At 34.4% G+C, this 71,463-nt stretch overlaps 6 protein-coding genes and 1 long non-coding RNA gene across 17 annotated transcripts; 5 read left to right on the top strand and 2 right to left on the bottom strand.

The window, feature by feature from the left end:
• Window positions 1-8,593: 8,593 nt before the first annotated feature.
• Window positions 8,594-12,324, top strand: LOC130969131 (protein STRICTOSIDINE SYNTHASE-LIKE 3-like). The gene is made up of 4 exons (XM_057894727.1): window positions 8,594-9,048; window positions 9,947-10,228; window positions 10,910-11,077; window positions 11,666-12,324. Exons 1-4 carry the CDS (start codon window positions 8,720-8,722, stop codon window positions 12,066-12,068), a joined length of 1,182 nt encoding a protein of 393 aa, XP_057750710.1. The 5' UTR covers window positions 8,594-8,719; the 3' UTR covers window positions 12,069-12,324.
• Window positions 12,325-14,230: 1,906 nt separating this feature from the next.
• Window positions 14,231-18,601, top strand: LOC130968142 (pentatricopeptide repeat-containing protein At2g41080-like). Of its 10 annotated transcripts, none has more exons than XM_057893245.1 (7): window positions 14,231-16,259; window positions 16,426-16,519; window positions 16,671-16,787; window positions 16,869-16,979; window positions 17,055-17,148; window positions 17,319-17,897; window positions 18,341-18,601. In XM_057893245.1, exons 1-2 carry the CDS (start codon window positions 14,254-14,256, stop codon window positions 16,436-16,438), a joined length of 2,019 nt encoding a protein of 672 aa, XP_057749228.1. In that variant the 5' UTR covers window positions 14,231-14,253; the 3' UTR covers window positions 16,439-16,519; window positions 16,671-16,787; window positions 16,869-16,979; window positions 17,055-17,148; window positions 17,319-17,897; window positions 18,341-18,601. The 10 variants fall into 10 exon arrangements, with proteins under 10 accessions (XP_057749228.1, XP_057749224.1, XP_057749227.1 ...); XM_057893241.1 differs by having other exon boundaries at window positions 16,671-16,807; window positions 16,902-16,979; XM_057893244.1 differs by having other exon boundaries at window positions 16,426-16,803; window positions 16,902-16,979.
• A 1,430-nt stretch (window positions 18,602-20,031) lies between these two features.
• On the top strand, window positions 20,032-24,654 carry LOC130967211 (pentatricopeptide repeat-containing protein At5g39980, chloroplastic). 2 transcript variants are annotated; one of them, XM_057892027.1, is made up of 4 exons: window positions 20,032-20,493; window positions 21,832-24,291; window positions 24,421-24,480; window positions 24,590-24,654. In XM_057892027.1, exon 2 carries the CDS (start codon window positions 21,869-21,871, stop codon window positions 23,852-23,854), a length of 1,986 nt encoding a protein of 661 aa, XP_057748010.1. In that variant the 5' UTR covers window positions 20,032-20,493; window positions 21,832-21,868; the 3' UTR covers window positions 23,855-24,291; window positions 24,421-24,480; window positions 24,590-24,654. The 2 variants fall into 2 exon arrangements, with proteins under 2 accessions (XP_057748010.1, XP_057748009.1); XM_057892026.1 differs by having other exon boundaries at window positions 21,829-24,291.
• A 2,767-nt stretch (window positions 24,655-27,421) lies between these two features.
• On the top strand, window positions 27,422-35,413 carry LOC130969822 (replication factor C subunit 1). Its single transcript, XM_057895718.1, has 22 exons — window positions 27,422-27,525; window positions 27,682-27,777; window positions 28,257-28,733; window positions 28,815-28,882; window positions 29,112-29,187; window positions 29,268-29,329; window positions 29,428-29,579; window positions 29,741-29,871; window positions 29,978-30,166; window positions 30,243-30,364; window positions 30,447-30,654; window positions 31,358-31,411; window positions 31,536-31,705; window positions 32,372-32,462; window positions 33,145-33,326; window positions 33,425-33,464; window positions 33,813-33,937; window positions 34,200-34,272; window positions 34,381-34,473; window positions 34,555-34,801; window positions 34,885-34,941; window positions 35,032-35,413. Exons 1-22 carry the CDS (start codon window positions 27,523-27,525, stop codon window positions 35,154-35,156), a joined length of 2,841 nt encoding a protein of 946 aa, XP_057751701.1. The 5' UTR covers window positions 27,422-27,522; the 3' UTR covers window positions 35,157-35,413.
• A 10,445-nt stretch (window positions 35,414-45,858) lies between these two features.
• Window positions 45,859-50,010, bottom strand: LOC130969226 (fasciclin-like arabinogalactan protein 15). The gene is made up of 3 exons (XM_057894869.1): window positions 48,476-50,010; window positions 46,700-46,826; window positions 45,859-46,261 (listed from the first exon to the last, which is right to left on the bottom strand). Exons 1-2 carry the CDS (start codon window positions 49,809-49,811, stop codon window positions 46,753-46,755), a joined length of 1,410 nt encoding a protein of 469 aa, XP_057750852.1. The 5' UTR covers window positions 49,812-50,010; the 3' UTR covers window positions 45,859-46,261; window positions 46,700-46,752.
• LOC130969227 (uncharacterized) lies at window positions 49,614-50,471 on the top strand. The gene is made up of 2 exons (XR_009081822.1): window positions 49,614-49,844; window positions 50,144-50,471. It is a non-coding gene; the product is annotated as an uncharacterized LOC130969227 (long non-coding RNA).
• A 16,331-nt stretch (window positions 50,472-66,802) lies between these two features.
• LOC130970112 (uncharacterized) lies at window positions 66,803-67,616 on the bottom strand. The gene has a single exon (XM_057896098.1). The coding sequence runs from the start codon at window positions 67,321-67,323 to the stop codon at window positions 66,922-66,924; it is 402 nt and encodes a 133-aa protein (XP_057752081.1). The 5' UTR covers window positions 67,324-67,616; the 3' UTR covers window positions 66,803-66,921.
• Window positions 67,617-71,463: the final 3,847 nt, after the last annotated feature.

The raw sequence follows: 71,463 nt of genomic DNA, 5'->3' as shown, positions 1-71,463 counted from the left end.
AGAGTGCATTATACCTCTCTTTTTATTTTTCTTACTTCAGTATACATCATGCTCATACCTACACTTACTAGATTTACTAGTCATAAACTCTATCTATCCTTACTTATACCGATCCACATTTGTTATCAATAAATTCATTCATTGATTGTATTCATGTCATTATATCGATAAATTTTTGTAATTTTTAACAAAAATTTTTGTGTCAAAAAAATATGAAAAATAAACAGTTATGCATACACAATTTTTTATATTTGACTTATGCCGATTTGATTAGACTTAATTACAAAAATATTTATATGTGTAGACGATATAGTATCATTATTTTTTATATATTATTGTATAATAAATTTAATTATATACATATTGAATATATAAAAATAAATTTTTATATATCTTTTATTTAATTATTGATGAGTTTGAAAAATTTTAAATTAATATGATGATCAAACATGGTTAAAAATTATTATTAGGATTTATTAATTTGATTTTGATTCAAAATTATATGCTTAATAATTTCTGTTGTGTGTGTGTGAAGATTTTGATCATTGTGTTTAATGCAACTTAAGGCCCAAATGTGCTAAGAAAATAGATTCAGCCTTGTACAAAATTTTATTTGATGAATGGCTGAATTATTTTGTTAGTTGGGCCTGAAAACTATTGAAAGAAGCTCAATTAATCTTTGCTACAAGACCAACAAGGTTTGGTTTGAAAAATTGAAAAGAAAGAAGGAAAGAGTAGTGCATACTTGGTTCGGTTACCCACTCTCCTCTTTAAGTGGAATTCAAATTTTATGAACTTGCTTTAATTGTATTGGTAACATGAAAGAGAAAATGCAATTGATTTGATGACATTAATTGATTTCACACATTACAAGACATGGGAGAAGGGAAGTGGATAATTAACTCATTTTAATTTCTTTCTTTACTTTCATTGAAAGCTTTTCACTCTTCTCTCTCTTCTCTCTCTAGTTTTCGGTCACTTCACTGATAGGGAAGAAGCTTGAAGATGCAAGCTATCAGAGGTAGAAACAGAGAAGCTATGAGCAAGCAAGAGACCAAGGTGATGATGGCCCTTGCAAAAAGAAGATCTACAGTATGGTGTGGCTAAGATCTTTACCACTAATGGCAAGATGTGAGGAAGAAGTCTCAATATCACCATGCCTAAAAATGGTAGCAATCCAATTCGGTCAGAGAAGAAGATCCCTAGGGTATGACTCGTTTCTACTTTTTGTTCATCCATCACAGAAGGTAGCTACTGTAGCTACGTGGAGAAAGAAGCAGAAGTAGAGCAGATGGAGCTGTCAAGGATCAAGTGTTCATCAAGGGTCAAAAATCCTTCTTGGGGACCAAGTCAAAATAGAAGGCTCGGATTGATAAAGATTGATGAGAAGGGATGAGAGAGAGGTAATTACATGTTGATTTACTTTCGGTTTCCCTCTCTCTTCTCTCTGTCCGAACCGGTTTATGTTGAAGAAGAAGAAGAAGTTGGCTCGGCTGGACCGGTTTCAACTTTGAAAGCTTCTCCTTCTATGATAAGGGTGAACGGCCAAGGCTTGAGATAAGGAGAGTAAGCACAAAGTTCTCATAGCTACTCAAAGCTAACAGAGTTCTTCTCCTTCAATGGATTTTATTTTGTGTTCTCTTCTTTAGTCTTGTCTGTCTGTGTCTCATGGTGAAAAAAGTAAACAGAGTGAGATTTGTAAGAAAAAGTCAATAAGAGGAAAAAGACAGAGAGTGCAAAATTAAAGAAAAAGCCATAAATGTCTAAGAGTTCCTTTGTACATTTGTGTTGTGTTTCATGATCCTGTGGGGATTCCCTTGCAAGTTGGGTTAGCACTTTGTAGTTGAAAGCTTGGTAGGTGACCAAGTCAAGTTCAGGATTGGGGATAGATTCTGGACTTGTCCCGGATAGGAAGGGTAGTTCCTAAGGAGAATTGGTGTATGTAATCAAGATGATTATAGTGAAATTCCATCACAGTTATGATGGAGACTGGATGTAGGCTGCATTGCACTTAGCAGCTGAACCAGGATACTTCTTGGTGTGATTCTCTCTCTCTCTCTCTCTCTCTCTCTCTCTCTCTCTCTCTCTCTCTCCATTTCTGGTTCTGTTGTGTAGGAGATAAAATTGAAAAATATCTCCTATCTGGTTACGAGACAAAATAAAAATGTCTCTTGATTAGATACAAGAAAAAAATAAAAAAAATCTCCTAAAGCTATTTCAAATGGCAGAAAGTAATACTCAACAATTCAACCCCATTTTCTTGTCCACTGATTACCATTAATTATAAAATATTATATTTTAATTAATTAAATATTAAATAATTAATTTATGACATTAATTTTATAAGATTATAGAATTTAAAAAATATATGTATAATGTCAAAATATATTTAATATATATTTTTAAAAATTACTTTTATTCAAATTTTAATTATGTGTTAATTTAATTAAATATGTAATTATTTTATGAATTAAAAATATGCAAAGATAGAACAATTTATACAAAATTTATTTAATTTATAGTAAATAGACAAAAGTATACATAAAATAATTAAGATGGACAAAAACATACTAATATTCGTAAATATTAAAGTACACTTAAAGATTATTTTAAATGAATAAGAATACACACAAAAAAAAATCAAATTCTTACTAAAAGTATAATACTTTTGTCCATAAAAAAAATTATTTTTTTGAGATGTACTTTGATATTTAGAGCATCTCTAATAAATTGTACAGAGTATAACTTTTGATACTCATGAGAAGTGAAATAATTTAAAATTTAAATTTATATTGATATTAATAGATAAAATAAAATTAGTCTTATTTTAGAGAGATATTATTATATATCTTAATAAAAAATTAATAAAATATTATTAATTATATAATTATCTTGATAAAATAATTAAAATAATATAAAATTTAAAACAAATTGAATTTAAATATTAAAATAATAAATTTTATATTTAATTTTAAATTAAAATTTAAAATATATTTCGACAAATATATGAGATTCAAAATATAATGTACAGATTCAATCTGACTTCTCTCTATTTTCACAAAAGATAACAACATAACGTGATAGATACCGTGAATTCTTAAAAAATACTTTTACTAATTTTATTATTTTGAAACAATGAGAATTTTGTTAGAAAGTACGTTAATAATAATGAAATTTGATTTTTGAAAATTTTATTTGTAATGTGTATGGAATTTTAACAGATGTTAAAATAATAAAGATAAAAGTCGAAGTGCCTTTTTCTTTAGTTATTTACTCTAATATTTAATATTTTTCAAGTAAACTACTTTTGTGTGGATACTCGTTAATTTAGGATTTTTTAAATAAATATTTTATTTATTAAAATATATAATTTATAGTAATTTTATAAATATACACTGTATTTTTTATCTCGTTTATAGTGTGAAAGAAATAAGAGTATACATATCTCGTTTATAGTGAGATAAGGCACAAAACACTAGACGTGTTTATTTCATTTACATTGTAAATAAAATACGTGAAGAATTATGATGTTTACCGTATAACGAAATATATTACGACAAATTTTTAGTAGTTATAAAAGGATGTGCAACCCTTTGTATTCTTCACAAACATTTCATTTTGGAAGGGTCAGGTATAGGTAGCTAACACCGATGAAAAATAGAGTTTTCCGGTTTCGTCTGTTTTGGCTCCACGGCGACGAGCATGTGTGCCTCATGTTTGACATCTATAGGAGAATCATGACGGAACAAGTTATAGAACTTTATATAGAGGTCAATGATGTTGGTAGCGGTGGATTTGGCCACTCGAATTTTGTGCAGGAGCGATCCACCTCTCGCACCACCACTGATACATGTTGCGAGTCTAGTGTAAGACATGGACGTGGATGGTGAGAAATCCGATGAGGAGTATGTTGCGGATAGCAACGATAGTGGTTGTTCTGAAGATGATGACGAGGAGGAGATTGTATCCAAGACACTAGTGGAGACATCAGTTCGGTATCTTCTTCCTGTCCCACACCCAATTTCGGCCTTATCAGTTGTACCCAGTCACTATTAGACATTGGATGTGGACGCGATGCACGAAAAAATTCTGTTTTCCAACACGGGTGAAGAATTATAGCATTCGCAGAAGTATTGAGTACCGAGTAGTGGAGTCGGATCGATTAAAGTACCATGTTAACTGCCGGCAATATGCAGCTGGATGTTCGTGGAGCCTTCATGTTGTCCTCCGACAGAATTTTGGATATTGGTGAGGCCTGGTTTAACTGTGGTTTAATTAATATCATTTATCACTGTTATATTTTGTGTAAATGTCAACCATGTATGTGTTATTTCGTTAAGGAGGTGGCATAGGGTTGGAGGAGCGCACACGTGTTTAGCACCAACCATGTTTCAGGACCATCGACAGTTGGACGGCAGCCTTATTTGCCGTGTCAACCTGCTATTGATACAGTCCAACCTATCTTTCAGCACCCTGTACTATAAGGTACAGTTAGGCAAAGCTATCATTTCAAACTCTCGTATAGAAAGGTTTGGATGGTGAACAAAAGAGAATTGCACAGATATACAGAGATTAAGATGAGTCATAAAATAAGGTGCCTAGGTTGCTGCAAGCACTGCAGAGTTATTTGTTCCAAAACAATATGTGAGTTCAAGGCCATACCGTACTATGATGGACACCTTATGGTGCGCGACTTTTGCATGTTTGATAAAATATTTTGTGCCTTCCCTGCTTGTGTGGAGGCATTCAAGCATTGTAAGCCTTTTGTCTCAGTCGATGGCACGTACTTGTATGACAAATATGGTAGTGTTTTGCTTATTGCAGTGGTACAAGACGATAACAACAATATTTTTCCTATTGCTTTTACAATTGTTGAGTTTGAGTTCACTGGGTCCTAGTCTTTCTTCCTTACCAATTTGACATGACATGTGATCCCACAAGACAATCTGTTGATTATTTCTGACAGATCCTAGGCGGTCAAGGCTGCACCCTGTTGAGGGAGAAAGACTCTTTCCTCTGCGCATCCTGCTATTGGACTGCAGGAAGCCTGGCACTTAGGGGGGAGCACGGGTAGTGGGTACCCGATTACCGTCCGAACCCGAACCAAATCATAACGGGTAATCGAGTCCGACCCAAACCAAATCAAAGGCTCTCTTTAGTAATGTAACCAAACCAAAGGCTCTCTTTAGTAATGTGTTTAGTTTTTAATGTATTTGATATTTAACATGTTTGGATTATTTCTATTGATTTTATATGTTTATTGTACTTACAGAATTTTTAAGATAAAAATTTCATTTTTTTTATAAATTTCTGTTTCATCGGGTATCCAATTATCCGAACCGAACCAATCTGTTCTTAATCGGTTTGGTTTGGTTCGGATACATACACAAAAAACGTAAATCCAAACCAAATCGAACAAATTACAATTCAATTGGTTCGGTTCTAATTTCACCATAAATCTGAATCAACTCGACCCGTGCTCACCCCACTAAGTAGCCGCTCTACCAACGCCCAAGTCTCGGTCCCGTACTATGTGTGAAAATCAGGGAAGCACCCATCCACTGGCTTTCCATGCGTGCATAACCCGAGGTGGTACGTGACATCCTGTAGGGTGATCGCGCACTCACCCCCATGACAAGTAAAAAGTGTGGGTCTCAGGATGCCAACGCTCTACGAATATCGTAATTAGAGAGTTGTTAAACACGAAATTCCTCAGTAGCACTGTATCGCCAAAACCAGCATCCCTTAAATAAGGGACAACAGCGTTCAGTGATAGGAGTATGTGACTGACTCACTTAAAAAGAAGTAGGCGAGTCCTCTGGTAAACAATAAAAAACTCGAATGAAAAATCTATAAACCTATAAAGCTATAAAAATTTTAATGTAAAAAATTATTCCACTAAACATTTACATCACAAATTAATTTAAATTACAAATAAACTAGTTTAACAAATAACTACAAATATTTACCATATAAATTAATTTAAATAAAAATATTTACTTAAATAATTAATAACTAAATTAATAAACGTTGATATAATTTAATTTAAATAAAAATATTTATTTAAATAATTAATAATAACATTAATAAACTATCTCCTTTATAATTAATAACAACACTAATAAACCATCTTTTTCGTAACTTACATTAACTAAAAATATTTACTTAAATAATTAACAACTAAACCATCAACTTAATAACTTAATTTAAATAACAACAAATCTAAATAAAATTATTTACTTAAATAATTAATAACTAAAAACATAAACATCTTGTTACTTAACTAAGTTAACTAAAAACATTTAGTTAATTAATTAATAACTAAATTAATAAACATATGGTTAATAACTTTGTTTAAAAAAAATAAACCTAAATAAATATTTAGATAACAAATTCATTTTACTAATACCGAAATCATATCCTATCATTTAAATTATTGCTAATAATATATTCATTCGTCTAACATATATTGTATACTAATTCTATAAAAGTATCATAAATATGGCTACACATGTATGTTTTAATATAAACATAAGAAAAACAACACCAACTTTAAAGTTGGATACCCCGACAATGTGCCATGTTACCTTCAGTCGGTTGATGTTCGCATCATGTGCATCGACACGCGCCATAATCTCCTTATAATTCGATAATGTGATTAGAAAAGGATAGAATTGAGAGAAAAGTTAAAGAAATGGATGTAATAAGGACTCAAATGACGCTGTAAACGAAATACATTTTTTTTTTCGAAACAAAAAGCTTAACACAATAAGGTGGAATATCAAAAGAAAAGTACTAGACAGATAAAATAAACTAATTCCTAATCATCTTCGACAATGCCATCAACAACCTAAAAGATCAAATATCACTCCACCCTTTGTAACTCCTAATCGACCTGTTAACTACTTTCGCAACACCTGTTTCTTGATTCCTGAAGATTCTATCATTCCTTTTCAACCAAGTGCCACAAATAATAACAATAAAACCAAACTACCAACATTCTATCAATTTGACTGCACGATTGACCCCTGAATCATGTAAACTTATGGTCATTTAGTTCTATATCCACCAATTCCATTTCATGTATCCATGTTTTAAAGTCTTTCGTTGTTGCTGCTAACACACTAGCGCCTTATTGTTTGTCAATTTTCCTTCTATATACAACCATCTCTCTCCTTTGTAACAATTACTCAACCTAAACATTATATCATCCCACACCGCACAATGAAAATCATTGTTTGTCAATTTTTCTTCTATATACAACCATCTCTCTCCTTTGTAACAATTACTCAACCTAAACATTATATCATCCCACATTATAATAAACCTCCGAAAACACCTTCCAATCCCACAAATTTCCAACCCACTGCATCATTACCCCAAAATTGCACTATACCAAACTTAGTAATCACCACCTTTTTTGTCTCTATCAATCCTAACATATTCACATTATTTTTACGCTTAAAGTTTTTACCATTTTCTATTTTCCACCACCCCCTAAACCCCTCACACTTCATAAACTAAAATCATTTAAAAACTTTATTACACATTTTATTCCGATTTTTGGGGCGGCTCCTTCTTGCTTTCTCTTTCTATTTTGCTTGCTTTCTTTTTTGTGCCAATACTTCATTCTGAACTTGGAGAATAGTTATAATGTCCTCATCCTTGTCATATAAAACAGCTCTTGATTCGACCGCCAGATCCCAAGCAGCCCTGTTTTCAACCATATCTTTATCCTAACTTCCTCCGTGTTTATCTTGATTAGTTTCACCGTCTGCATCCTGCTATGAGTCTCCCAAATCTTTCAAGTTTCTTATAGCCCCTTCATCCTCCAACCCAGTTTATTCTCATCTTCTAAATCTAAATCATGCATTGCATCATCTCTCATCAGACATATGCCAACATGCTGCTTATCACTCCCCTCCAAGCTAGCGTAGATCTCATTAACTGCACTTGGTGAAATGTTTTCTTCCGTTGTGCTGTTCGAACAATTCTCCGTACCTTTACCAATCTCCTTCTCAGCTTGATTCTGCTCGTCGGGTGCATCAGGGACTTAACGCTCCTCCCTGCCCTCCACGCCATCAAGCTCAACACGGACATTATCACCTCCGCCATCAGTAGTTGACTTCCGCGCTGTTTCCAGATCCGCTTTGTCAGCGTTGTTCACCATGACATCAATCCCTTCGTGAACTTTCCACACCTCTCTCTTCACCATCGTCTGCAGCCGCCAACAAGAAAACCCTTTTAAAATGCACAATGACGTATTCTCTATCGCATCGCTGAACGAAAAAAAAAAAAAAAAAAAAAATATATATATATATATATATATATATATATATATATATATATATATATATATATTTCGTCCACTCTTACCTCGTTTATCATGCAAACGAAATAAAAGATAGAGATAGTACATTTTCGTAAAAATATTACAAATTGTATATTTTGATAAATAAAATATTTATTTATTTATTAAAAAAAATCCCATTAATTTATGTACTCTTTAATTTATGAAGGATATCAGCAATTGCATAACATTAACAATGAATGTTGACTTTGAACTTTGAAGTTTGAATGATACAGCTACCAATTCCCCACATGTGTGACTCAACTACCCACCATAAACGCATAATAAAGAAACTCTCCTCATGACTCAACATCTACACACATAACTTCACATAAGAATACATTATCTTTCAGTAATCAAACTCAAACAATGACTCTGCTTCGATGGCTTGCGATTCTGTTCCTTCTGCTCGCCGTGTACTGCGGTCTCGATCCGTTTCGACACAGCCCTATAGCCAGCTTCCCGGAATTCGAGGCCAAATTGATTCAAATGCCGCCGTGGTCCGAGGTGCCGCCGGAGAAAGACTCGGAGAATTTGTTGCAGAAATCGGAGGTGAAGTTCTTGAACGAGGTTCAGGGACCAGAGAGCGTTGCTTTCGACCCTCAAGGTCGCGGTCCTTACACTGGTGTCGCTGATGGAAGGATTCTCTTCTGGAATGGACACTCTTGGCTTCCCTTTGCTTATACCTCTCCCAACAGGTATAACAATTTTTGAAAAACCCTAAATTTCCACTTTGAGAGTGTTTTCTACTTTTCAAGTGGTGAGTCCTGCAAATCTACAATTAGTTCGCATAAATTATCATTCCTTAATTTAATTAGTCTTATCTTGATTTTAGTTTAGTTTACTTATTTCATGATTCTCACTATATGACAGAATTTAGTTTGATTTCAAACGTTAAATGGGACCCACTTTCCATGTTGTATCATATGGGCACTAATTGGATACTTGTACTTGTTAGTTTTAGTTGTAGGTAGGTAGTGTCCGAAGTTTTAACCACCTCAGCAAAAATAACTATCTTTTATACCGTCAGCGCGAATGTTCTTTTGCGAATGTTCATTTAAAAGAACGGATGAGATTACAGGACTATGCAAAACATTTTATACTGTCAGTTAAAATTAAACTCTTATTTAATCTGTTTTCAATGTTTATTTTTGAATTTCAATATATATTTTATACGAGTGGCTGATTTGGTGGTGGATTTTTTTATGTTTACCTAACATGGTTGAAAAATATATGTTTTTGAGCTGTTCTAGTTCTAGAGCAGAGCAATCTTTACACATACATCAACCCACTATGCCTTATTCATTTTTCACCCAGCAAGTTCTAGTTGTAGAACCATTTTCTCCCAATTTCGGAGTTTTCACTTCAGATCAAGTTCTGCTACTTCTGCAACATGCTGTTTACTTGCAGCATTGCTGACGAACCTTGAATTATTGTACACAAGGTCATCCTTTTCAAAGTTTGCGCTTGAATCTTTAAAGCTTGTTCTTGTTTGGATACTGAATTTAAGTTTTTGGATCAGTAGAGTGTATATGTTTGCAATATCATGTGATTAAATGTTAATGATCTTTCTATGTCCATTTCAATCAAACACAGGTCAGAATTGTGTGATCCTAAAGTACCTGCATCACCACTTAGCTATGTGACGACCGAGCACATCTGCGGAAGGCCTTTGGGACTCAGGTTCAACAAGAAAACTGGCGATTTATACATTGCGGACGCATATTTTGGGCTTCTGAAGGTGGGGCCTGAGGGTGGTTTAGCAACACCTCTTACAACTGAGGCTGAAGGGGTGCCATTCAGGTTTACCAATGATGTTGATGTTGACGAAGAAGGGAATGTTTATTTTACGGATAGCAGTGCGAAATATCAGCGCAGGTAGGATCCCCTTTTAAAACTTTTAGCAATCGCTATTTTCTTTTGAAAAACTTTGTACTGAATAGGGATATAATCACAAGATATTATTTTAAATCAGAGGAATCTGTTAGAAAATTATTTGTATAGCGACTTAAATGGAAGTGTTTAAACTTTGGAATCTGATTGATTTTTTTTTGTACAATATATGGACATGATAACAAATTTTGAACTGTAGAAATTTGATTGAAAATTGAATGATTTATAGGACCTTCAGAGTAAGTAAATCCTATAATTTTGTATCCAATATTCGGATACAAGAGAAGCATCCAAACTAAGTTAGAAATCCTTGGTTATAAATATGATGGATGCACCACTACTGAAATCTGGTGGTTTTCCATGCTTTAGAATTTTATGAACTTAGTTTTTCATGCATCATATAGGAAGAGTGAAGTGCGTTGTCTTATAATAACCTATCCCAAACGCAAATAAATGAGGAAGGTTATGCTAAGGCGTCAACAACCAATGTAAACACATTGTCAAATGTTTAGGCCTATTAGGCATCCCTCCCTATATGAAGCAGTTACTAAGGTGTTAGGCCTATTTAGAGTAATTTTCTTAAATATTTAATTCATAGAATTCTGAAATATTGTCATTATTGTTACATCTGTCTTGCTTTGTTGGTTCTAAAATAATTGTGTGCAGGAACTTTATTCAACTGGTATTTGCTGGAGACGATAGCGGCAGAGTTTTGAAATACAACCCTGACACTAAGGAAACCACAGTTCTTGTGAGAAACATTCAATTTCCAAATGGCATTTCCTTAAGCAAAGATCGTTCCTTCTTTTACGTCTGTGAAGGTGTTGTTGGCAGGTGAGCTTTTAACACTTTAAATAAGCACGACCCCTTGTGTTAGAAACTTTTACTTGCTTGCAAAGAAACTTATATATCTTGTTATCTACTGTTAAATGTTTACCACCCCAACAACGTGGTACTCAATCAGTGGTTCATAGCAAGAGATTCTAAGAGAATATATCTATATGTGAACCTTCTGATATGCTAGAGACTGCAAACATAAGTAGGATTAGTTTCTCTTTGGGTTCATCCTCAGTGTTTTTCTATTTTCTAGATTCTATAAAGGAAGACAGAGAAAACAGTACAATCAAATTTTTTATTCTCATTTCATGTTTTCGTTTTTATCTTCATAAAATCCTAAAACAAACAACATTGAAAATAACAACAGGAAATCAAAACAAAAACCAAATAAGAGGATATTTCTAAGTTGGTGATAATGCAAATTCCATTCACTAGTTGTTACCTGTGCTGAAAGAAAAACTAAGCAATGTTAGCTAGAAAATCTTTTGCTATTTTTCTGAAAGAACCTAATGATGGAAGTCCTATATCTGAATTCATGTTGATTATTAGAGTTCTTTTCTTTATACCATTTCTTCTTCTATATAGGCTACGCAAATACTGGCTGAAAGGCGAAAAGGCCGGGACTTCAGAGATCATAGCCATCCTGCCTGGAATCCCTGACAATGTGAGAGTCAATGAAGATGGCGATTTTTGGATTGCACTTCATTGCCGAAGGTATATGTATGCGTACCTTAATGCCCTCTATCCAAATATTCGGAAACTCATACTCAAGCTCCCTATACCAACAAAGATTCAATACCTGCTTCAAATTGGTGGCCGGCAACATGCGTTGGCTGTTAAGTACAGCTCCGAAGGCAAACTTCTGCAGATATTGGAGGATAGCGAGGGAAAAGTTGTTAGAGCAGTGAGTGAAGTGGAGGAGAAAGATGGTAAACTATGGATGGGAAGTGTTCTTATGCCTTTTATTGGAGTTTACAACTTGAAATGAAATAGATAACAATACTCTGTCTGAGCTATACACTACGTTGAAAAAGATCCTGAGTTTGATGTTTTGCTTAATTACAAGTTTTCATTGATGGACAATGAATTCACAGTTGAGGAAGTCCTTAAATGAATTCAAAATTGCTTCCATGTTGCCATGGATAGTTATAGTTGTGCACATCTCAGTAGATAAAACTGCCATTTGAATCAGAAACGAATTTGATCATTCCATAACAACCAGATAATATTATGTTTGGCAAAAAGCTTAAATTTTCAAGGTCTAATTTCACCTGCATAAATTTGTAACATATAAGATAATATTTATATAATTATTTTATGATAATTGATATATAATATTAATTTGTCATGTTATTGTGTTTGTTTGGGCGATACTAAGTTTATTAAAAAAAATATTTTTTCAATGAAAAAATATCGTTTTTCATTTTTTAGGGTGTTTGGTAAATTTTTAGTAATAAAAGTAAAAGTGTTAGAAAAATTAAAATTTTTTTTTGAAAAGTTATAATTTATATATTTTTTTGTAAGATCTTTTTTCTTAAAAAAAAAGATGTTCTTTAAATAATAAATAAACAAAATTTTTTTTATATGGTTATATCCAAACGGTGAAAACTCAAGTGCAGTCGATTTCAGTTTAGATGAAAATTTAGTCAAATAAAAAAATTTAGGCAAAACAGTCAAATTATCTAAAAGCTCTCATTTATCAACTTCATGTGAAGTCGATGAAAATTTAGTCAAATCAGTCAAATCATCTAAAAGCTCTCAGTTATCAACTTTATGTGAAGTCGACTGTTTCCACCTATCCAAACATAATTGATAAATAAAAGGATAAAGTATATTTTTTGTATCTGAAGTTTGGCAAAAGTTTCTAAAATATCCCTAAATTTTATTTTGTTTCAATTTTGTCCTAAAAGTTTTTTATTTGTATCAAATATACCCTCGACGGCTAAATTTTTAAAAAATTTAAGACCAATCTAACAATAATGTATGAAAATTATACTTGATTTGCTTGTGTTGAGTGTTGTTCTTATGAAATTGTTGTTGAATCAGCCTTAAATTTTTTAAAAAATTAGTCGTCAAGAAAATAAAACTTAGTAGTATTTTTGAAACTTTTGTTAAATTTCAAGGACAAAAATTATAGTTTATCTTAAATAAAAAGATCTTTTTGCATGAGATATTTAAGTATAAAATTATTTTTACTTTTTGATAAAATATTTAAAAAAAAAGATAATTTACAAAAGATATTTTTTTTAAAAAAATTCACATAAACAAATTCATCATCTAACTAATAAAATGACTAATTTGATTTGCAGTTGTACTTTTTAGAGGACCAATTTAATGAATATAATCGTTTAAAAATTAAATTGATACTCATCTAATTTTTCAAAGATCATTTTAACATAAACCTTAAAATATCTTCTAAATTAAAATTATTACATCAGTTGAAGAGTTATAATCTTATATTCTTATATAAGTGTAAACTCTCCAAAACATAATTATAATTTATGTCAAATAAGTTCATTATGGCATGAAGAAAAGCTATGATACTCTCTCCAAATTCCAAAACTTGGATTGATTTGATCAATGACGAAAGGGTTGTAATTATTTGCTATCAACTTACAAAATTCATCTAGCTTAAGTAAATAATTATTTTCTTTCCTAAAAAGAAAAGCTCTAACAAATAAAGGCCCAAATTAAAAAGGTGGCGAAGATTTAATTATTGTCATTATGTAAAAATATATCATTTTAATTATTGAATGATAAATTATAAAACTTAATTTTATTTAAAAATATATTATTTTTATTTAAAGTATTACAAAATAAATAAATTATACTTTTTAAACAATGATCGAGGTCGGAAAATATTTTTATCATCTTCGCAGAAGTAGTTGCCAATTAGAAAATGAAGGAAAGTAAACTGCTGCAGGCTGAAACAGAAACAAGAAAGGAGAATGAAGCGACAAGCCACCCTTATGGGCCGGTGCTGCATTCGCCAGCAACTCTCTACACTCGTAGTTGCCGCTGCTGATTTGGTGCTCGCCTCCGACACGCCGGCGGTGGATAATTCAGCAGTGTTGTGTGGCTGAAAGTCTGAAACCCAGTTTGCGCCCCCCCCCCCCCCCCCCCCAAAAAAAAAAACCCCCGTAGCATGCATGGGCAGGTTTCGTGTTCCTCGTATGTGCTTCTCCTTTGTTTCTGTGTCTACCATTTTTCAAAATCCCGTCTTTCACTTGTCGACCGTTACCTTCAAAACCCACTTGGAAGATGGAAACTTTTCATATGCCAAAGAACAATTTGCAACCTTGTGTTCCAATGGGCGTATCAGAGAAGCGTTTCACAACTTTCTTTCTTATATATGGTCTGAACCCCGTTTGTTCTCAAATCTCATACAAGCATGCATTCGCACAAAGTCTGTTTCTTTGGGGAAGCAGCTTCATTCTTTGATTATTACTTCTGGCTGTTCCTCGGACAAGTTCGTCTCCAACCATCTCCTCAACGTGTATTCTAAATTTGGGGAGTTTCGAGCTGCAGTCTTACTGTTTGATAGAATGCCTACTAGGAACACCATGTCGTGTAACATCATGATCAAGGCCCATCTTGAAATGGGTAGTTTTGAGAGTGCCAAGAAAATGTTTGATGAAATGCCTGAGAGGAACGTTGCTACTTGGAATGCAATGGTCACTGGGTTGGCCAAGTTTGAAATGAATGAGGAGTCTTTGTTCTTGTTTTCACAGATGAATGAGTTGGGTTTCATGCCGGATGAGTACTCACTGGGCAGTGTGCTTAGGGGATGTGCACACTTGACAGCTTTGTTTGCAGGCCAACAGGTTCATGCTTATGTTATGAAAAGTGGGTTTGAGTTTAATTTGGTTGTCACATGCTCTTTAGCCCACATGTACATTAAAGCTGGAAGCTTAAGTGATGGAGAGAGATTGATCAGATTGATGCCAAATTGTAATGTGGTTGCTTGGAATACACTTATGTCTGGAAAAGCTCAAAATGGGTGTTTTGAGGGAGTTTTGGATCAATACTGTTTGATGAAAAAGGCAGGTTTTAGACCAGATAAGATTACTTTTGTGACTGTGATCAGTTCATGTTCGGAGTTAGCCACACTTGGTCAAGGGAAGCAAATACATGCCGAATCAATCAAAGCAGGAGCTAGTTCTATAGTTGACGTAGTTAGCTCATTAGTTAGCATGTACTCTAGATGTGGATCCTTGCAAGACTCTATGAAAGCTTTTTCGGAAGGCAAACAGCGAGATATTGTATTGTGGAGCTCAATGATTTCTGCTTATGGGTTTCATGGTCAAGGGGAAGAAGCTATAAAGCTCTTTAATGGGATGGAACAAGAAAATTTTCCAGGAAATGAAGTTACATTTTTGAGCTTGTTATATGCATGTAGTCATTGTGGATTGAAGGACAAAGGACTTGATTTCTTCGAGTTGATGGTACAAAAGTATGGACTCAAGGCTAGACTAGAACACTATAATTGTGTCGTTGACCTACTAGGTAGGTCTGGCTGTTTGGAAGACGCAGAAGCTATGATACGTTCCATGCCTATGGAACCAGATGCCATTATATGGAAAACACTGTTATCTGCATGTAAGATCCACAAGAATGCAGAAATGGCAAAACGGGTTGCCAAAGAAGTTCTTAGGATCGATCCTCAAGACTCAGCATCATATATTCTTCTTGCCAATATTCATGCTTCTGCTAATAAGTGGCAGGATGTTTCTGAGGTGAGGAAGGCCATGAGAGGCAAGATGTTGAAGAAAGAACCAGGCATAAGTTGGGTAGAAATAAAGAATCAGGTTCACCAGTTCTGTTTGGATGACAAATCCCACCCACAATCTGCAGAGATCAATCGGTATCTGGATGAACTAACTTCAGACATGAAGATGCGCGGTTATGTCCCGGATACTAGCTCTGTAACGCATGACATGGACAATGAGGAGAAAGAATACAACTTGGCACACCACAGTGAGAAGATGGCAATTGCTTTTGCATTGATGAATTGCCCAGAGGGAATGCCAATAAGGGTGATGAAGAACTTGCGCGTTTGTAGTGATTGCCATGTTGCCATCAAGTACATATCAGAGATAAAAAATTTAGAAATTGTTGTGCGAGATGCTAGCAGGTTTCACCATTTCAAAGATGGTACATGTTCTTGTGGAGATTATTGGTAATGTACAGTTTTTCATTGATCACCATTTCAAGTGTACTTCAGTACTTGTATATACTATGCCCTCCTGTTTATTATTATTTGTAGTTTCCCACTTTCCATGATCTATTTGTGTGTCATTGCTAATTGGGCCAATGACCCATGATTCATATTTCAATTCTGGTAGTATGATACTATAATCTCATGCCACGTGCCACAAGATCATTGGCTGAAACTCTCACTTGGATTGGTCTGTCAGGAGGCCTTATATATCTCTATGGGTAAGGTTTTTAATTTTTTGAATTTTGACAGAAAAATGGTCCATGACTGGTTTGAATCTGCCTCTTTCTTTTTAGCATTAGCTAGCAGGCATGTCTTCTAATGTTCCATGTTGTTTTCTAATTGTTCTCTCTCTCTCTCTCTCTCTCAAAGGTAGTTTGCAAGGAAAAAGGCATTGGTACATAAAGTGGTTTTTTTCTATAAAAAGCTATAATTGCATTCCACCACCAATGGAAGAGTTGCATGTTACACATGGCTAAAGGCTTATATGTATGTGAAGCAGAGTGTAGGTTGGTCTGAATATTATTTATGGTTTATTTGAATTTCATGGCTGGTAGGTTCTTGTTTCAGGTTCTAACACAATGCTATATCAAACTCTCACAGATGTTTCCACTGTCATCAAAAACCAAAACAAGAAAAGCATCACTTATCATTAGTGAATGATATTGCATTCAGTCCAATGTATGTGACTTCTTGTTTATAAGTTGCTATTTTGGATTAGGAAACTAACTTTGGTTAATTTAACTTCTGTTTTAGGATGACAGGTGCTTTTGTCACCGGTGATAATGAAGGTGATAATGAAGGTTACGTTACCATATGGGATGCTAAAAATAGAAAATTTTTAGTTGAGGTATTTACCTAATTATGTTTTGCATTTGTATCTAATTAATATTAATATTAGAGCATTGTAATCAATTCATAGCTTTTTCTTGAGGGTGTTTGGATGCACATGTTTCTCTTGCCTTAATCCTTATTCTTCAACCAAATTTGACTATAAATCTCATCTTTCTGTCTTTCTAGGTTATGCATCAAATCACAAGGGGTGCTTAACTCAGCAAGGCAAAATCCTTATTATGCGACACGTTTTATTTGATGTAACCAGGTTCCCTTACTCCACTCTTTTTCCTAATTCCACCCCATCTAAGCCTCAGCAACAATTCCCTCATACACACCTTGTTTTACCACTTCATCCTACCCCATCTATTCCTCCATCACCTTCTGTTGACATATCCCCTCACACTTCATCACAATTTTCTTCCCATAGTCCTACTCAAACTGATTCTAATTCTTCTTCTGATGTGCCCATCTCTGATCCTACCCCTCCTTCTCCTTTTACACCATGTACACCATCTACTTCTACACAAAGTAACCTCACTCAACCTCATCAAATTATTCATCCTTAGTATTCCAATTCAAGGGATTGAATCCAATTTGGAAAAACTACTCTTTCACTCAACATTCATCCAATGCAAACCCGTTCAAAATCAGGAATTGCCTAGTGTTGAGGTGCCAAAGTAGTGTTGTGTCCTTATCATACAATCACGAGGGACAACTTATCGCTGTAGCATCTAGCCATACATACAAAGCAGCAAAGAGAACGTGAGTAGTTCTTATTTTTATATCTTTTATGAATTTTGTCAAAGTGAATTTTCAACTTGTGTTATCAATGAATAACAATGAAGATCCCACTTCCTATCTTTTACTCATGAGATATAGCTTTTGCTGGCCCGCATGATTAAGGGAACATATTAATTAAAATTTGGTTATGGTGACTCTGCTGTCTTACATTTTTATCCATTTTTAAATTCAAACCTCATGCATTTTCAGTCTAAATTACTGTGGCATTTAAATAATGTAATCTGGCTACAATTGGGCGAGTAGAAGTCTCTGCTAGCTGCGGTTGTGCCACATTGAAATGAGTTAATAACTTTTTTTTTATTTATAAACCTAAAAATGATGTCTTCATTAACTATTATGGAAGCTGAGCATGAAAGTATTTGGCTTTTGACTTAAATATTTATTAGCATCTTTGATATTGACAGAGAAGGGCCTCATGGGATATTCATCCATAAAGTGGACAACGTTGATATTGGATCAGTTTCTGCTGGTAGTAAAAGTTAGGGCCATGGCTCTGGCATATAGAAATGTGTTGATTTAGGCCTCTGTTTTGATGGCAATTGTAGATTTGTTGTTTGATATTTTGTAATGTAAATTGTTGTTTGGTATTTAGGTCTCTGTCTTGATGATTTCTATTTCAGCAGGTTTTTAATGATGATTTCTAATTATGCGTTACTTATTGGTTATTGCCCACCCAATTGTTGATTATTGTGAATTTGCAATCAATTGTTGATTGCACTGGACTTGTTTTGGAACTAACACTTTAAACATAGATTTTTATTCCATATTCATGCAAATGAAAGTTACAAAACAACTCTAGTACATATTTTCATTTCTTCTATTTATAGAGCATTACAATTACTTATGAAAGGTGTAAATAAACAACCACAAAATATAGATTTCCATTCCTAAGCAAACATACTACACTCATTGTCTAATGCTCTTCAATTTTTCATTAATCTCATCAATTATTTTCAACATCTTTTTCACCTCATCTTTACCCTTTGAACCCAAAGCAAATTGCTCTACCTTGTTTTCACCTCCTTTCTTCCATTTGCTTTTTTCATTCTTATCTTAAATTTTCCAATTTTTTTCAACATCACCAACTTCATCTGTCCAAATAAAATAATTGCATCTCAAATCAACCTGCTGTATTTATTGATTCGAGAACAATTTGAACCATTTTACATAAGTTGCATAGTATTTATCATCATAAATAGAATAAAAAATTACATACCTTCCATAATGGACAACGAAAAAATAATTTCCATGGGTTCCACTCTGGTGCAGACTTAGTACTATTGCATCAAGTCTATGCAGACTTAGTACTATTGTATCAAGTTCATGTAGACACTTGCCATTGTTATAGTTAAACTTCTTCTTTTTATCCTTTGATGTATAAGAGGAGCCTCCACAAATACTCACACAAGACATATTCTTCCTTTGTTGAGATTATAATATTTTTGTACCTTAAGATTTATAAATCCCAATATAAACTTACACGAAGAAGATGTTGAAGATTTTACTTTATCATTTAATTTTTTATTTATTTTTATTTGCTAAATCCATATCACACAATGCATAGAGTCACCATGGCAAATATTATGCCACCTATTAGCCACTACTAACAAAAACGTTAATGAGATGATAAAAAGGTAGAATGATTAATTGAGTGTGATATTAATATGTACACTTAAAAATATAAGAATATATATTTATTCACCGTAAAAAAATTTATGTTTATTTTTGTCTATTCTTTCAAAAATAAATTAATTAATCATTTAAAATTTATTTAAATATTAAGAATAAAATTGAATCAATTAAAAAATTAAAAATAATTTAAAAAATTAAAAATATTAAGAGAAAATATATTTGACAAAAAAAATTCTAAATAATTTGAACTCACTCTAGCTCCCCCCTACCTTTGGCTCTTGTTGATTCGAACCAACAACGAAAGCGGCTCGACTAACAGGCATAATTGCCTGTTTCAAAAACCGCTTTTGGATCGTTGAACCGGTTGGAAATCTCCCGGTCGAACCGAACGAGATCTGGTCGGTTTTTGCTTTTAGCAAGAAACGGCGTCGTTTCGCTCAATTAAAAAATTACCCCAAAGCACTCGGCCACTGCCACTCTCAGAGCTGCTCCGGTCCTCCCTCGCTCCCTCAGAATCGCATCACTTCCTCCGTCCAGCCACCGCCGTCCCCATTACGGTCGTCTCCACCACTGCTCGAAGCCGCCGTCCACACTGCAACTTGTGTCGCATCGTTCCTCCGTCGCGAATCCGCTGTTCCGCCTCGCCGGCTCTGTTCCACTGCGCTCCAGCCCTTCTCTGCTCCAGTTCCGCCACGCTCCACCTCCTCTGCTCCAGTTCCGCTGCACTCCACCCGCCTCTGCTCCAGTTCCGCTGCGCTTCACCCTCTTCCGGCCCAGTACCGCGCACACCACCCTCCTCTGCTCCAGTTCCGCTGCGCTCCACCCTCCTCTGCTCCAGTACCGTGGTACACCACCCTCCTCGGCTCCAATTCCGCGGCGGTCCAGGCCATCTCTTCTCCAGTTCTGCCGCGTCCAGCCTTCCCTCGTACTCCCTCACCTCTGTGCTCTAGAAGATATTTTTTTTTACTGTAATTGTTGTTTTAATTGGTTTAGGATTGTTAATTTGTGATTTTTCTTCTTCAAGTGTTGTTGTCATTACTGGGGTTGTTGATGATGTTCTTGATTCTGTTGTCTTTAATTTCTTTTTTGGTTTTTACGGTGATCTTCTTTGATTCTGATATGCTGTTGTTAATTTCTTCAAGTATTTGTTGTCGTTGAGATTATTGGGTTGCTGTATTCTTGTTCTTTAATTTCTTGCTTATCTCTGTATTGAGTTTTCTTACGTTTCTTGTGTTTATTGTTGTTGCTGATTACTGCTAATGGTTCTTGATGGTTTTAATTGTTGATGTTTGTTCATTATTGTTTGTTGACTTTGTTCTTATGGTTCTTGATTGGTGTTTTTTTTCATAAAGTGCTGTTTGTTTGCTTTGCTGCTGTTTTTGCATTCTTATGCTTTGTGCAAGTTAATTTATGTTTTATTACTTGATTTTTCTTTTTTAATTATTGTAGTTAACTTGTTATTACTGTGATTCTGTTATGTTGATTGATTATGTTGATTCATGTCCTTGTTATTTTTCTTTTTCAATTTTTTTACTGTGATTTTCTACTCAGGTTGTTACTGTGATTTTTCGGTTGTTATTGGGTTATTGGATTTTTTATTCAAGTCTTATTTTTGTTAATTTGTTAAATTGTTGAGTTGCTGGGTTTTAATTTGCTGGATTGAGATTGGGATTGTTCTTGTTATTTGTTATTGGATTGTTGGATTTTTTATTCAGGCTTTGTTTTTGTTAATTTGCTAAGTGTGTTTCTCCGTACTTTTTTTATTTATTATTTTATTATAAAACGGTTATTTTGGTTGAATTACATTGAACTAATTGAATAAGTAAACCAATGAATCAGTAATTAGAGTGGTTTGTTGATGGGTTCGGTTTTCAGAACCTTGCTACTACCTTCCTTCCCCTTTTCTGTCTTCCAACTCCGGCATAGCCGCCGCCACCGGTATTGAAATTTCGAATTTTATTGTCATTGATTCATTGAATTTAGATATTAAAGAAGATTCACTGACCGGTCCAATTCTCACAACCTTGGTAAATATCTTGTTTTGCTTGTTATGTAAATATAAAAAATGATTACTTTTGGTTTCGTCATATTCTTTTATCCTATGTGATCAAGTTGTTTGTATGTTGTATAAATATAAGAAGTGATTCTCTAATGTGCTATAAAGTTGATTTTATGTTTTGCATTCTCTGCACATGCTTTACTATTTCTAAATTTTGTGTTTATACCTCTTCTCAAGTAAAGACTCTTGACACTTGTGAAGCAGTGAAGCATGTAGTAATCTCCTGTTAAGAAGAAAGAAGATGTCTCTGTCCGCTATGAGTTGTTCAATTTTCCCAACTACTGTATTCTCCATTCCCTTCCCTTCTTCCAAAGCCACCATTTCAATCAACTCTACCACTACCACCTTAGTCTCCAAGTCAGCAGCAGCAACATCCAAACACATATGGACAAGAACAGTCCAACGCCATCCACGTGGCAGAACCCGGTACAAAGACCAAACGTTCTTGGACCACATTGTGGACATGGATGAGCTGATATCTTCGATCAGACAGACCCAAAATGCGGAGGAGCTTTACGCTCTCATGTCTCCTTACAATGGCAGGCAGCTCTCTATGCGTTTCATGGTTTCTCTCCTTTCTCGGGAGCCAGACTGGCAACGCTCCCTTGCCTTGCTTGATTGGATCAATGACACGGCTCTCTATTCTCCTTCAGTCTTCGCCTACAATGTCGTTATTCGCAATGTCCTACGCGCCAAGCAGTGGCAAGTTGCACACGGCCTGTTCGACGAAATGCGCCAGAGAGGCCTTGCCCCAGACAGGTACACCTATTCAACTCTAATTACTCAGTTTGGTAAGAATGACATGTTTGATTCGGCCTTGTTCTGGCTCCAGCAAATGGAACAGGACAATGTGTCTGGTGACCTTGTCTTGTATAGCAACTTGATTGAGCTTTCTCGGAAATTGCGTGATTACACCAAGGCAATTTCGATATTCATGAGGTTGAAGAACGCTAACATTACGCCTGACCTGGTAGCTTATAACACCATGATTAATGTGTTTGGAAAGGCTAAGTTGTTCCGTGAGGCTCGCCTCCTCCTTCAGGAGATGAAGGGTAATGGTGTCCGCCCGGATACAGTGAGTTACTCGACGTTGCTTGTGATGTATGTTGAGAACCAGAAGTTTGTTGAGGCACTCTCGGTGTTCTCGGAGATGAATGAAGAGAAGTGCCCACTTGATCTGACGACTTGCAATATTATGATTGATGTTTATGGCCAGCTTGACATGGCCAAGGAAGCTGATCGGCTGTTCTGGAGCATGAGGAAGATGGCAATCGAACCCAATGTGGTCAGTTACAATACACTCTTGAGGGTCTATGGAGAAGCTGAGCTGTTTGGGGAAGCCATCCATCTATTTCGTTTGATGCAGAGGAAGGGTGTGGAACAGAATGTTGTCACATACAATACCATGATTAAGATCTATGGCAAGTCTCTCGAGCATGAGAAGGCAACGAATCTCATTCAAGAGATGCAGAGCAGAGGTATTGAGCCAAATGCCATCACTTATTCCACGATAATATCTATCTGGGGAAAGGCAGGGAAGTTGGATAGGGCAGCCATGTTATTTCAGAAGTTAAGGAGCTCAGGAGTTGAAATTGATCAAGTTCTTTACCAAACAATGATTGTTGCTTACGAGAAAGCAGGTTTAGTTGCTCATGCCAAGCGTCTGCTTCAAGAGCTTAGGCATCCAGAGAACATTCCTAGGGAGACTGCGATCGCAATCCTTGCGAGGGCTGGTAGAATTGAAGAGGCTACATGGGTTTTCCGGCAGGCTTTTGATGCTGGAGAGGTGAAGGATATATCTTTGTTTGGGTGTATGATTGATCTTTTCTCAAGGAACAAAAGGCATGCAAATGTTGTTGAAGTGTTTGAGAAGATGAGAGAGGTGGGATACTTTCCTGATTCTAATGTTATTGCTCTTGTGCTGAATGCTTTTGGGAAGCTACGTGAATTTGAGAAAGCAGATGCTTTATATAGAGAGATGCATGAAGAAGGGTGTGTTTTTCCTGATGAAGTTCATTTCCAGATGCTCAGTCTATATGGAGCAAGAAAGGATTTCACAACAGTAGAGTCATTGTTTGAGAAGTTGGATTCCAATCCCAACATCAACAAAAAGGAGTTGCATCTTGTTGTTTCCAGCATTTATGAAAGAGCAGATAGACTTAATGATGCTTCTCGAATCATGAACAGGTTGAATAAAAAAATCATAAGAAATCATGACAATACTTAGAGAAGTTTGCATCTGCTTTCCCTAATCCCTATGTAACTTGTATAGTGATGAACATTCTTTGACCTTGACCATGCATAAAAACTGTAATCGGAAAATCTCTCTATAATGAGGTGTATCATGTAGATATGATATATTATTATGTTTTGGTGCAATATTTTTTTTATATATGCATATAAATGGAGCAGTGCTTCTTCATTGCAGATTGTTGAGCCAGTTTCAAGTCAATTTTTGAGCTTTTCTGGTAGTTTGATTGTTTTCTTGGTATAACTGAAAATATTTTGTGTGCTCCACCTGTAGCAACTGTCAATCAATTTTAATAAAATTCGTAGCTGATCTAATAGTTTAGGTGTGGTTTAATTGGAAATCCTAAGCTCCAGATTGAAGTTATGGGTGAAAGAAATATGGAAAGTGACATGGAGAATCATTTTCAACTCATGGTAAAATTTATTCTTTCGTTAACTTTGTTCAGATATAGTTGAACATATTCTCCTCCTTTTCTCTCCCATTTGCCCTCACTTTGCTGCAACATATATTTGTTTTATGAAATTTCATATTTTATTTTCTAGCTTCCCCTAATGGATCACTTCTTCACCCCACTGATTTGGTACTGCTATAATATGATGAAGGTAAAGTTCATGGAGGTACTAGATTGAAGCTGAATGGTTGTAGATTTATTTATATATATAGTTCATTCTGGTTTTGAATATTGATATATCTGTACTTTGTGTATAACAGCAGTTATTCACTTCGTATGTTGGTTTAATGAAGAACCTTCAAATGGTTGTTTCATGTGTGCTGAAGTATGTACTTTCAAACCATCAGCTAGCAAGTAAAATACCAGAGTTTTCCCCATGATTGCATCAATGTATAAGTTCCTTTTTTTCTATTATTGACGATGGATTTATTAATTATTGTTTTTGCTTAATTGTTTGATTGTTTGAGAAATCAAGGTGCTGTGTTTGGTGGGATGCTAGTGTGTTCATGGAACCTACAACAAAGCAAAAAATATCATGTCAACTTTCTTTACCAATGCAGATAAAATAATTTCTACAACTTGAAGTATGGTTTAGCTTTGCTTGCTGTCATGACGGGACAAATCTAACTTGTCTTTACTTCTATATATGGTAGCCAAGGTTGTTTCAACCAACTGGTAAGGATGCTCATATTACAAATGCTTTACAAACATTCTTCATTGGTATTCCATGCCTTACATAAATCCTTTTCAGTTGTTTCTTTGAAAAAAAGTTAATGACAATAATAATTAATAAGACATTCTTTTATGATCATGTCAATTTCATTTAGTATGCTTTGTTCTTGTTGCTAATCTAAGATTAGTCTTTTATCAAATGGAACTATATCTTGATAAAGAATTGTCTTGAATGTAAAAAAACCAGAGTTGGGATGTCTAAATAATGGATTGAATAAATGAAATAAGTGGTTGTGTAAGTTTATTTCAATTATCCAAGATATTACTAATGAGTCAATGTAATTTTCGTTCATACAAATTTGCATGGAGCCAAGGTTTGATTTTTACCTATTGATGCTTCAGGTGTTTATTATTAGAAACATATTGTGGATATATATTTAAATAACTTTTTCATTGTTCTGGAAATGGCAAAACTTGAATTATATGAAATGCTTAGTTGTATCTGTGTTATTCTCACAAGTAGTGAAATGCAATGAGTTATAATGATGTATATGCTGGTGTAAAGGTTTTCTTGTGTCCAGTTCATTATTCTTAACTTCACCTTTCCAAAAAATGAATTCAATGTAAACCTGGAAAGAGAGAAGATATAGTTAAGAGTGATAGAACTTATTGAAACAAGAGAATAGTAAGAGAGAATGTGAAATTTGGGAGAGAGCTAATCATGCATTGTTTGTATCCATGAATGTTTTCTTTTGATGAATGTGAACATGCCCATGCTAAATTGTTTTTTTTTTTTTTTTTTGGATTATGGTACAAAATCATGTCATGTAATTTGCTTTCACCTTCTTTAACTCTCTAGCCAAGGTCCTCAGCCCCTCCCCATTAGAGACCAGTGGCAGCGGATGGTGAAGGGAGACACTGCGGCTTGGAGAAAAGGATGTTTAAACAAATAATATATATTAATGTTTATTGCAAATAAGTCACTTATCTAAATTTTCATTTCAGCTTGCTAAAACTTCTTCCTATTGTCACAGTGATTGAAGAACTTAAATGTGTCTTTATCTATGAATATTTCATCTCATAAGTAGCTTAAACTTATAGTTTGAGAAACAGATCTAGAGAATTGAAACTTAGTTTTTAATAGCATGCCCTGAAGTTTTTGTGGTGGCTGATGGAATGGACAGCGGAAATGTAGTAAGATAGTATCATTGCCTATTTGAGTGTCCCTGATGCAGATAGTGATGCTGTAAATATACATAGTACATATGTCAAGCACCCAAATTACCCTTATATTTTGAGAAAGTTAAATAACCATTGTAATATTAAAGTTGTCAACACATATCATAAGTTTGTCATCTTGATGGTTTTATGGTTGATGTTGAAATATTTTCCGTGTGACCTATTTGTACCATGACTGCATGTTGCAGAAGTACTTTGTAATTTCCAAGGTGTTTTGAAAAGATTAGGTTAATTTGGTGAATTAACAAAAATAAAAAGGGATAGAATAGAAGTGAACAAGCCGTAATGCATATAAGTTAATTTGGTGAAATTAACCATTATTTTTTGAATTTCCAACCGTGCTGTTGTTGAGCAAACAAAACCTGCGTTATTTTCACTTTAGCAACTATGCTTTCTTATAAACATGTTAAATAACTAAAATAAGAGATGGTAGAATGATGGATGGTTATTTGAGTTAAATGAAGAATACATTTAGTTTTACTTAATAAAATAAAAAATTACTTTTGATGTAACATTAGTGTAAAATAGTTTTACACATACATCTTATTATATTAGTAAAAATAATCATCCAAAAGATCAGATGTAATTAAATAATTGTATAAAATATTTTATAGGAAAAGTCTAGGGGCCAGTAGATTTATTAAAATTTGGCCTGCACTTAGCAAAAAGAAAATGAGTGATTCTCTACTATTAGATGAAATCTCACATCATTAAATACACTATTGATGACTAATTAATGACTACAACTAACACTCCTCTATTTTATATTTTCAACGTATTAAAATTAGACTCAAAATAATATTAAAATAAATCATTTGTTTGTTAAGATAAAACTCAAAATTAAAATCCATTTAAATGCAATTTTAAAAGAGCAATTGTATTTCTTGTTTATTTATTTATCAGCGATATTACACAGTTAGTAAATATTATTATTTTTTTGTTAATAGTTGACCAATAATAATATATACCTATATTTATATACATAAAATATATAATTTATAGTTATATTTATTAAAATTTACACACATAAATTAATATAATTTATATTTATATTTATCAGAATTTATATACATAAATTAGTAAAATTTGCTTTTGAAAATAATTCAATATTAATGCTAAAATAATTTTTGTATATATATAATTTTTTTTTTTGCGATACTTTATTCCTTCCCAAAGAAGCCCAAAATATTCCGCTTTAATTTACGAAGGCCACGCAGCTGAATAGCTGGTACTGGTAACACTAACGCACTTGACCTTGTTCTCCCGCGCTCTCCGCTAAAACATGGTAACTTAGGGTTCTTCCTTCTTCTTCTTCCTCTTCTTCGCCTTTCATCAACTCTTTCATCTCTCCATTTGCTTCTCCTCTTCATTTTCACACTTTGAAAGTCCCTTATCTAATATTTCCGTTTCGGGAATTTTTTTATTCTGTTGAAATTTTCAGACTGATATAAGGAAGTGGTTCATGAAATCGCACGACAAGGGCAATGCCAATGCCTCCTCCAAGCCCGCCACCGATAAACCTCAGAATGACAAACCGGTTAGTCTTGTTTCGACTTTTATTTGTTACTATTAATTTGTTTTGTTTGGTAATTCGCGTTAAAGGCTCTTTTTTCTTACATATAACAAAATGAAGTGTACAGGTCAATTTAGAGTGTGTAGGATTAGTTTCAATGGTTTTAATAGAACTAGGGGTGTAGAATGGCCAAAAAAAAAAAATAATAAATAAAAGAAAAAAGAAGCAAATAAATGCTGAAGGATGCGAGGTTGTGATTCCTGTATTATTATGATTATTATTTTCTGGAGGCATGTGTTGATTCAGGAAAATTACTTTTGTTGGGGCTTTGCTTCCCATTAACTTGATGGTTTTTCCCAGCGGCGGGGGAGGTTGGTCATAATCAAATGGGTGTGGTTAAATGATTTGCATTATGGGTTTGGTTAAGAGTTTAGCGATACTTTGGTTCTTGAATATATATGAAAATGTGTTGAGTGAAAGGAAGATGTTTTTCCCTTGTGCAGGCGTCTGGAGGTCAAGAAAGTTCGGGGAGGAGGAAAACTAGCAAATATTTTTCTACAGACAAACAAAAGGCAAAAGATGAAAAAGAAACACTGGAGCTTCCTGCTAAACGAAAGAATATAAAGGACAGTGGAGAACTACCAGAGGCCCGTACTTCGAAGAAGATTCATGAAGCTGAAGAAGGTGATGAAGATGACTATGCTTTGCCAAAAACTAAAAAAAGTTCAGCTCATGCCACTCCAACAAAGAAACTGAAGAGTGGATCTGGTAGGGGGATCCCGCAGAAATCTGTAGAGTTAGAAGAAAATGATGAAGATGACGAGAAAGAAGCTGTGGCATCAGTTAAATCTGCCGGAAGAGGTCGTGGTGGTAGAGGAGCATCGGCACAACCATCTGGTGGGAGGGGTAGAGGTGGTGGTGGTAGGGGTGGGTTCATGAATTTTGGAGAAAGAAAAGATCCTCCACATAAAGGAGAAAAGGTTCATATTTATAATGAATCTGGATCTTATCTATTGAAAATATTGTCTATCTATTTCACTGAAACTTCTTTTGCATGGCAGGAAGTCCCTGAAGGTGCTCCTGACTGTTTAGCTGGCCTAACTTTTGTGATCAGCGGAACGCTGGATAGGTATTGCTTTCTAAATTTTACCTAGATTTCCCATTTTTCTTACTTGAGACAGAAATCAGACTAAAGTTTATTGCTTCTTCATCTATTGTTCCGTCCACTCGTCCGTTTTCTTTATGGTTATTGTTTAGGTTTATTTCTATATACAATGTACAAGTTGTAAACTTATAATTACTACATTCCAAATTTTAGTGTAGTTGTCCTTTGTATTTTACTGTTTGCATACTGACAGTTTGGAACGAGAAGAAGCAGAAGATTTGATTAAGCGCCATGGTGGTCGTGTCACGGGATCAGTCAGCAAGAAAACGGTTATATAATGCTTTTGTTAATGGTAATTGATTGAATTTGCATAACCATCATCTGATGAACAAACATTCTCTGTTTGCAGAATTATCTACTATGTGATGAAGATATTGGTGGACGGAAGTCTGAAAAAGCCAAAGAGCTTGGGTTAGCATTCATATATTTATACCTTTATAACATATTTTAAACATAATATTTCCTCATTTTACTGTCACTTATATTTCCCAGTCTCTTTATTTCTGTAGAACTAAATTTCTCACGGAGGATGGATTGTTTGATATGATTCGGGCATCAAAACCGGCAAAAGCTCCTTCACAAGAGCCCAAAAAGTCTGTCAATAATAAGCCTGCTACTAATGCATCACAGTCAAAAAGTCCCGCAAAAGCAGAACCTAAGCGTAAGCCATCACAAGATGTGCTTCTATTTATGGCTGCCAGGGTTTCAGTTTTTTTTTTTTTCCTTTCTCTATTCTATTAGCGGCAGTGCTTAAAGTTGTTCCAATCAAAGGGTGTCATTTGATTTCTAGTTCTAATTTGAACTCCTGATCAATAAATGCAGCCTCTCTATCTTCACGGCTGCCTTCTACCCAAGCTAAGCCAAAGACAGCATCTATTGTTCACTCTCCTTTGATGTGGACAGAGAAATATCGACCTAAAGATCCAAAGGATGTGATAGGGAATCAGTCACTTGTATAAACAACATTCTTGATTGCCTTATTTTTGTGCATAAGTTGTGCTCTTATATATCTGAATTTGGATAACTGTTTTATAATTTCTTATATGTATTTGTGTTCAGGTTTCACAGCTCAAAAATTGGTTGAAAACTTGGAACGAGCAATTTCTTGGCACTGGCAGTAAAAAAAAGGGAAAAAAGCAGAACGAACCCAATTCCAAAAAAGCTGTGCTGTTAAGTGGAACCCCTGGTATAGGGAAAACTACTTCAGCAAAGCTTGTCTGTCAGGAGCTTGGTTTCCAGGCCATAGAGGTGGCACTTTTTACATATATGGTAATGCTATTTCATCATCTTCCTTCTCTAATCTGGATTTACATATGTACTGAAGGTAAATGCTAGTGACAGCCGTGGAAAAGCTGATAGCAAAATTGAAAAAGGGATTAGTGGAAGTAATGCAAATTCAATCAAAGAACTTGTAACCAATGAGGCCCTTGGTGCAAATATGGATCGGTTAGTCTTGCTTTACTATAATATTTAATTTTCAAGTTCATAAGATTCTCGTTGTTAAGTCTTCAAGTTTCATAAATTTCAGGTCAAAGCTTGCTAGAACTGTGCTCATTATGGATGAGGTTGATGGGATGTCAGCTGGTGATAGGGGTGGTGTTGCTGATCTTATTGCTAGCATCAAGATATCGAAAATTCCTATTATCTGCATTTGCAATGACCGTTACAGCCAGAAACTGAAAAGTCTTGTGAACTACTGTTTGCTGCTTAACTTCCGGAAACCTACAAAGCAACAGGTATTTATGCTTGTCACTTACCAAAAAATTATTGAGCTTGGATATGAATTTAAGTTATTTGTATTGAAGCACACCAAATTGGTTTATTTAAGTTATATATTGCAGATTATTATTTTTAAGTGAACCTGGTTATTAAAGGTACTAAATCAACTATACAAGAAAGTACACAGTTCGTCACCCATTTAGTTTAGGTTTTAGACTTTCAATGTAATATCATGGCCTGGCTTCATATAAACCGTATGTGGCTAGTTGGATAAAGGACAGGGAGATTTTATGAGAGGTATATGGTTAAGGACTTTATAAGAAAAGGGAGATTAGCATTTATAGAAGTGAAGTGAAACTAGGAGATTAGCATTTTGGGTATTCTAGTTAGTTGGTTTTAGTTTTTTGACAGGATGATTTGCCACAGATTATCTTGCTTTTACCTTTCTCACCCTTTTCAAAGATCAGATGGGACACATTGTGTATAATCTAAAACAAAAGAATTGTTTTAGATCCTCATGCATTTTTTTATTGCCTGCTCTAATAAATGTTTTCCACCATGTGGGTTAATTGACTTTCTGTCACTGGGTCTATATGTGCTTTACGAGAGTCTATCTTGCTATTACCTTTTAGTCTTTGAAATCTAGTGTTTTGCTCTGAATGTTAAAACAGTTTTGCTGAAACCTGAGAATTTTGAGCTTAACTTTTTAATTTATGGCAGATGGCCAAGAGGTTGATGGATGTTGCAAAGGCAGAAAAGCTTCAAGTTAATGACGTGAGTTCTATAGCTTTTCCTGCTGTATTTAAAAGGGGTGGACCTTAGTGGTTCCTGTTTCTTACAAAAACTATAACTTTGGTCTTAATATTGACCGACTTAATCCTCACCATGATCATTTAAGATTGCTCTGGAGGAACTAGCAGTAAGAGTTAATGGAGATATGCGTATGGCACTGAACCAGTTACAATATATGAGTCTCTCTATGTCGTCTATAAATTATGACGATATCAGGCAGCGCTTTCTTACCAGCTCAAAGGATGAAGACATATCACCGTTCACAGCTGTTGATAAGTATGATATCTAGACTATTCCATGCCACACTTAAACAATGTTCTATGTTGAATACTTCAAATCTCATTACTTTTCTTGGCTTTAGTCATTGTGAGTTGCATTTTAATTCTCAATCTGTACTTGCTTGCTTGACATTCTGTTCTACTCCCTTTCCAACTATTGTGCTTGTTTAATGGCTCCATTGGTCAATATCAAATTTTTAAAATTCATGGCTAGATCTATTTCGTGCTTACCTTGCAAAGGAATAAAGTGTATAGGACTCAATTGGAGGAAGTACGGACTTCCAAGTAGTAATATGATGCCGTCTCTACAGAGAAAATAGGATTCTGTTGGCTGTTTTTTAATTCCAGTCAACAGTTTGCATTATATAGAATCCCACCCTTGGAATGGTATGTTTCAACTAGCCAGTGTTTTAGAGTACCCAAAAAATTGTATTCTTATTTCATTGTAGATTGTTCTTTAATATTGTTGAGTTATTTCACTTGTTTGCTTTGTGTTTCTAAGTGCAAATGACATTTATAGATTTAAATAAGTTTTAGATTTCTGGATTCATTGTCATCTCATTTGATCAGTATTCTCATTTTATCTAGAGCATTAATAGTCTCGAAGGTTTTGTGGTAAATTACATCAGGATATTTGATGACATCCGATCTTTGTATCTTGTAGGCTTTTTGGTTTTAATGCTACGAAGATGAGAATGGATGACAGGATTAGTCTTAGCATGAGTGATCCGGATCTTGTTCCACTTATTATCCAGGTTCTTTAATCCATTTTCTTTCACTTTATTTTTATTCTTTTTAAAATACAACTGCTTAGTTAAAATCATAGAATTGTTTAAACTTATGATCAGTTGAAATTAAAAATTTATACCACATTGTGTACCTACTGTGTATTAAAATGACCCTATTGTTGAACATATACCCAAAACCTGCTTAAACTTTGAATAATCTCATCCATGATGTTATTTCAAGGAAAACCATAATTTTATTTGGGCTGCATGTTTGTTGATTTCATCATATATTGATGAATGTGCACTTTTGTGTAACAATCTGGGAATTCAAAATTGCCTTCCTTTCTTTTGTTTTATTTAGTAATCTGTAGTTGATGCTTTCCTGGTGAATAGCCATATCCACTTCTATGCGATCTTGCAAACTTGATGGAGATTTAGGGCCCAGTTGGGTAACTGCTTTTTTAAATAAAAAATAAAATATTAATTCTTTTGAATTACATTTTAGGAGTCAAAATCACATTTTTAATTTTTGTCCTACTTTTAGGTTATTTTTTCTCAAGAAGTAATTTCCATGCTTATTGAGACGTTAAAAATAATATCTAGCTTCTTAAACAGCACTTTCCCAAAGTCTCAAACAAGCATTTATGTTACTGCAGATCCAAAGATAAAAATATTTATTGTATAACTCTTTTGGTGTTATACGTGGCAGGAAAATTATATTAATTATAGACCAAGCTTAGCTGGTAAGGATGACCAGGGGGTAAAACGCATGAACCTGATTGCCCGTGCTGCTGAGTCAATTGCTGATGGGGATCTAGTGAATGTACAGATTCGAAGATATCGACAGTGGCAGCTCTCTCAAACTAGTTCTGTGGCCTCGTGTATTATTCCGTATGTAGCCTTGTGTCTGATCTGGAAAATAACAAGATTTTCTTAAATCAGATGTTCTCCATCAAGTTATTCATTCTTTATCCATGTCTTTGTTTCAGTGCTTCATTGTTGCATGGGCAGAGAGAAATACTTGAACAGGTGAAAGTAATTTGTCTTGTTCAAGCTATTGCAATTTGTCTTGCATATCCTTATTCTTTTTGTGCTTTTTTATCACCCCAAAATAATTGGGATCAATGTTTGGGGAAATGGCATTTATTCTCAATTCTTAATGAATTGTCCATATATTATTTTTATTCTTGCGCCTCTTATGATCAACATGAGTTGCAAGAGTTTCTTGTTTCCTGAGTTTTAACTTTGTTACCAGCTTCTCGGTGGAAAGTTATTGGTGATTTACATATCTAATAGTATTAGTTATGTATGCTGGTCTCTTTCATTAAACTCATCTATTTTTTCCCCAATCCTTGCAAAACATGCCAATATATGCAGGGAGAGCATAATTTTAACAGGTTCGGCGGATGGCTTGGAAAGAACTCAACGACAGGCAAAAACCTTAGGCTTATGGAAGATCTGCATGTCCACATACTTGCTTCACGTGAATCTAGTTCAGGAAGGTAGATATCGATTCAGTATTTATTTTGCGTTAAGTTTATCCCTTATGCACATAACTCTCCGAGGTTTTCTTCTGTTGAAATGAATGCTTCTTTCAATTCTTGACTATCTGCAGTTAGACTACGGGGATTTGTTTGGCTGTGAATTTCAATCATTCACTGAACTTAGCATTAATATTAGGCACTTCCATACAAAGTAATGTCAAGCAGACTTATGGAGTGTGTCCCATAGCTTGTTATAATAATGTTTCGTTAAGTATTGCAGGGATACTATCCGATTGGAATACCTTACCCTTCTCCTTAAACAATTAACAGAACCGCTACGATCTCTGCCCAAGGTTGGGAGCACATCTGTTCTTGTATCTTTAAACATGTGAAAGATTTAGTCTATGTGCTGAATTTTAGTTGAAGGACTGAATCACATCTAATCTGTTGTAAATTATCAGGCTGAAGCTGTTGAGAAAGTCGTGGAATTTATGAATACATATTCTATCAGTCAGGAAGACTTCGATACTATTGTAGAGTTGTCAAAATTCAAGGTGCGTCAAGTATATTTGAGCTGTGTCAATACCACAGGCTGCTAAATCTGGGTTTAACTTATTTATTTTGTTTTGTATCAGGGTCACCCTAATCCATTGGAAGGCGTACAGCCTGCCGTTAAGTCAGCCTTGACAAAAGCATACAAAGAGCAAAGCAAATCAAGGATGGTTCGAGCTGCGGATCTAGTGAATCTTCCTGGAATAAAGAAGGCCCCTAAGAAGCGCATTGCTGCTATTTTAGAACCAGCTGAAGAAGTAGCAGAGCAGGGCGAAGGTAACACGTTGGATGAGAGTGAAGAGGAGAACAATTCCGACACAGAGGAGTTTGGTAAGTTCTATGTGCTTTGATTTGTTGTATATTTTTTGTAACTATTCTGCTTATCTTAATTGATTGCTTTTGCTCATTTTTAGAAGGCAACAACCCCGGTGAGAAGCTGAAGTCAGAACTTCAAAGTTTGAACTCAAAGGGTAGGTCAACATATGTATTTTTCAATTAGTGTATGGTTAAACATATTACCATAATTTAATTTCTGATAAATAATATATTTGTGCATGTAGGCATGCAAGTACAGTTGGAGCTGAAGGGTGCGGCGAATTCGAGTTCCAAGAAGGCATCTGGTGGCAAAGGTGGTACACAGAAGGGTGGCCAAACTTCAAGGGCTGCTCCTAAAAGAAAGAGGTGAAGAACATAGATAGGTTTTTCTTCTGGCGACACTAGCAACATCTGTATATGAACCATGTCCATGAGTCGATGATCTTCATGTGTTTGATGTTTGATCTCAGAAACTGTTTTAGAGTTGTAAATTTTCCTAGGACGATTGAATGAAGCATGGGTGGCCTTTTTTTTTTTCAAAAAAATGCAGATGATGTCTTCTTAAGAACATTGCATGGCACATTGTGAAGAATTCTTGAATTTAATTGTCTCTTGTTTATTACCCGATACTATGGTTGGATATGTATTGCAACGGGCAATGGGGAGTTAAGCTGATTGGTTGCATGCACTAAAATAGTTTTCAAGATCTTAATTGTACTAATTACATTCTTAAAATTGGTAGAAGTAAATCATGTTAGTTTCTCGGTCTTTTTCCATCAAGTGATTCATTACATTGTTATAGACTAACGTGATGTACTTCTGTGAATTTCAAGAATATAATTGATACAATTAGATCTCAAAAGTTATTTTAGTGTACGCGATCAATCTTAGAAACCACTTTATGGATGATTTACTAGTAAAGCATAAATATACTTTCACGTAACCAATTGAATGAGTAATATTGAAGTGTTAAAAGAATTATGATGAGAGAAACATTATTTGTATCAACCTCTTAGTATTAAAAAAAATTATTGTGATTTTTTTAGTCACTTTATTTTTAAAAATAAAAGTTGTATATTTAGTGTGAAATAGAGAAGTATAAGTAACATTTTTTATAGGGTTAAGTATAATTTTGATTTTTAAGGTGTAAGTTGAAAATTTTTTTCACCTTAAAATTTTTTTTTTTTTCATACAAAATCGTCTCTAAGATTTAGTTTTGTTTTAAAATCGTTTTTTTTTTATACTTAAATTTTATATTTTATGACCAAAATACTCTTAAGTAAAAACTTATAAAATAAAAAAAAAATAGAAAGAGAACGACGAGAGGCAGAAAGAATTTGGGGGGGGGGGGGGGAGGGAAGAAGGGGAAAGGGAAGGTGGCGATGCCGCCTGTGATGGAGAGGACGGATGTTTACACCAGCAGATTGGTGAGGGAGGACGTTCGCTGCGTCGCCATTTTGCTCCTCCTCGCTAGCTTGTCGCATCGCCGTTCTACTCCTCCTCCATGCTAGTTCGTTGCGTCGCTGTGCTTCTCCTACTCCTCGCATGTCGTTGCTGTTCTGTTCCTCGCTGTTGCTTTGCGTCTGCACCGCTACTTTGAGAGAGGCATTGATGGAATTTGGGAACAATGCCGATGCCGCTGTTCCTTGTCAGTCATCGCTGCTCCTTGCCCGCAGCTACTCCTCACCAGTCACCACTGTTCCTTCCTAGGGTTCCAATGCTACTTCTAATTTGTTAATTTTGTTAATTACATTGTTGATTCTGCTTCTGTTTCTTTGGTTAATTACATTGTTGATTTGTTGATTTTATTAATTATATTGATTCTGATTTATTCTATTGTTGTTATTGATTTTGATTTTATTTTGATTTCATTGTTGTTCTGCTTCTGTTTCTTTTGATGCTGATTTTCTTCTGCTTCTATTTCTTCTTTTTCTTCTGATTCTGATTCTGTTGCTGTTAGTTGAAATGAATTGTTGTTGTTCTTTTCTTTCTTTGTTTCTATTTCATTGTTTTTGTTCCTGATTATGTGACGACGAAGAAGAAAAAGAAGAGATGTTGCTGCGACGAAGAAGAGAAAGAAGAATAAAAACTGAGTATGTTGGTGAAGAAGGAGAAGGATATTTTAGTCTAAATGATGGTTTTAAAATTTAACTGAACCTTAGGGACGATTTTATATGAAAAAAGGATTGAAGTCAAAAAAATTTTTTTGCCTATACTTTAGAGACCAAAATTATACTTAACTCTTTTTAATACTAATAGAATAATACATAGGATAGCTAAGATGTTAATAGAGTTATCTGATTTAATACTATGCACATAACTAAGATGTAACAAATTTTAAGTAAGTGTGAGGGGCAACGTCCTTGGCAACATTAGGGTTATCCCTCCTGGTGGAGCTGTTGGTGTTAGTGAAACACATTGGAGTGTATAAACTGTGTGTTGATGTTTTTATATTTTTATACACACCAAAATACTTCTTGAGTGCACATTGCATTGTATAGGCTATGTATTTCCAATCTGCACATACATATAAATGTGTCTCATTAACGTTATTATTTATTATTATGTGCGATATAATTTTTTTTAGTGGTAAACTTTAATATTTGAATTGTGAATTTCTAATTATAAACTAAATCAGTCACTTGATTGATTTACTGATTAGTTTAGTTCTCGCAACTTTGACTGGCAAAATTTTTATTTATCTATATATTATAATTTATAAATAACAACTATTGAAATAAATTTAATTTTATTTTTAAATAATTAGACGCTTACACAGGATCAATCGAGATCACCCACCCAGAAATACCCACCTCTCTCTCTCTCTCTCTGTGTCCGAAACGACGGCGTAGAATGCATTGTCACTTCCCTTCCTCTTCGAACCGGTCAAGCCAGTCTCCATCGTCGTCAAACTAGTCGCCGTCTAGCCTCTGTCTTCGAGGTCCTCCTTTCTCGCCGCCGAGAAAAAGAGTGGCAGAATAGTGCTTCAATAAAAGTATGAGAGTAAGTACTCCTCATACTCTATAATCTATCTATGTCTAATGTAAGGTGGGATAAAGTTAGACAGCCCCATGTTAAGAAAGATCCACGGATTTGGAATTGGGAAGCGTATCTGTGAGAGAGTGATTCATTCACAATTTTTGTGGATAATTTACCTGGCAATGTTTCGAAGAATGAATTGTTTCATATGTTCAAGTAGACAAGAAGGATAAATGACATCTATTTAGCACGTAAGGAGAAGTATGACCGGATCCATCTGTTTGCTTTCATCAGGTATACTACAAAAGGAGGGGCATTAAAGGCCATCAAAGAGAAGAATGGAATGTGATTAAGGAGAAAAGAGATATTTGTGAGTGAGGCTAAGTACAGGAGGAAGATTGATGTCCGGAAAAAAAATCACTATGCACGATGAAGATTCTTCTGATGGAAAACAAGAAAAAATTAAAGAAAAGGATATTGAGGTGAACAAGAAAGGGAAAGTTATCTTGGAACACCATATAAGTGAAGAACTAGAAATTCAGAGGAAACCGTTGGAGTTGGGATGGGATGCGGTGGTAATGATGCCACAGGGGCTACGGGAGGCAGAGCATGACAAGGATAGAAAGGTATTTGCTGTTGAGGATTTGGATGAGTGGCATGAGGGTTTTTTAAAAATGCAAACAGATAATCCTTTTTTGTATCCGACGGTATGGTGAGTGCGGAATCTATGGGATCTCAAACAATCAGTAACGAAGCAATCTCTAAAAGAACGGAGACTTAGGAATACGGGAATAAACGGAAAGAAGGGGTTGATCTGGTGTTGAACAAAAGTTCAGTTGGGGCTGGGTTGGAGCATATAAGGCCAAATATGTTAGTGGGGGGTGTGGCGGCGAAGTGGCTGTGTGGTGTGATGAAGAGTACGTCATTGTGCGTTTTAAGAGGGTCTCCTTGCTGGCTTCTACGAGCGACGGTGAAGAGAGGGGCGTGGCTGGTCATGGAGTTCGCGAAGCGGTTGATGCCACGGTGAACAGCGCCGATGAGGCAGATCTGGGAGCAGTGCGGAAGTCAGCTGCTAGTGGCGGATATGATAATGTCCACACTGAACTTGATGGCGTGGAGGGCAGGGAGGAGCGTGAAGCCCCTTATGCACCCGACGAGCATAATCAAGCCGGAAAAGAGATTGACGGAGGTGCGGAGAATTGTTCGAACAGCACAGCGGAGAAAAACATTCCACCAAGTGTAGTTAATGAGATCCACGTCAGTTTGGACGAGAGTGATAAGCAGCATGTTGGCATATGTCTAGGTGATGCAGTGCAAGATTCAGATTTAGAAAATGAGAATACAATGGTGCAGGAAACTGGGTCGGATGATGAAGGGACTGTACGGAACTTGGAAGATTCGGAGGACTCAGAGCAGGATATAGATGGTGAAACTAATCAAGATGAACACGGAGGAAGTTGGGACAAGGATATGGCTAAAAATATGGCTGCTTGGGATCTGGCTGTCGAATCAGGAGCTGTTTTATATGACGAGGATGAGGACATTATGGCTATTCTCCAAGCTTAGAATGAAGTATTGTCACAAAAAAGAAGTCAAGCAAAACTGAAAGAGAAAGCAAGAAAGTGCCACCCCAAAAATCGAAATAAGGTGTGTAATAAAGTTTTTAAATGATTTTAGTTCGTGGAATATGAGGGGTTTAGGGAGTGTTGGAAAGTGAAAAATGGTAAAAAATTTAAGCGTAAAAATAATGTGAATATGTTAGGATTGATAGAGACAAAGAAGAAGGTGATTTCTAAGTTTGATATAGTGCAATTTTGGGGTAATGATGCGGTGAGTTTGGAATTTGTGGGATCGGAAGGTGCTTCTGGAGGTTTATTAATAATGTGGGATGTTATGATGCTTAGGTTGAGCAATTGTTACAAATGGGAGAGATGGTTGTGTATAGAAGGAGAATTGACAAACAATAATTTTTATTTGTGCTGTTTGCTTGGTGTATGGTGCGCATACAAGGGAAGAGAAGCTTGCTGTGTAGGAAGCATTGAGTTTTTTATCAGAAATATGTCAGGTTCCTCTTTGCTACATGGGTGTCTTCAATGAGGTTGTGCAATTGGAAGAAAGAAAAGGCACTAGTGTGTTAACAGCATTATCAAACTGGTGGATATAGAGATGAATGACCGTAAATTTACGTAGTTCAGGGGTCAATCGTGCAGTCAAATTAATAGAATATTGGTGAGTTTGATTCATTGTTATCATTTGGAGCACTTGTTTGAAAAGGAATGACAGAATTTCCAGGAATCAAGAATCAGGTGTTGCAAGAGTTAATTAACAGGTCGATTAAGAGTTACAAAGAGTGGAGTGATATTTGATCTTTTGGGTTGTTGATGGCTTTTGTCGAAGATAATTAGGAATTAGTTTATTTTATCTGTTTAGTACTTTTCTGTTGAGACATTGATGCTCCACCTTATTGTGTTGAGCTTTTTATTTTTTAAAAAAAATTATTTTATCTTTTTTTTTTCTCTAAATATTTGTTGTATATTTGTGATTAGATGATAGTAGAGATGGCAGCAGTATCCGTACCTGCGGGTACCCGCCCCGCCCCTATCCGGTCGGGACAGGTTTAAACCCGACCCGGAGCGCGACGGGTCTGAATCGTGGCGGGTTTGATGAGCGGGGCGGGGCGGGGTGGGTTCAGGGTTAACCCGCCCCTACCCGCCTGGGAGTGCATATATATATAACTTTTTAGCAATTAGGGTTAGTAGGTTCTCACTTCTGATTCTCACCGTCACTGAACTCCCATTTATTTCCCAGTCCCAACCCTCTTTGTCACTTCTTCAGCTTCTCCAAGGACCATAGCCTCGGTTCAGTTCAACCCAGCGCCGCCGTCGAATCTGCTCCAGTTGCCGTTCCATTGCCCCATCGCCGTCGCAAAATCATCTCATTCCCACTCCTCCGCAACGCATCTTCTACGATCTCTTCCGCGTCTCCTTCAAGCCTCCTGTCACTCCTCCTCCGTGCCACCTCTCAGTCCCACATCCTCTGCACTCCCTCCGGCCTCCAAGTTGCGCACTAGACGAGCCACCCCCGTGCCTCCTCTGCATCGGAATCGAGCCTCGTCCATGCCTCTCCTGGTCCCTAAACGCGCCACCTCCACCAGATTCTCCCTGCATAGCATCGGTACAGTTCTTGTCCCTATCCCAGCCTTTCTTTTCTTTTTGAATGGTTTGATATGTTTAATCTCTGGCTAATTTTGGATGTATCATGAGAATAGACAAAGAAGAAGTTCTTTTATTTTTGGGTGATAACAGATTCTTTGGGGAGTTTCCTGAGTTTGTTACTAAGTTTAGTGGGTTGAAACAGCTTGATTCAGAAAACAAGAACAGTATGTTTGTTGGTTCAATTTCTCAGACTTAGTTAGAATAAAGCTTGAAAATTTGAAGTTGTTTTGGCTTCTTTGTTGATTGGTTATATGCAGAAGTTGTTTTGGCTCATGGTGTATGTTCTGTTTCCTTTGTTAAGAAAATATGCTCATGGTGTTCTATTTTAATTAAGGAACTATGCTATTATATGTAGAAGTTGTTTTGGCTCATGGTGTTCTGTTTCCTTTGTTAAGAAAATATGCTCATGGTGTTCTGTTTTAATTAAGGAAATATGTTGTTATATGCAGAAGTTGTTTTGGCTCATGGTGTTCTGTTTCCTTTGTTAAGAAAATATGCTCATTGTGTTCTGTTTTAATTAAGGAAATATGCTGATGGTGTTCTTGTGCATTTATGCTTTGAATTATCATTTTTATACATTTTTAATTTTGATTTTATTCTGACTTTGTAATTGCGCATTCTGATTTTTATGCATTTATGATATGATTTATATTAATTTTAGACCCTCATTAATTTTAATTTTATTGATATAGGTGTTTTCAAATTACTTCATGGCTAGTAATGCTAGAGAAGACACACAAAGCAACAGTGTTTCTCCTAATGATAATGAAATTGAAGTTCAAAGTAATGCTAATCCAACTTCAGAAACTCCACCAGCAACGGATAATGTCTCAACTCCAGAAGGATCAACTCCTAATGAAGGTGACAATAAGACTCATGTTAAGAGTGCTTATTGGGAGTATTTTGATCGTTTGAAAGTTGAAGGTGAATGGAAGGCGAAATGCAAATTTTGCAAGAATGTGCTTAGTGCAAATTCGAGGAATGGTACCAAGTCATTGAGGAACCATGTGGATCGATATTGTAAGAGAATAAAGGTGGCAAACTCTAGGCAATCATCAATTGTTGAATCATTGTCAAAACAATCAAAAAAGCAAAAAGTGAATGAAGATGGTTTTGTGTTTGATCCTTCATTTACAAGAAAATGTGTCGCTGAAATGATTATTTTGCATGAGTATCCTATGAGTTGTGTGGACTACCATGGATTGAGGCGAGCTTTTGCTTCAATGCAACCAACATTTAAAATGTCTAGTCGAAACACTGTCAGAAAAGACATCTTGAAGATGTATGGGGACGAGAAGCGGAAGTTAACTCTTCAACTAGATGAAAATGATAGTAGAGTTGCAATAACAAATGACATGTGGACTTCCAACCAAGAAAAAGGATACATGGTTGTCACAGCTCACTATATTGATAGTTTGTGGAAGTTGCATATGCGCCTATTGAGGTACTTTAAAAATTTTATAAACTTTTATACATTGTGTTGTTTTCATATGTTGAGCTTCGTTAATCTAAAAATGCATGCATGTTTGTTAATATTTTCAGTATTTGTTATGTTCCTTGTCCCCATACAAGTGAAGTTTTCACTGAAACGTTGATGAAAATATTGTTAGAATGGAACATTGATAGAAAATTGTCCACTGTTACATTGGATAACTGTTCTACTAATGATGCTATGATAGATGGACTGTTGGGGCGTGTAGGTTCTTCATTCTTGATGTTGGGGGATAAATTGTTACATATGTGTTGCTGTGCTCATATATTAAATTTGATTGTGAAGGATGGCTTAAGTATTGTTAAGGAAAGTATAGAAAAGATTCGTAGTAGTGTATTGTATTGGACTGCAACACAGAAAAGGAACGAAACTTTTGTGAGTTGATATGCTAAAACAGCAATTTCATTTACTAGGAAATTAGTTCTTGGTTGCCCAACTGGATGGAACTCAACTTATTTGATGTTAGAAACTGCTTTGTTGTATAAAACTGTCTTTCCTAGGTTAAGGCAAAAGAAACCCCAATATAAAACTGTGCCAAGTAATGGGGAGTGGGACTTACGAAGGAAATATGTGATAGATTGAAGTTGTTTTATGATGTTACTCAACTATTTTCTGGGTCTAAATTTTCGACTGCTAATCTTTATTTTACTCTGGTTTGTAAAATAAAAGTGTCATTGGATGAATGGAAAATTTCTACTAATCCATTAATTGCTAATATGGCATCTAACATGAAGAATAAATTTGAAAAGTATTGGGATGAAATTCATGGTATTATAGGTGTTGCTGCTGTTTTAGACCCTAGGTACAAGATGGTTGGGGTTGAGTTTCAATTTGAAAAAATGTATCCAAATCTAACAGAATGCTCCAAGCAAGTTGATAGAATTCATTAGTTGTGTAATGAGTTGGTTAATAAATACACTCAAAAAATGAGTTCTGATGTGTCACATGTTGGTGCTGGTGTTGGTGTTGGTACAAAAAAACTTAATAAAAGTGAAAATGCAAGTTTATTTGGGGGTGATGATTATATAGTGTATCTTAAAAGAAGAAAAATGACAAGAAATTCATATGTGAATGTTGAGTTTGATCATTATCTTGAGGAGGAAATTCATCCTCCAAATGATCCTAATTTTAATGATTTGAAATGGAGGAAGAACAATTAGATGAAATTTAAAGTTCTTGCAAAAATAGCTAAAAATATATATGTTATTCCGGTGTCCACTGTTGCATCTGAATCTGCTTTTAGTACAAGTGGTCGTGTAATTTCTCTTCATCGTGCAAAGCTCAAACAAGACATAATTGAAGCTTTGATGTGTGGCCAAAGTTGGTTGTGGGCACCTTTGGGAAGTAAAGGTGATATATTGATTAATCTTCATTTATGTTAATTTTTTACATAGTACCAATTAATTTGTTAATTGTTATCTCTTTTGATTTTCAGGTTTAAATCTTGATTTGCAAACTTTTAATGATGATGAAGATGTTGAAAGTGATCAAGATTAAAGGTTGAAGATCCTTTTATATCTAATATTATAATTTCTTTATTATGGTATTAAATTTGTAGTGATCTAACAATATTTTTTAAAATTTCAAGTTATTTTAGCTAATGACATTGTATGAATTTTATGTTTATATTTTAATTTATCTATGAATTTTAAATTTTTGTCTTAATTTATATATGAAAGGTAAAAATTAAAATATTTAATTTTTATAGGGACGGATACCCGTTGGGGCGGGTTCGAGTTCTGTAATTTACTACCTGCGGGTAGTGATGGGGCAGATAGTATATGCATAACAGGACGGCGGGACGGGGTCGGGTAGGGCAAAAACTCGCTCCTACCCGCCCCACTGCCACCCCTAAATGATAGAAAAAGTTTAGGAAACTACGGCGAGGCGGGGTCGGATAGGGCAAAAATCCGCCCCTACCCGCCCCACTGTCACTCCTAAATGATAGAAAAAGTTTAGGAAACTACTTCATATGCAACTAAATATCCAATTTTACAAAAAAATCCTAATTTTTAAACTTCAAAAACTAATTTACGTTTAAAAAACATGTGCTCTCCCACGCCTCTTCACCTCTTTTTTCCTCTCCCTCTGTGTCTCTTCTTCTTTCCCTCCGCGCCACCTATCCCTCCAGAAACACGATGTCGCCACGGTCTGTCTTTTCTTTATCATTGTATATCACGCAACCGCCGTGCCACGCCTCTCATCATCACCCGTCGCGCACTTGTCATCCACCAGCAGAAGTAGTCCGTCCTCCACAGTTGACGGCACATGAGAGAGCGATTGTCACGATTACATCATACACGACGTTCTTCTTTTTGTAAGTTTTGGATGGTTTTTTTTACTATTTCTAGATTTTTTTTTTTAGGTTTCGAATGTGTTTTTTTACATATTTTGGATTTTTTTTTATGTTTAGGATATTTTTTTCTCTTAACTTTTCAAATGTTTTTTCTCCAATAATTTTAAATGTCTCGTTTGGTTAAATTTTAGATTTTTTTAAAATGATTTTAGATATCTCTTTCTTTTAAGGTTTTGGATTTTTTTGTTAGGTTTTGATATTTTAATAATGATTTTGAATGTTTCTTCTTATTTAGTTTTAAATATTTCTCGTGATTATTTAAATTCAGGTTCCTTTAAATGAAAAAATTCAAAAAAAAAGGACTAGACAAACGGTGGTGGACAGCGCAGCGCAATGCCATGGTGTGTGGATTTAGTTTTTTTTTTTTTTTTCCCTCCTTGTTGAGCTTGTTTTGAAGTTCATATACTAGTTAGGTAGTACCCGAGTCTATTACTTAGCGAAATTGTAAACGAAATTATTAAACCTTTGTAATAAGTCCCCCCCCCCCCCCCCCCCCCCAAAAAAAAAAAAAAAAAAAACCTTAATAAGGACTTGGCTCATTTACTTCATTTACTTTCTTCTAAATATCGTTTTTGAAATAATCTTTTCAAAAAGAAAAAATATTGATGTAAAAAGTGTTATACTTGAATTTGGAATTAGTTTGTGTATTTTTTCTAGTAATCAATTTATACATTATACATAGGTGTGATATTAAATAAGTATATTTTATTTTTGAATATTCTTAAAATTATAAAAAGGCATTTTTCTAGATGTCAAATTGTTACTGCTAAATATAAAAACTTATTTTTGCGGGTCTGATTTTGCTAAAACACTTCACCCAAATATATCAAAACATAATAAAAAGTAAAATTTCTCTAATCAAAAGAACTTTCTTCATCAAAATACTAACTCCCAAGAGAACACTATTGTATACAAAAATAGATACACATATCTTCGATTCCATCAAGCTACTGGCGATAATATTTAAAATTGAGAATATTACAGTAAAGAATCATTTTATTATCATTACTGTGTTTCCATTTTTCATTACTTGCGTAAGATTATTTATTGAATTGACACAAGTTCCCTGCCTTCTAATTACACAACCTTCTCATCCCACCAACACAATCTGTAGCAGCATCCATAGCTGAATCTAAAGTCACATATATAATATTTAATAAAATAATACAAATATAACATATATGCACTCTATATAGTTGTATTGCTACGAGACTTGAGAAGCTGTTTGTTCTCTTGTCTATGACGCAAATTCACAAGGAGAAAAATCAAGTGGGGGTAAAATTAAAAAAATAAAATAAAAAATAAAAGGGTAAACAAAAACGTGGGAAAATTCAAACCCATAATAACAGCTGCTACTATTCCATCAAGAAACATGGCCTTCATATTCCGTTGACTTTTTATATCTTTGGAATTTTTCCACCAAACCTGTGCATCTGTATCATGGCATGTGCATGCGATCAGTATGTAAATAAACAATGCTAAACGAATGATACAAGGTCAATTCCATGCCAATTTAGGAAAACAATATTTTCATAATTTTTTTTTCTTAATAAAAAAATAATTTGTCATGAAAGTCTCAAAGGCCCTAGGTTGATGTTTTTATTTTATTTTATTTTACATAAGCTCATTAGGCTGGCTTTACATCATAGGTGAAATTTGTCATAATAAATTTGTCTCAACTTCAAAATGAACTTTATGCTTTGAGAATTTTATTCAATCAACTAGGGTGCATTTCATTAGACATATTTGGATGAAGTTTGTCATGAGCAAAGAAAATATTCTTTTTATTTAGTAATCATTTACTCAAAAATAAGATCACATTAATGAATTATTAGGGAACATGAGATACGAAGCTATATATATAGTCTCACTTTTTTTTATTATGTTATAAGGAGTGTTGCTAGTATCCATATCAAAGGTATGTTTATTGGCAAGAGGCAAATCTAGAGTGCTGTCCAAAGGTTCCAAGCATCCAGCATGCTGTTTCCATCAATTTTCCTGTCAATTCCATAAAATTCTTTAAACATGAGCTCAAAGAAAAACTATGTATAATGATCCTTGAGTGTTGCTATGATGCAGATTTTCAATATAGAGGGCATGCCAATTAAAATTTGACATTTGGTTGAAAGGGCTTCCGTGTGTATGAAAAATCACATATTTTCTTTATGTCTTTGAAAAAAGCTTGGGACCTTTAATTTTGAAAGTTTGAACTACTTTCTTACAACTTAAGAAAACTATCTTCCACATCAATTTCCTATAGTTTCTAGTGATATAATCTAGCAGGCTCAAATCAAAATCAGCAAAATAACATATTGCTTCAACTTTAACATCTAAAGCCCTCACAATATAATAAAGACAAAGGCTACTTTAATGGATTACTTAAAAAATTACTCTTAGAATGCTTCTCTTGTTTCAGAAGTGCTATGTGTATACAAAAAATCAATCACCAAATCGCAAATCAGTTATCATATAGTTATTTTGTATTTTAATATGTGTTCTATTTCGGGTGACTGATTTTTATTGTACATATAGCATGATTGTTATTTATTTATTTATATTTTTTTGCAATAAGAAGCCAAGGTCATATTAAACACCTTCTAACTTTTGTGCTTACAATTTCAAACCCTCACTAAAATTCCATCCTAATCAATAGCTTAAAGACAATCAATGTAAGCCAATAAACTTAACCAAAACAAGAAGGCGGCCATCCACACAATAAAATCCCCACTTAAAGAAAACTCAAAGATGAGGAAAAATAAATAAATAAAGAATAAAAGGAAAACCCACCCAATCAAACCAAGCACATCATTATCACCTTTTTACCATCTCTTTCCATCTTGACTTTAAAAAAGCACCCATCCAAACAAAAAAAATTTATTCCACACAAAATTTTACATAAAGTTGATATTTTACCTTCTAAATCATTAAATAATTTTTAATGATTAGCAGCAATTGACTAACCCCTTAATTTCCCAATGAAAAGAATGAGTTACCCCACTAACTAAAATATATGCATTTTAACCAAAAGTTACATATTAGCATCAAATAAGAGTAACATTCAGATCAAGATTGGTTTTAAATTACTTTTGACAATGATAATTGAGGCAGCAATATTACTCTTGCCTCAGTCTTGGCAAATCACAATCACAACCAGGATTTCACCGTCTATGTTTTCCATAGTTTACTATAAAATTTTCACTTTCACATGAATCACAAACACAAACACAATTCAAAAGTATATATGAAGAGATTAATTTCCATTTAATTTTACATTGTTAACCAACCAAATTACCAAATAATATACTATACAGTTCTGTATAATATATATAGTGGTGACTGGTGAATAGTTATATACAATGAAGCGGCAATCTCACAACCTTTTATTAGTCCTATAAAATTGCCATGACAAAATTAGAGAATAATTTCTGTACACTAACAATGTTAAAAAAAAAAACAATTATATGCAACAAACAATATAAAATATATAGAAATTTGATAAGCAAAGAACTTATAATCATAAATAGTTACTAAGCTTAATTTAATCTACACTATCACCTAGAAATTAAGTCCTAAAATGTTATTATCACCCATTGAAGTGAAGCATAACAAACTAAAATAATTGAAAGAAAAAAGGAAAGAAAACTGACCTCTCCTCTGCTTCGTGACCGTTACCTTCCCGGGCTGACCCGTTTTCGCGACCCGCCTAAAAACCTGATTCTCCTTCTCAGCCTTCTCCTCCGCCGTCTCCGGCGGAAACATCACGGCATCAATCCCCTGAACGGAGATCCTCCCGTCCGTATAGATATCAGGATCAAACAAAAATGCAGCGTCATCGCCACGGCCAAACCTGACAGAACCATCACCTTCCTCCGCCACAACCTTATGCGGAACCCTAAGCGTATCGTAGCGAACCTTCCCGAACCTTCTAACGGCATTGTACATCGATTCCTCCGTTTGGTACTCAGGGATCAAATGGTAATACATAATCTGCTCCGGTGCACCTGGTTCACTCAACTGTTCCGTAGTCAATTTCGCCATCGCTTCGTCGTTTGGCGCCAAAACCGTTAGAACGTAACCTTCTGAGACCAAACGACCCATTTCGGTTGCCAGAGAAGTTAGGTTTACCAATATGTCTGCCATTTCGTTGTAGCCGCCGTACTGGATTAGGGTTTGGATGAAATCTTTCACCTGTGCTTCGCCGTCGAAGTGGTGGTGTTTTCCTCCGGGTCCTGGTGCAGGCGCCGGAGCAATTGCCGGACCTGGTGCCATTGCGTCGTAGATCGGGAGTGCCGGTGGGGAACCTGGTTTTGACGGTGGTACTGGTTTTTTCAGGCGGTGAGTTCGGGGATCGACCTCCGGTGCTCCTTCTGGTTTCACGGCGCCGATCGAGCGCAGGCTCCGGCGGTTGCTGAAGTCTGATTGGACGGAGCGTGGAATCAGGAGCGAGTCGATTCCGTGGATCACTCCGTCGGGTCGGGTTATAGTTTCCGGGTGGGTGACCCGTGCGCCGTCGACGGTGAACTCAACGGTGGAATTGGCGCTGATTTGGATGTGATGGTTGTCGGCCGCGAGGGTTTTGTGTCGGGTCGACCCGGGTTTACGTTCGGAATTGATTCGGGTTGGGACGATGTGTGACATGATGAGTGTCTGAAGAGATTTGAGGTTTCTGGGTTCCAAGAGGAAGCGCTTGAATTCGGGGTCAAGGTTTCGCTCCAAAGCTTCGTTCTTTGGGGCAAAAATGGTGATGTTGTGGTTTGCCACGGTTTCTTCGAGTGTCGGCAAAAGCATGGCTTTTTCAATCAATTCTGCCAGCTCTGTGTAATGTGAGTCCAGTAGTGCCACCAAGATGGAGTTTGAATTGATCTGAGCCGTTGGTGACGAAGAAGAAGATGATGATGGCGATGGTGATGAAAATGTAGTTGGGGTATTGGAGAAGAAGAAAATGAGGATGATGAAGAAGGTGCCATGGATGTAACAATCCATGGCGAAAATCAAAGGAATGCAAAAAAAAATCTTGTGAGTTTTGTGCTAATAATGCTTTGTTGTGTGTACCAGGTACATTGCTTGGTTGCTTTTCTGTGAAATGTTGGTTTTTGGGGTCTTATGTTTTCTAGTTTTGGTTTTTGGTTTGGTGGGTGAGTGCTATAAAAATGTATGGTTACATGTATGTTATGGGGTTGCTGTTAGTGTTAATGAGAGTGAGTGCGAAAAGGAGATTAAGGCATTAAGGTGGTGATTAATTTGGTGTTGAATTTAGAAGGTGATTAAGTAACTTGATTAGTCAACTAATGATGATGTTGTTGTCTTGTTGATAGGTTTTACTTGTATTGTAGGAGAAGTGGGTAAATCAATGGAGGTGTCGGTTGCACTGTTGAGAATTTGCCACGTGGCGGGTCATGATTGAACAGGGAGGGAGGGCTCGTGTGAAGAAAGAAAGAAGTGGAAAGGTGGGGTCCAGTACCCAACTGCTACCTGGCTTCAGCTGCTACTTACAGGTTGTGAGTAAAATGGAGGTATAAATAAACCAACTTTCATTACCTAATAATGCCATTGTTTTCTACTAATTCGTCATTGGGATATCGTTCCACTTTACCCTCATTTATTATCAATTGGTGAATTATATGGTGAAGATGTAAGTTTATAGATTTTTCTTTTTATGGGATGAAAGAGAGATTAAAAAGAATAGGATTCACATTTTGAATAACAATAAAATAATTAAAAATAATTATAAAAAGAATTTATTTTCTCTCTTTATACTACTTCAATTTGTATAGTAGAGTGTTCTTTATCAATTAGATAAAAGGGATGAATCATGAGTTACTATAATATATTATATTAAATGAATGAATATAGACCCCCAAAAAATATAATAATATAAAAATTAACGGTTAATTTGATATCAAAAGATTTAAATAATGACAAAAAAACTTCAAAAAATATTGTTAACAAAATAATTTTTGAATGATTTAAAAATATAATAAAATAATTAAAAGTAATTATTCAAATTAATCTTTAAAAATTTAAAATTAGATATTTTAGTCTCAAAAAAAATTAATACACAAAAATATTCTCAAAATTTTATTCCGATAGACAAATCAGTTTCCAATTCATTTTTCGACAAAATAATTGTCCAAATCATTTCTCAAAGTTTTTAATTCTCCTATTATTATTATTAATTACATAATAATAATGTACTATAATTTTTGTATTTTTTTAAATAAAAATAATAATAAATTTATTCATTAAATTCTTATATATATATTTATAATATAAATTTTGCATAACAAATATAATCAAAAGATATTTTATTAAAAATTATTCACTCAATAATAATAATAATAATAATAATAATAATAATAATAATAATAATAATAATGATAATGTTGTTCAATAAAATTATTAAAAATTATTCTACAAGAAACTCAAAGTTAAAATTATTTAATATTTTTGTATTTAATATAATTAAAAGATGTCCTATTTTAAAAAATATTTAGATTTCAAAACATTATTATTGACTTTGCTTGTTTCTAAGGAAAAGAATGTCATCGTTCTTATGCACAAAACTAAGCTAATAATAATAAAGGTTGACATATAGTAAAAGTAAAATGGACGGAGAATTGTTATATTTGATAGAGAAAAACGTTAGGAATTGACTTGTGTATTAATTTTTTTTTAAGGCTAAAATGTTTACTTTTAAAATCTTTAGAAACTGATTTAGATAATTATTCTGCCAAAATAAAATCTTGAAAATTGATTGTATATTAATTTTTCTTAGGACTAAAACGTCTATTTTTAAAATTTTTGGAGATTAATTTAAATAATTACTCAATAATTAATAAATATTGTATTTTTTTAAATGACAAAAAATTTTGTATTAAACAAATAGCATTTTTATGGATTCAAATTTTTATAGCCACATTTGAATAAATATTTAAAAAAATACAAAAAAATTAAAAACAAAATTTAATCTCTAGCTTTTTCATTTTATTTTTTAAAAGAATTTGGTCATTAACAAAAACTTTTTTTTAAATTTACCGGAAAGATATTTATATTGAGTAAACTACAAAAATATTTATTTAATAATTTTTTTAATTTATAATCTTAACATTTATTTTCAAAACATCAGTTAGCTAAATTTTTTTATTTAACTATTTTTATAGTTTTCTAAACAAAAATTCAATATATTAAATAAATTTAATTTTAATACATTAATATTATAAAATTTATATAATCATTATATTTTATTCTTTTTTATTATTATTTATGTAACATATAAAAATAATTATTTATGCTACTATATTATTATTTAATTAAATATATATATAAGTATTTTATATTGATAATATATTAAAATTGAAGTCATATTAAATATCTGTTAAATATATTAAAATAACATTTTCCGATGGCATTGGGGCCCTCCTCTCTCTCTCCCTCTCTCTCTCTCTCTCTCTCAATATTTTGTCTTTCTCCCTTGATATATAATATATTTTTTTCAGTTTGTTGACTGTGTCTTGTGATTCTTGTGCATTTTGTTTCCAGCTTCTGTGCACGTTAAAGGTCACTTTTATTAAAGCCATTTGACACTCATTCTTTAGGGTAAACTTCCTTTATTTCCAACTAGTTGATCTTCATAACAGAATGTTAAAAAATGAGGATTGGTTGTGAACTACAAGATTAACAGGGTTATCAAAATACAATTTTCTTCTCGAAATTTATTTAATTTGACAGATCATAATGTGACAACATACTTATTAATTTTTATAAAATAAAATAAAATGAACTATATTATTATATATTTCATGGCTCTGGAATTCTGCTAACTCTTCTTTAATAGTGTGTTATTACTTATTAGCATATTGCTACATATGAATCTTTTTACATTAATATGTGCATTTAATATAGATCGGATATGAGGTCCATACCATAGAATAGACACCGAAGCAAATAAAAATAAGATACCATATAGACTTATGAATTACGAGTGGTGGTTCCCACTTGACCTTGGGTTCTTATTTTGATGGGGTATAAGCTGAGCTGTTCTTGTCATACAGAGTGTGTAAGTACAGAAACCACCCCAAACAACATTAAGAATAAATAATTAAGAAATAAAATGGAAATAACTTCTAGAAAACTTGCTTATTTGACTTCAAGAGCGGCAGGGTTTTGTTAAGTATACATAAGTTAGGGAGAATTTGAAGTGTATCTCGAGCTCACATATTTTAATAATTTTAATAGTTGATTTTAATTATAAAAAATATATATAATATATATTAATTAAAATTAATAGTTAAAATTATTAAAATATTAATATTTTAGATATATTAAATTCTTTTAAATTAATTTTAATATTTTAAAAATATTAATATTTTAGTAATTTTAGTTATTAATATAAATTTTATATATTATAATTAAGATTAATTGTTAAAATTATTACAACACTAATATGTTTAGAATGTTTAAAAACTTTTCTATAAATTTATGTTAAGTTTAATTGGATAAAGATGAATATTCAAATGGAGTGAAATATATGTATTTATGCTATGTATTTAGTTATTTACTTTCTGATTTCTGCAAATGAAGAAATCTATTTTCTTAACCTTTTCACATGCATTATTGGCCATGTTAGTCATCATTTTGTGGGCAAATCACTCAGTTAAGCTAAGGGATGGATTTATTTACAGAAATCCGCCAAATCAAATTCTGGTTTATAAATTAATCAATGTATATTTATATGTAGTTCGAATCAGGTTCATTCGAACTCTATTTACATATAATTCGAATCATGTTGATTCGAATTATATACAAACGCGGACACACACTAATTCGAATCAACCTTATTCGAATTACACCCACAGTAATTCGAATCAGAGTGATTCGAATTACACTCACACACGCTACACACAGTAATTCGAATTACTCATGATTTAATTCTGCCCATTCTTGTAATTAGGTTGATTCGAATTAGTGGGTGTGTGTGCAAGTAGTTCGAATCAGTGCGATTCGAATTACATATAATTAGAGTTCAAATTAAGCTGATTCAAATTATATATAAATGGCTCTTGATTGATTTATGAACCAATTTTTAGTTTGGCAGATTTTTATAATTTTTTCCTCCCCTTGACTTAATACAATGATTTACCCCAATTGTTCTATTCGTATAAGTACATACTAACCTTCTGCGATATTGAGCTCCATAATACTTATTAATACTATTGTGTATTTTGTAATATTGATAATGATCACGCTTATAAACTTGACATTGGAAATTAACAATATAAATCAAAAGATGTTTTTGTACGTTTAATATTCCATAAAAAAGAAGGAAATTAAATCGGCACAAAATAATTGATCCCACAAATAATACGACTAAAGGAAAGTTATTGTTGATCAGCACCTTTTACACATGGAAGGATAATATTTTTGTTAGTGTTGCAAGTGTGAGGAGTGTTGAAGTTAGTCCCACATATAAGAAAGCATAGAAGAGTGAGGAGTTTATAAGATGAGAGACCCATTAACTTGACACCTTAAGGTTTTGAGTTGGATGTGGCGTCATCTCATCTTATGTTCTCTCACTTGATTCCTCCCCGAATCTCCCCGATTGTCGAGAGCTCCCCACGGTTGGCCCAACAAAGTGGTATCAGAGCCGATGGTTTAATCGGTCTGGTGGTTTTAAGGGGTATTCAAGGTGAAGCATCGAAAGTCTTCCCGGCAAAGGTGGTTCGGGCGGCGTGTCCCGCGGTGTTTTGCAAAGCATGGAAGAGTGAGGAGTTTATAAGATGAGAGACCCATTAACTTGACACCTTAAGGTTTTGAGTTGGATGTGGCGTCATCTCATCTTATGTTCTCTCACTTGATTCCTCCCCGAATCTCCCCGATTGTCGAGAGCTCCCCACGGTTGAATCTCCCCGATTATCGAGAGCTCCCCACGGTTGGCCCAACAATTTTATGCCAGGAGAGAATTACTGAATGAGTAGATTTGAGATAATACTCAATTTAGTTCTTAAAGTTACACTCAAGTCTCAATTTAGTCTTTGAAATTTTAATTATCTCAATTTAATTCCCAAACTTTTCACTTTATGACGAAAATCCCTGCAGGGACTAACATGATTAAAATTTGAAAAGTTCAGGAATTAAATTGAGGCAATTGAAACTTCAAGAAATAAATTGAGACTCGAGTGTAACTTCAGGGACCAAACTGAATATTTTCTTAGTAGATTTAGAAGGAAATCTATATATTTGGTAGAAAAGCTTTGAAAGGTAGCTAAACGAAAATGTTTGATAACAAAAAATTATTAGCAAAAAATTATCGAAATTTATTAATTTTTATTTTATTTAATAAATCCTACAATAAATAAATCATAAATAAGATAAATTTTAATTTTTTGGATCGATTTTTTTTTTGTCTCTTTAATATTTTCGGTAATTAAACATGGAACCATACTTTTTTGTTTCATTTAATGGTGACTTAGCAAACACAAGTGAAGTAGTGCTCTTTGTGCGGAGAGAGACATATCCCCAACCGGAGGGGGCTGTTAATATGTCTGTCTCTTTGAGCTTTCTTTACTCAATCTTCACTATTATCTTCTCATAAATGTGAAAGCTTCGATCAAGTAGAGGTATTCATATTTTGATTGATGGTGAAAGTAAAAGTCTTGGATTATATTCTTGGTTAATCAATTACCATAATGTATACAATAATGTTAACACTCATTGCATAACTTGCATGGTTTTAATTTCCTTGTCAAGTTCTCAACAACATGAAAGTTACTTATACTGTCATTTCGTTTAATTATTCTAACTAATTAATAACTATGTATGTGTTATTTTCGATTTATCACAATCTTTTGTTTATTTTCTAACCACGTACGTAGTTAGTCTCTTTAGCTACTTGTACATCAAATAAACCATCAAGGTATCAACATAGAATTTTAAAGTATTTTTTTATTTAATAAAAGAAAAATATTAATTATTATTATTCTTTTGTGAAAAATAATATATAGTATTCAGATGTATTTAGATTAGCAATACAATATGTCATAAAGAACAATAACAAACAACAACAACAAAGCGTTGTCCTATTAGGTGAGGTCGATTACATGAATCAAACGACGTTTGAGCTCTGTTATGTATTATGTCTACATAGAGACCGTTTACATATAGATCTCGTTTGACCTCCTCATGGATAATCTTCTTAGATCTTCCTCTGCCTTTCATCCCTTGTCCATCTTCTATCTCATCCACCCTCCTGACTAGGTATTCTGTCGCTTTTTCTCACATATACGAACCACTTGAGACGCGATTCTATCATCTTTTCCACAATGAGTGCTACTCCAACTCTCTCCTTTATATCTTCGTTCCTTATTTTATCCAATCGCGTATGACCACTCATTTATCTCAACATCTTCATCTCTGCCACACTCAGCTTATGTTCATACTCCTCTTTAGCCGTCCAACACTCCGTACCATAAAGCATAGCCGGTCTTAAAGCAGTGCGATAGAATTTACCTTTATGTTTTAATGGCACTTTTTTGTCACATATAAAATCATATGCAATCCGCCATTTTGACCAACCTGATTGGATCTTATGATTTACTTCCTGTTCAATCTCTCCATTATCCTGTATGATGCACCCAAGATACTTAAAACTTTTAACTTTTCGTAGAATATTTTCTCCAATTTTCACCTCTATATTAGGATTTTCCATTTTCAGACCGAGCTTACATTCCATATATGTTAGTTATCGAAAACTTAACACAACTCTCACCTTTTATGTGGATTTAGGCGCAAATGTGTAATGTAGGCAGAGTTAGATTAGTAATAAAGAATAAAAATATTTTTTAACTAAAAAATAATAATTACTTAAAAATATAATTAATTTCTTTTCATATAATATATTACTCGAATATCATTTTTTTATGTTTGAATGCATTAATTTTAAAGTAATTTTATTAAGTGGGGAAAAAGTTTTAGGACTAATTAACTTAGCCTGAAATGCAAACATATATGATGTAGGACAAAAGTGGAGGTGATTAGGTTTTTCTACAATGAGTATAGAACGAAGCAGATATGGAATATCCATTATTATGAAATTAACAAATGATTTTGGTGATGATATTAAATGAGTTTGGTCTTGTGTATCCCTCAATTGTTAGGTGGTGGAGATGTCCTTAAGAAACAGAGTCTAAGGTACATTTTCATTTTTTTGGGTCAATTTTTTTTTTTTCACTTCATTTGCTTTCTATTCCTACTTCCTAGCTAGTTGCATCCTCTGGAAAATTGTCGGTGGCCCTGACAAACTATTTTAATGTCTGATATTTATTATTCATGACTTTAGCATATCTTTGAGTAGTTGGCATGGAATATGTATGTTTTGGGAGAAATTCGAATTTACCAAAACACCCTTAGGAAAGCAAGTTTAAATCTTAAGATCTTGGTGTATAATAAAGGGTGTTATGGACTTTATGGACTTGGAACTTGCTATGGAATAAATCATCTCGTCAAAACGAGTGTGCTTGCTTTTGTTGTTTCGTCCATACTAATAATAATTTACGTAAATTAAACATGTTCTTCTTTTCTTTATTACATGGAAAATGGACGTCTCACTGGTTTTGTAATATAATTGGCTTTGCTTGTTTAGGTGTATTTTTGTCTAGTGGATATACAATTTTCTTTTTCTATATAATAATACTTTTGCAATATCCCATGCTTAACTACCAAAATCGAGTTTATATAATACATGATAAATTATTATATGATTCTTTTTTTTTAAAGAAAAATATAACTATAATGCATTGAGCACTATTCAAAAAAGGAAAAAGGGAAACCATTATTATTAATTAGCTCATATGAGAATGATTTACATATATACTTGCAAATTGAATTTTTATTTGTTTATTTTTCTTGAAGCAAGCATTAAGAGGGAAAAAGAAAACATAAAAAAGGAGCATTTCAGGGATATAATTATGTTAGTCTTAATTGTGAACCACTTTAACTTATAAACAGCTCTTAGTCTATTTCCTATTCAAAACAATCACATGTTTATGACCGAGTCCTCCACGTAAAGAAAAGTGGAAAAGAATCCTTTATATGAGAAAGCGAAACTGATAGAATATTGAGTTATTAATTCTCATTTGGCACGAATGTAAAATAAAATAGTGGGAGAACAACATTTATATGTTATTCTGGTTTTGATTTAGGAATTTGTTCAGGAATTTTATAAGATTTTACTTTTTTCATAAGTTTTATACTATGAAAAAGTATTCATTATAATGTAGAAGGATGTGAACTTTGAACAGGTGACACTAGCAATAATGTAGAAAATATAAATTTTATCAAAATGCTATTTTGGCAACTGAAACTACAACTCTTTTGCTTCAATGTAATATCAATATATCATGCTATTTACTTAAAATAATTAATATTATTATGATAAATTAAGTATACTCAATTATTTTGATAAAGAATGAAACAATAAAATTAAGAGTTAATAGTCAATTTCGTCCTCGAAAGTGTCCCCGATCTCCATTTTCGTCCCCGAAAGTCAAAATTAATAAAAAACGTTATCGAAAGATACCCGTGTTGATCACGTTCGTCCTTCCGTCTTTTGGGTTGATGAGATGGCAAACGGCCGCTCACGTGGCACGTTAACTGCCAAGCTGGCAGTGAAGCAGGACGACATCGTTTTGGGTGATGGAGGCAGTGGCGTTGAAACGTCGCCGTATTGTGTTTTGAACAGGTTTTGAAACGTTGCGATGGCTTACCCCTGTCTCATATCAACCATCGCTCTGTCTTTCGCTCCAAAACGTGTCGTCTCCCACAAGGCATGCCCTAAGTGTGGAACCGAAGCTCTGTACCACCCTGACAAGGATCGTTAGTGCTGCTAGGCGAATACAGTGGAAAGGCTTTGGCCGTTGAATGCAGAGTGGGTGTTATACTGGCGCAGCATTGCTAGTAAAAGAAGGCATTGAGACATTGAGAGGTAATGATTGAACTCATAATATCATTTCTTACTTATTCTGTGATGTGGTGTAGTGTTAATATGGTGGTGTTAGTCTTCGTTTGATTTAGGGTTTATTCTGTGATGTGGTGTATTGTATATGAGATTGTGTTGCTTTGTATGGCTCTGTGACAGTAGTCAGTGATGTTTGAATTTAGTTATGGTTCTGTTGCATGTTTTTTTTTTGGGTGAAAGGTTGATTGGTACTAACTAGGTGTACTAGGTGGTGATTGATACAGAGCAGCTGTTGCTGGTCATGTTTGTTTATGCTGTTTTTGTGTTTGTTTGTTATTGTAGATGGAGGGTCCTCCCATGACGTTTGTCTTTCACCATGGTGGGTTGTTTAGGACGGGTGAGGATGGTGACATGGTTTATGAACCTGATAACACAGAGGTATTGATAGGTGTCGAGGGAGACACACTTGATGTGTTTTTCGTGAGGGGTTACTATAAGGAGCTGGGATACATTGAGGCTGGCAATTGTTGGTGAAAAGTTCCTGGAGTTCCAATTCCATCTGGGTTGAAGAAGTTGGAGAATGATGCTGACTTGATTGCAATGTGCAAGGATTGTAAGAGGAACCAGCACTTGATCAACCTATACTTTGAGGACTGCATCTCACAGCCCTGTGTAGTGGACAACAGATGGGAAGGTGTACCTCTTCTGGAAGCAGGAACTAGTAAGAAGAAGAAGTTGAGTTCCCAGGCCAAGATGCATCACTCCCAACCTGTGAAAACTCCCACAATGAACCACCCTCAGCCAAAGAAACCAACCTATGAGCCCACTAAGGCAGCCTCACAGCCCAGTAGGCCCAAAGCTCAGCCCAGTAAGCCCAATCCTCAGCCCATGAAGCCAGCCTCACAGCCCAGTAAGCCCAATAAGGCTTTTTCTCAGCCCACCAAACCAACACATCAAGCCTCAAATACCACCTCTCAGCCCATAAGGACTCCCTTGCAGTCAACAAAACTCCACCCTCAACAAACCAAAAGCAACAGTCAGGGGAAGACAATCCCACATCATTCCAAAACCTCCTCTCAACCAGCCAAAACACCAGAAAGTAATAAGAAGAAAGGAAATACCAGTGCATGCAGAGTAAGAAGATCCGGAAGAATTGTAAGAGAAAGTCCCATCCAGGATGAAGATTCTGACTCTCATGACTCGTATGAGAGTACTGAAGATGAGTTGTACAAGCCTCCAAAGGTTGTAGGAGACAGTTTATACAGCAGTGAAAGTGATTCTGATAGTGGAAAAGGCTCAGAAAGAAAGCAAAAGCAAGCTGAAGCAAAGGAGAAGCATAGGCCTCCTAAGTCTAGACTAGCAGATAAAGAAATTGACACTGATGACTCAAGTTATGAGGGTTTCGAAGATGAAGAAAGCTCTGAATCTGGTAAGCTCTTAATCTGGATTGCTATTGTTTCAATATTTCATTTGGCCAAATTTTAATGTCTTTTATGTTATGACTTGGTAGATGTAGACGAAGATGATGATGATCTTGGAAGTTTCTCAGATACTGACTCATGGCATTCAGAGGATTTGGGGAAGGAGTTAGAGTCTGATGAGGAGACACCTCCTGTTTATCCCCAGTACAATGCAAAAACCAAATTTGGAAACCTGAAGTTTGAGGTTAGTATGACTTTCAAATCAAAAGCTGAATTTATACAAGCCACTAGGGATTACACTATCCAGTGGGGCAGAAATATATTATTTACCAAGAATGATAGAGTTAGGGTTAGAGCTGTTTGTAAGTCAGATGATTGTCCCTGGGTGGTTTATTGTGCTTGTAACAGTAAAGATTTGTCTTGGCAAATTAAAACGCTAGTTGATAATCACACCTATCCTAGAAAGAGGAAAAATAGGGCTGCAACCCAAACCTGGACACTTAGCAAGCTAGTACCTAAGCTTAGAAAGCACCCAACTATGAAGCATCGAGAGGTGTATGATTGGTTTGTCCGAAAGTGTAATGTGTACCTCAATAGCACCTGCATCACCAGGGCACTAAAGGCTGCTAGGAAAATTGTAGAGGGTGATGAGATAGCCCAGTATGGTTTGGTGTGGGATTATGCAAACGAGTTACTTACTAGCAATCCAGGATCCAGAGTGCAAGTTGGTGTGATCCCAATGCCTGAGAGTCCTCCACTATTTGATCGGTTCTATGTGTGTCTTGATGCTTGCAAAAGGGGGTTTAAGGCAGGCTGTAGACCGCTAATTGGACTAGATGGTGCCTTTCTGAAGACACTACACGGGGGCCAAATTCTGACAGCTTGTGGACAAGATGCTAACAATCACATCTTTGTGATTGCATATGCAATTGTCAGTGTGGAAAACAAGGATAATTGGCAATGGTTTCTTGAACTGCTTCACAGTGATCTAGGTGACTACAGAGAGCACAAATGGTGCTTCATCTCAGATATGCAGAAGGTAATGATTTCTGTAAGGACTAATTTGATTTAATTATTATTCTTTGAAGGACTAGTTTGATTTAATGAATTCAATGTTGAGGACTGAGATGATTTAATATCTTTTCGTGTTTGGTATTTTGGTGCAGGGTTTAATCCCTGCTGTTCAGGAGGTTTTCCCACGAGTTCACCACCGCTTCTGCGTCTGGCATTTGTGGCGGAATTTCTCAAAGCAGTGGGGTAGTTGTGAGTTGAAAGACCTTGTGTGGGAATGTGCAAGGTCAAGGACAACATCTGAATTTGATAGAAACATGAAGAGAGTTAAATTGATCAACGAGAAAGCTTGGCAGTATCTTGATAAATGGCCAAAAGAGGCATGGACGAAGGCGCATTTCAGTGAGGTTCCGAAAGTGGATAACATATGCAACAATGCCTGTGAGTCATTCAATGCAAAGATCAAACACGACAGGAGTAAGCCTATCCTGACCCTGGCTGAGGAAGTAAGGAGAATCATCATGAAGAGTATGGTTGACAACAGAAAGAAGTTGCAGAACTACCAAGGAATTCTCCCTCCTGTTCAGCAAAGTAGGTTGGAAGCTATGACGGTGCTGTCCCGCCATTGGGCTCCTCAGTGGTCTGGTGATGAAAAGGAGGAGTTGTACGAGGTACATGGCTGGCCGACAAATATGGTGGTTGACTTGGGCAAGCACACATGCACTTGCAAGTTTTGGCAACTTACAGGTAACAACTTTCTTCCCTTACTTAATTAACAATGTCTTCATTCATATGATATTATAGTTACTGTATGAGTTTGATTGGCTTGATAGGAATGCCGTGTATGCATGCAATATCGGCAATACAAGATAAGAATGACAAGAGACCTGAGGAATACTGCCATGAGTGGTTAAAGATGGAGGCGTATAAGCGCACCTACTGTTTTAATGTCAATCCGGTTAAGGGGCAGGATCTATGGGAGAAAACGCCACATCCATCCCCAGTCCCACCCCCAGTGAAGCCTAAACCAGGGAGGCCAACAAAGAAGCGAAGAAGGGACAAAGAAGAACAACCTAGTGGGTCAAAGACAAAAATGAAAAGAAAATACAACCCAATCCGGTATATGTACTGCGGTGAGGTTGGACACAACAAGAGAGGGTGCGCAAAGAAAAAGGCTGTGGATGCTGAGGAACATGCAAGACAGATGCAGCTACAATTGGCAGTTGTTACCCCTGCTCCACAAGGTTCTGAACCCCAAGTGAACCCTTCTCCTACTGATACTGACATTGGTACACAAGCTGAGGCACCTATGCCTTCACTTCCATCACCCACTCAGGCTGACTCAGAGAGTGACAGCAGTGACTCGGAGTGCATTCCACCAACCCAAGAGCCCCTAAAGGTAGTATCATATATCATCACTCCTAAAAAAATTTGGATGTAGCCTAATCATGTAACAATCTCATTTGCTACTAAATCATACAGGATCAATTGATTGGTAGGCCAGCTAAGTTGCAAGTGATCAAAAGAAAAGCAAGGTCAATTTCCTCCCCTAAGCACATTGCAACTGGATCTGTGGCTGTTTCTGCTGAGACCATTAAAGGGACAAGCTCCGGAACTGCTAAGCGGCTGGAAAAATTCATGACCTTTGTGCCTACTCCAGGCTTCAAGGCTCCAAGGAAGAATGATGATAAAGTTTAAGTTGTTAGGAGTGTCTACTTCTTAACTCATTTTGTGTATGAAACAACATTCTGTTTGTTGCTTTTGTTTTGTGTGTGGTAATTTAGTCTATGAACAATGTATTTGTCAGCTAACAACCTTATGACTTTGTTATGCTATTTCTGTATTAAGACAATGTGACAATTAGCTGTCAATGACAAGTTACTATTAAGCTTGCTTATTATCTTCATTTTGTTTATGCCTCAACATAATACATGTAAACACAGAATTAGTTCCACACTTTATAAAATTATCCACATTTGACAGAAAATTGCTTCCAATTTCAAATAACTACTCTCATTCAAATCAACAATTTCAATACATCATTACATGTTCATACAGCATAATTTATTCATTTAGAATTACATAAGAAACAACAAATTATCACAACTACTACAAACAGCAGAATCATTAGCAGTTTCAAAGCTCTAACTTCAGCTTCCACAGTGCCCAACTTCCATGCCACCTTCACCCGCCATTCATCGTACTCACCTTCAACCTCCATATCAGCTCCTGCATCTTTCTTTGTACCCCACACACCCACTGCTTCGAATTCATCATCATCAACCCACTTAAAATAATTGCAGTGACTGCCCTTCTGCAATTTCATATGGGAGTAAACAAAAAAATCAGAGAACACCCAAAAGAGGATAAGAACATGAAAAAGCTTTAACTTCTTTTACCATCACTCACCCGGTACCTTGGACATGCATGGAACAATCTATTCGGGTTCTCCGCTGTCCCAGATTTCTTAATCACAGTCTTCAGCCCACAGAAACACGATCCATCATGCGCATTCACCCTCCTCCTTCGCATCGAAACACTGGATCCATGACTGTCGTGCGATGCATGTGACAAACCACCACCACAACCACCATCTCCTCTCTCCATCGACGCAGCCAGCCAGGGATTACGCCTCCTAGTTACCTCTGCTGCCACCGAAAGTGATCACCTCGAAGTATTTATCGTTCGTTTTGGGATTAGGGTTTATAAACTCGAAGGACTAATTTGATGGCTTAACCAAAACTTATCTTGTCAGCAACAACATCCTACACCGTGCCGTTGGCCAGCTTGGCAGTTAACGTGCCACGTAAGCGGCCGTTTGCCATCTCATCAACCCAGAAGACGGAAGGACGAACGTGATCAACACGGATATCTTTCGAGGACGTTTTTGATTAATTTTGACTTTCGGAGACGAAAATGGAGATCGGAGACACTTTTGAAGACGAAATTGACTATTAACTCATAAAATTAAATTCCTAGCCTCCTATTTTCTTTTCCTTATCAATTTTGAACTTGTTAGTTGCTTTAGAGTAACTAAAAGTTTCAAAACCATTCTTTCTCTTATACTTCCGTTTATAGTTCTAGCTATTTGATACACATTCACTCTAAAATTTTAGTACTAAATAATTACCATTAAGTATTAAACTAATTAAGAATTTAATTTTGTACTATAGAGCCGGATAAAAAAAAGAGGACCATCAATTACATAAGGTCGAATTAATAAGGATATAAGGGTTAATACATTAATTGGTCTTTAAAATATAACATACAAATTAATTTAATTCTTGAAAAAATGCAATGTATCATTTTTTTTTTTGTTAAGAAAATGGAGCTACCGTCCAAAGCTACAATATTTTGTAATAAAGTGACCCTCTACAGTCTACAGTGATCATCTAATATTTTCTTAAATTCAATGTATCATTTTGATCTCTGAAATCTGAATAATACTAATATGTCTCAAATTAGTCAGTCTATTATCTTTCCATAACAAAATTGTATCAAATGAAAGTGACATTATTAATTTTAGAGTGGCTTTTCTTCTCTTTTTCTTTTTGTCAAGGTAATTTAACTAAGGAAAGGTTTTGGGTTCTTCTTCTTGGGTCAGGAAGTTTTTAGGAGTTAGGGTCATGAAAGTTTTGTCACCCAAAAATGAAAAACGAGTAAAACTATAAGTTCATGTTTCCAGTTTCCTTTCACCAATTATTGTGGGATCGCACTGTATTAGAGTCACAATTTTCTTTTAGGGACAAACAAATCTATTCTTTTTTTGTGGTCAAAATCTATAGAATCACATGTGTTGCAACTTGCAAGACGTCCTAGCTTGGCCAACTTGAACCCTAATTAGGCTTCGGCACTCTTGTAGACCAAAAACACTCAGTCATCTGTGTTAAGGACAAAATACATTGTTACCTTGGGCTTTCAATAGCATTGAGAAAATGCAAAATTTTTGATATACAATATTAGACCCAAGTTCATCGAAAGTCCAATAAGACACTAACAAGTTGTTAGTATGTTCAGTTGGGGTGCAGACTGGTAGGTTTGCTAAAAAAAAGACTTGTGGGTAAATAATAAGCAAGGGTTAGGTTAAGGTTCTATGGAGGGAGACCGGAAGAGTCAGGTTCTGTAATATCAGGTTAGTAGTGGGTTAGGGTGGGTTAGTGTTTGGGTGTGGGTCGGGCTTCCTGGCCCATAGCATGACCAAAAAAAAAAACAAGGGTTACAACCATTCAACCAACTTAGGTTAGTTGGATAGTCAGCTCACTTGTCCGCTTTTTTTTAGTCAAGTAGATTGGATAACTTCCAATCCTAGGTATCACAACACACCCACACTACACATCCACACAACACTTAAAGTTTCATATTCAATACTTGGTGCACTCACCAAGATTTGAATCCGGATAATAGAACTTAGATCCATAACAGATTAATCCATGACCTGAAAAATATGGTAGAAAATGAGTTATAGTGAATTCTCATTTCTCAAGTTTGTTAGGGTGTTGCATAATTAGTGATTCTTCCGGTGTGAAATAGAATTTCTAAAGCTAAAGGCCACAATGGATCCCAAATTGGGTATTCAACAACAAAAGTTAGGATATGGGGTTTGCACTTACAGACCCTCCCTAATGTAGCAGTTCATTAGCATATTTGTAATATTTGTTGTGTTGTTTCAAAATCTTTGTCGATTGAAATGAAGCATTCATGTCCATAAAAGGAAAAAAGCAAGGGGAAAAAACATTAATGAGTGATTCCAAATGCAAACTTCTTTATTTTCTGTTATTTTTTCATTTCTTTTTCTTCACAACATCCATATTCTGTAGCATACGAACAGAACAGAACAACAATCATGAAGATTCTGAACGTAACAGAATTCGTTTTTCTTTCGGATAATCACGGGAGGCTTGAAAAATAAATAAAAAGGAGAAAGTAAAAGAAAAATGTTTGTTTCCTAAGCATGTGTGCATTCCAAAATTTAATGAGAATCTAAAAGTGAAAGTGCACAGTACTATAAGATCACTCGCGAATAATTGAATATAACACCCATCACTGTCTCATATCATTTTGTCATTTATTTTCAAACCACACAGCTACAATCAAACGCAGCCTTCCCGAATTTTCCAACAACGCAATTTCAAACTCCCATAATATCATGATTACGTCATCATAATCTTCATTTTCACAATCTCCCCAAAGATAGTAGTAAATCCAAACTTTTCATATCACTACAATCATGCCCAAACCATCATTTTTATTATCAATCATTTCTTCAACAAACAATTTCTTTCACGCTACTTAAAAACTTTTAAATTTAGTTTGGATGCATTAATTTAAAAAAAAAATTAAAGAGTGAGTTTAAAATTAATTATTTTTATTAATATAAAAATTTTTAACAAAATATATTAAAATTTAATTTTAATGTATTGATAATATAAAATATTTTTTTGAGATAGTATTATGTATATAAGAAAAAAAAAGTAAGATAAAAGAAAGAATTACTCTCAAATTTTCACAATAAAAACAAACAAAACAAAAATGCATAAAATATGTGCAATCATCTTTTTAAGAAACAAAGAGATTAACTGAAATTCTAAAATATGTACCAATGGTGAAAAAAAAAAAAAAAAAACCCTCTGCACATGTATGTACACATTTTCCATCCATCACCGTTGCACCATTTCCCATATTCTCCAACTGATTCGGTTCTGAAAATTAATCATGGTTGGCGCTGGGACTCACTCCTCCAAAACCCAGTTTCTGCGAACCGGGCCCACATCTCCTTCTCCATAGGCCACACTTCTTTTTCCTCAACCGGCCTGGGTTCGACCGAAACCGGTAGCGAGTCAAACGACGGGGCGAGGCCGCTAGACCGCTGGTGCCGCAGCAAAACGACGTCGTTTTTGGAATCTCTCAGCATACGGTGTCGTTTCTTCTTGTGCAGTGCTTTGCGCACCAACCCCGCTGGAACCCTGTAAATGGCGAGAACTGCGAGGTTTATCACGGCGCAAGGGCAGCAGCACACAACGGCGGCGCACTCCGCCGCGCTTCCGCCGGCAACTTCACACGCGCGCCGCCGCCGCGACGGCGGGTTACTGACGACGATGACCTGGCGAGACATTTTAAAGATTTGAAGATTTTGAGAGAGAAGAAGAGAAAGAAAGAAAGAGATTGTGTCTCTTTCTTTCTCTCTCTATGATCACAATTCACGGAAAGAAGCGAGTGTGATTGTGAGGAATCATGAATATTCTGAAAAATGAGAGAGATTTTAGGATTCTTGGGTTTGAAGTTTGAATGATTATAAATTGGGGATGAAAGGGGATAAGTGAGCGGTTATGGATGGCGCTCCAGATGAGAAAGAATGAAACGAGAAATGAGAGGTGCACGCGGTTTTTTCTAAGTCTCTATGACTCACATAGCTTGAAATTCGTTATAAATGGATATTTTATATTTAACTATATATATATTAATTTGGATTAATCAAAATCTGTGAGATTTCAAGTTTGAACCTTCTAGAACTATCCAAACTGCTATTTACAGCAGATAACATTATTATTCATATAGGTTTTTAATTTTTTGTTTTAATAATATACGATAAATATGTTAAAATTATAATTTTCATATATTTTTATAAACACTCTTGTAATTTATAATTTGAACATATATGTTTTAGAATATATTAATTTTCTTTTGGCCAAGAGAAATAGTTGCTCAACTTTCTATCTCTTATTTGATCAATGACTTAAAATTTAAGTTTTCGATTAAGTGCTTGTTCAAAATTTTTTTTAATAAAAAATATATTTTTTAATTTTTAGTGTATTTAACTAATTTTTAATAATAAAAATTAAAATAATAAAAAATATTTTTAAAAAAATTATAATTTACATTCTTTTATAAATTTTTTTTTTAAAAAATATGTTTCTCACATAATAAAAAAACAAAAATTATTTTTATTTTATTTCATTTAAACATAATTAATAAATAAATAAAAATTTAAATAAAATTATTTAAAAAACGATTTTTTTTATAATAACATCCGAACAAACTCTAAATCTCTAAATTACCCTCATCAAGCTTGGTTTGCCTTTAATGTCCATTAGCTTATGCTTACTCGTAAAATCTTTACGATATTACTTAATTATGAATTTGGGTGTTACAAGCTTAATATTTAAGAAAGTTAACAATTGGAACGTAGTAAGAATTAGAATAATTTACGTAGATAAATTAAATAAAAAAAATTGTAAAATATTTTAAATTAAATTTAGTTATATATTTGTTTTGTTTGACTTTATATAAATATAATCAAATAAATTTAATTTACATTTTTTTAGTGTAAATTGAATAAATTTGATTAGATTTATTATTGTGTATACATAATAAATTGAATCAACTTGATTCATTTAATATTAATATAGATTATTAACATTTCTTATTTTTAAGTTAATCGTTATTAATTTTAAAACATAAATTAATAATAAAACACTCCATTTAGATTAAAAAAAACGAATAGAAATTCAAATTTTGTGTTTTAGTTCAAATTTCATTAAATTTTAATTTTGACAAATTTATAAATTCAAAATGAAACAATAAACAATTTATAAAAATTTCATTAAAAAATATCCTGACTCATCATTAGCATCTGAAAAATCGTTAATAAAATTTTTTATATTGAAAAAGTTAATATAAAGTATTGTCTTCCAAAGTAGTATATCCGCTGATAAAGCTCAATTAATGGAACGTTGCATTTTAGTCATACGCAATGCATTATCATCGGATCTATCCTCCGATAAATTTTACGGTAAACCTGATCTAAATTCAAAATGTGTGGCCCTCTTTTCTCACTTTCGAGAACACTCTTCTCTCTCCCTCATTCTCTTCTCTCTTCTCCCTCCCCCGCAACTACCTCTGGCACCCCCCATCCACCCTCCTCTAGCGCTCTCCACCTTCATTTTCCTCCAAAATCTGCATCAAATTGCCTGTATCGTGTTTCGTTGCCTCAAACGGAATTGCTCCTTCTGTCGCCACCACCATTGGAAAAGTTGTCACTGCACTCCTTTTGTCGTCTGGGTTGTGTCTCTCCTCTGTTGTCCAGGTAGGTTGCCCTCCTCCCTCTCCTCATTCCATCTTATTTTCATTTTTTTAATAAAAAATCCGAATCTCTTTTTGCCCTCTCCGACGGTGCACCTCCTTCCTTTCCCAAAGTTTGAAGTTGCGAGTTTCTCTATTCGCCATTCTGCAAGTTCTGCTATCACCTTATCGTTGTCTTTTGCTTCTCATCATTGTCGCTTTTAAACCTGCTCGCCTCCAGCTCCATTCCTTCCGGCATTCAGGTATAGTATGCGACTCTGTTACTCAATTCAGTTCTTCAGCATCTCATAGCTAATTGTTCTTCTTTCATCTCTGTTAGTTGTTCTTCTTGTTGCTGATTCTTCTTGTTAATTGTTATATTGTTGTTGCATAGATGTTCAATTCTTATAGTTATTGAATTTATTTACTGTTATTGTTATTGATTACTTAAATTTTTTGCTAATAATTATTTAATTCTCATAGTTATTGTTGTTATGGTTCTTGCTCATTTGTTAGTGATTATCACATTGTTGTTGTTGTCATTGTTCTTGTTGATTTGTTAAAATTTTTTGCTAATAATTGTTCAATTCTTATTAATAATTTTTTTACTAAATTTTTGTTTGGTGTTATTAATTTTTTTGTTATATAGCTATTGAATTTGTTTGCCTAGTTGTTATTGTTCTTGGTGCCTACTTATTATTCTAGCTGTTATTTATTTGCATACTAATTGTTGTCTATTTATTAGTCTTGTTTGGATTTTTTTTGGTTATTTGACTTGTGCGGACTTAGATGAGATTATATAGTACTTTAGTTAATGCAAAATTTTTAATTTGGATAAGATTTTAATGTTTATATTAGAATATAATTAAGTTTTGTGTGTTTATTTATATTTTATTATAATTCGGTTATCCCGATAACAAGCTGATAAGGTCTAATACAAAACTTTATTCCAGGTAGATGAGACACACTGCTAGGATATATAGTGTTGGTGGAGTCTTGGGACTTCGGGTCCTTTGTCGATTACGCTATGCTTTATTTTATTCTTTCGTTTCCTTGTTTATGCCTATGCATCTTATTATTTTTCGCATGCATTTTAAGTATTTAGTAAAATGCTACCCTTATCATAATAATAAGGTTTTAGTTTCTGCTTCTTTGTATATATTAATGTTTTTTACGGTAAATTTTAAAAAGTTCACCCATTTATAAATATATAATACATGTTTTTTTTTTAAATCACTTTTTATGTGTGTTATTTGGTACTTTATGTATGTATTTGTCCGATCTCTTAAAGACCCATAGTTAACAATAATATCATTAGTGGACCAGAAAACAATAAGATCATCATTCTAATAAATAACGCGAATAATGTAACTCTGAATACTTGATTTAGAGAGACATATTTAGCACTACTTATCTCGATCTAGAATTACTATTATAGAAATGAAAAATATACAAACAATGTAATACTAGCAGTATCATTGAAAGCTTTTCAGATGATTATAGTAATGTAATAGGTTCAATATACTCTTGTAGCAGTAATAATATAAAGTATAAGATTATGGTAACATAACAAGTTCACTACACTAATCTTTTGATTCTTCAACCACACTTGCAATTTTGTCAAAGAATTAGGATAAAGAATTCAAGATAAAAGAATGGGGAGAGACAATAAATTAGTTAATTGTTAGTATCATAAATAATTTAGTATGATTGATTCTTTATGTAATGTAGTAGTATTAATATAGTCTATTCTCTAATGCTCATCGGTATTACTCTTTTGATTTCTGATTTAATTTTGTTCAATTTTTGTAATTGAGGGTTTAATACATTTTAAATCTGATTTTTCTGCTTAATTGAATTCTCTCTTTTTTTAAAAATAAACTTTGATATTTAAACTTGTTTGTGAATTTTCAACTAAAAATTATAGATAAATTATTATAAGAAATTGTAAAATTTTGAATTTTGTTAGTTGAAAAATTATTAAGTTTAAATATTTAAAATTATATATTGAATTTTCAAACAAATTTTAAAAAAAAATAAAATTTAAGTTTACCATTGAATTTACTGTCGATTAAATCCACCGGTAACTATTAATTTAATTATTAATAATAAATAATATATTACCGTAGGATTTACCGAAAAAAAATACGACGGTAACAAATTGTATTGATATTATTGTATTTGTATAAATTGA

This window comes from Arachis stenosperma, chromosome 3 (assembly GCF_014773155.1).
Source record: "Arachis stenosperma cultivar V10309 chromosome 3, arast.V10309.gnm1.PFL2, whole genome shotgun sequence".
Lineage (NCBI taxonomy): Eukaryota > Viridiplantae > Streptophyta > Magnoliopsida > Fabales > Fabaceae > Arachis > Arachis stenosperma.
The sequence above is the reverse complement of the archived record's forward strand: the minus strand, read 5'-3'. Positions and strand labels throughout refer to the sequence as shown.

Excerpts from the sequence above, each read along its gene's own strand:
- LOC130970112 (XM_057896098.1), bottom strand. The coding sequence starts at position 67,323 with ATGTCTCGCCAGGTCATCGTCGTCAGTAACCCGCCGTCGCGGCGGCGG.
- LOC130967211 (XM_057892027.1), top strand. The coding sequence starts at position 21,869 with ATGTCTCTGTCCGCTATGAGTTGTTCAATTTTCCCAACTACTGTATTC.
- LOC130969131 (XM_057894727.1), top strand. The coding sequence starts at position 8,720 with ATGACTCTGCTTCGATGGCTTGCGATTCTGTTCCTTCTGCTCGCCGTG. Across the intron at positions 10,229-10,909 it reads AGTGCGAAATATCAGCGCAG|GAACTTTATTCAACTGGTAT; the intron begins GTAGGATCCCCT and ends AATTGTGTGCAG. Across the intron at positions 11,078-11,665 it reads TGTGAAGGTGTTGTTGGCAG|GCTACGCAAATACTGGCTGA; the intron begins GTGAGCTTTTAA and ends TCTTCTATATAG.
- LOC130969226 (XM_057894869.1), bottom strand. The coding sequence starts at position 49,811 with ATGGATTGTTACATCCATGGCACCTTCTTCATCATCCTCATTTTCTTC. Across the intron at positions 46,827-48,475 it reads GGTCACGAAGCAGAGGAGAG|GAAAATTGATGGAAACAGCA; the intron begins GTCAGTTTTCTT and ends TGGAATTGACAG.
- LOC130968142 (XM_057893245.1), top strand. The coding sequence starts at position 14,254 with ATGTGCTTCTCCTTTGTTTCTGTGTCTACCATTTTTCAAAATCCCGTC.
- LOC130969822 (XM_057895718.1), top strand. Across the intron at positions 28,734-28,814 it reads CTCCACATAAAGGAGAAAAG|GAAGTCCCTGAAGGTGCTCC; the intron begins GTTCATATTTAT and ends TTTGCATGGCAG. Across the intron at positions 29,188-29,267 it reads GATCAGTCAGCAAGAAAACG|AATTATCTACTATGTGATGA; the intron begins GTTATATAATGC and ends CTCTGTTTGCAG.